The sequence below is a fragment of the Pseudopodoces humilis genome, chromosome 19 (assembly GCF_049639895.1).
Source record: "Pseudopodoces humilis isolate 2021_Gansu_Grassland_sample_001 chromosome 19, ASM4963989v1, whole genome shotgun sequence".
NCBI lineage: Eukaryota > Metazoa > Chordata > Aves > Passeriformes > Paridae > Pseudopodoces > Pseudopodoces humilis.
The window spans coordinates 13,952,944-14,019,311 of record NC_142218.1 but is presented as its reverse complement, the minus strand read 5'-3'; the positions used below and the strand labels follow the sequence as shown (position 1 = coordinate 14,019,311).

The 66,368-nt window shown below is 47.5% G+C and overlaps 4 protein-coding genes across 9 annotated transcripts in view; 1 reads left to right on the top strand and 3 right to left on the bottom strand.

Annotated features, from left to right (window-relative positions):
• Nucleotides 1–19,288: 19,288 nt before the first annotated feature.
• ADNP (activity dependent neuroprotector homeobox) lies at nt 19,289–41,303 on the bottom strand. Of its 5 annotated transcripts, none has more exons than XM_014254196.2 (8): nt 41,125–41,303; nt 37,915–38,037; nt 32,338–32,493; nt 31,019–31,064; nt 29,619–29,925; nt 25,581–25,693; nt 24,472–24,564; nt 19,289–23,441 (listed from the first exon to the last, which is right to left on the bottom strand). In XM_014254196.2, the coding sequence occupies exons 4-8, from the start codon at nt 31,055–31,057 to the stop codon at nt 20,313–20,315; spliced, it is 3,681 nt and encodes a 1,226-aa protein (XP_014109671.2). In that variant the 5' UTR covers nt 31,058–31,064; nt 32,338–32,493; nt 37,915–38,037; nt 41,125–41,303; the 3' UTR covers nt 19,289–20,312. The 5 variants fall into 5 exon arrangements, with proteins under 5 accessions (XP_014109671.2, XP_087920693.1, XP_087920695.1 ...); XM_088064567.1 differs by having other exon boundaries at nt 32,338–32,490; XM_088064569.1 differs by lacking the exon at nt 31,019–31,064 and having other exon boundaries at nt 32,338–32,490.
• Nucleotides 41,304–50,081: 8,778 nt separating this feature from the next.
• On the bottom strand, nt 50,082–55,824 carry DPM1 (dolichyl-phosphate mannosyltransferase subunit 1, catalytic). 2 transcript variants are annotated; one of them, XM_005524870.3, is made up of 9 exons: nt 55,714–55,824; nt 55,306–55,405; nt 54,590–54,623; nt 54,093–54,169; nt 53,956–53,981; nt 53,508–53,603; nt 52,939–53,007; nt 52,544–52,658; nt 50,082–50,460 (listed from the first exon to the last, which is right to left on the bottom strand). In XM_005524870.3, the coding sequence occupies exons 1-9, from the start codon at nt 55,815–55,817 to the stop codon at nt 50,356–50,358; spliced, it is 726 nt and encodes a 241-aa protein (XP_005524927.1). In that variant the 5' UTR covers nt 55,818–55,824; the 3' UTR covers nt 50,082–50,355. The 2 variants fall into 2 exon arrangements, with proteins under 2 accessions (XP_005524927.1, XP_087920908.1); XM_088064782.1 differs by lacking the exon at nt 53,508–53,603.
• A 40-nt stretch (nt 55,825–55,864) lies between these two features.
• MOCS3 (molybdenum cofactor synthesis 3) lies at nt 55,865–57,870 on the top strand. The gene has a single exon (XM_088064788.1). The coding sequence runs from the start codon at nt 55,865–55,867 to the stop codon at nt 57,449–57,451; it is 1,587 nt and encodes a 528-aa protein (XP_087920914.1). The 3' UTR covers nt 57,452–57,870.
• An 8,182-nt stretch (nt 57,871–66,052) lies between these two features.
• KCNG1 (potassium voltage-gated channel modifier subfamily G member 1) overlaps nt 66,053–66,368 on the bottom strand; it is a 9,067-nt gene continuing 8,751 nt past the window's right edge. Inside the window, exon 4 of the mRNA XM_005524868.3 lies at nt 66,053–66,368. This exon is cut by the window's right edge and continues 2,752 nt beyond it. The gene's annotated coding sequence lies outside the window, so the exon portion shown is untranslated.

Here is a 66,368-nt window from a genome sequence, read left to right as displayed (position 1 = left end):
GCTGGGCTGGGCTCGGGGCTCAGGCTGGGCTCGGGGCTCAGGCTGGGCTCGGGGCTCAGGCGGGGCTCGGGGCTCGGGGCTCGGGGCTCGGGGCTCAGGCGGGGCTCGGGGCTCAGGCTGGGCTCGGGGCTCGGGGCTCGGGGCTCGGGGCTCGGGGCTCGGGGCTCGGGGCTCAGGCTGGGCTCGGGGCTCGGGGCTCGGGGCTCGGGGCTCGGGGCTCGGGGCTCAGGCGGGGCTCGGGGCTCAGGCCGGGCTCGGGGCTCGGGGCTCGGGCCCGGCCGGGCCCTCAGGCGCCATGCTGGCCGCGGGCAGCGCTGCGGGCCCTCAGCCGCCGCTAGGTGGCGCCGGGGCGCGCGCGGGGCCGCCTGAGGGGAACGGGCAGGGCCCGACACAGCCCCGCAGGTAAATACCTACAAATAGCCCTAAAAACACCCTATAAACACCCTATAGACACCATATAGACACCATATACACACCCTATAGACAGCCCCTTCCATCCCGACACAGCCCCGCAGGTAAATACCTACAAACAGTAGTCCTATAAACACCCTATAGACACCCTATAGACAGCCCCTTCCACCCCGACACAACCCTGCAGGTCAAAACCTACAAATAGCCCTAAAACACCCTATAAACACCCTACAGACACCCTATACACACCCTATAGACACCCTATAGACAGCCCCTTCCATCCGGACACAGCCCCGCAGGTAAAAACCTACAAATAGCCCTATAAACACTTGTGCTTTGTGCCGTCAGTCAGGCATGCACATCACATTTCCAGCTCCGGTGAAGGGAAGGTGGCAGGTTTGTTCAGGTGGCTCCCACAAGCTTTTGAACCTCTCGTGAACCTTCTCTTGCCAACCCTTCCTACCCCAGACTCTTGTATCTGCTGTTCTCTTATTGTTTCCATGGGTCAGTGCTGGTTACCCTTCGAGACAGGGTTTTTTGTGCTGAAGCACGATTGGAAAAGGTGTCTACTCAGACACGTGCAGCTGTGTGGAAATTCACTGTTTCCATTTCTTTGGCTCCTAGTCCTTCAAGAGAATGTACAGATAGCTACAAAATCTCTGCTTGCATTGATAAGCATATACTCTCCAGTTACAACACTTAGTCTTGCTGATTTGAATTAGAAGACAAAGCTCGTTTGGGGACACTGCTGGTTTGTTCCCAGGAGAGAGCTTCTACTGTTTGGTCTGTTATTGCTAAAGAACACTTAGAGCACTATAAAAGCACTTGATCTGCATTGATCTACTCCTTCTGGTAATAAAAATACCATAAAATCTTACTAGGAGTAATTATATATTATATTGTTTTCTTTATACTCAGTTGTTAAAAACACGTCTACCTAAAGAAAGCAAAGACGCAAATGTTAAAAATGTGACTCGTTTTTGTCTTTGCTTTTTTAGGAAGTAAAACTGTACAAGTACCTGTTGGAGTAAAATGTACAAATACCTGTTGGAGTTTATAAAGCTTGATCCATGCTTTAAGTGACCTACAGCAGTCATTTATGCTTTGAGATTCTAGATTAAATACCTGAAAATGCCAAAAAAATCCCCTGCACTATTAGTCCAGTGCCAGATTCTCTCTGTTCTAGCTAAAAGATCCTCACTCTTTTCTGTGTGGTTAAAGAGGACTTCCAGCTCCAGGCAGCCCTTCCTGACCTCAGCATTCCCATTCCTCACAGGTGCCAGTGAGCCCCGGGTACAGCTGCACAAATTCCCAGCTCTGTCAGGTGCCAGAGCGAGCTCTGGAAGCTTCAGCTGCAGGAAGAATCCCGTTCAGTTCCTGCAGGTCCAGGGCGAAGAGGAGCCCAAGAGAATAATGGCTGTTCACTGTGGGCAGGGGATGCTGCACACTGATTTCATCCTCAGCTGCTGAACTCCAGTGAATCTTCAGGAAAACACCATTTATATAAAGAATTCAGTAAAGAATTGTAACTTGGCCAAATTCGGTCATATTTTCCTGGAAATGGGAAAATATGTCCCAGATGAGGGTAGTTTTCTGCCAATTTAAAATCTCTGCTGTAGCTTATGAAGGCATTGGGGCTTTTCAAAAGAGCTAAATACTACACATACTTTTCCTTAATTTCGTTATCTGAATTGATTTGGTTTTATTCCTTAGAACTCTCCAAAGCTGTTAAACCTCCAGCAAATACCCAATCTGGAAAAAAGATCAAAGCTGGAGGTTCTGCAGGGCCAGGCTGCCCGTACAAACACTATTGTGTAACTGGGACACCAGTAGGAAAATGAAGGCCAGGCTGGAAACACAGAAACTTCCTTGGGTTGGGCATGAACAAGTACAGTTCCTTTTTTTTTTTTTTAATAAAAATTTTGAAATTTTGCATAATGGTATTTTCCTGCTTGGAATGATGATGTTAGTGGAGAAAAGAGAAAGGGATCTAATCCCTAGGAGAAAAGTGGGTTATCAGGATTCACTCTTTGTGTTTGGAATATCCAGAGGTGGGCTGAACAGAAAGGACCTTGTACCAAATATAAATTACAAGCATGGCTGGGTAAGTCTGCTGGGTTGTAAGAATAAAACACCCCCAGAGGGAACAAGAACAGGGGAAGGAACCTTCTCTTGTGAAGTTTGCAGCTCTGCGGCAGAAAAGCTTTTCTGCTGTAAAGCTTGAACTTCATATGGGAGAAACTGTGATTTCAGACATTTTTATTCAAAGATGTTATTTGTGCTCTGGCTGAATGGGGTGCAGCAGTCTTAGAGAAAAGACAGGAAATCTATTTTAGAAAACTTCAACAAGTGGAGTTTAAAGAAACCACTCGTATCTTCTGATGGAAGAAAGCTGGACATTAGCAACTCTTGCTGTTTTCAGCTTGTAATAGCTGTTGTGTTCTTAAAACTGGAAATGTTCTTTCAATGGCATTGGCTGAGAATCTTCTCAAATGTTTATTTTAAGAGTATTTTTTAACCCTTGTATAATTGCAGACTTATAAAACATAACCTCCAAAAAAATGTCATGCTGCTGGTATGGAAAAGAAGTGCACATTTATTAGACATTTGTTCTGGAGGCTTTTTACTGTCCTTTCTTTTCTGTACAAATACTGTAATCTGTAGACCAGCAGCTGCTCCCCTGAGGTGGGGTTTGCTCTCTTGTCCTGGCTCAGGGGCTGGCTGCTGGTTTTTCCTGACACCTAGAGCTGATTCTCAGAAATGGGAGTGGGAAACTGAGTGGGATATGGAACATTCTCTGTGCTCCTTTAGTGGTTCACCTGAGCTCAGTAACGAGCAGGAGTTGTTGATGAGTCTGCCTGGAGTACCTAGGACAGAGACCTGTGCTTCCCAGTGCTTCCCAGTGCTTCCCAGTGCTTCCCAGTGGTTGTGGAATCCACACTGCTGGTGTCCACAGATTGATGGGAGACCTCTTCTCTGGGAGAACAAAGCCCAGGAGAGCCCAGGAGCTCTGTGGAGTTCAGGTTTTGCTCCATGTAGAAAGCTGTGTCTTATCAGAAATAAATCACTGGAGTGGTTTCCTCTTAATATCTTTCAAATATTTCCTATGTGGAGACTTTGCACTTTCTAACTTTTGCAGATCATCCCTCAAATGTAACTCGAGGGAGGTGTCAGCCTCACTCTTTGCTGTATATTAGCAGTTTCTCTTCTTGAAGACTCCAGAGCAGCACATATTGCAATTTCTGTTATTCTTTGCCACTGACAATGTGTGATCACATGTATGTCACGCTACTTTTTGTGTTCTAATTTACCTCACAAGATAATATTTGGTGTTTTCAAAGTGCTGTGAGATTTTTCTGACAGCCTTGAAGAAAAATATTTGTTAAATTAATACTAAACCATACCAGATGGGAAAGATGAGAGGAGAGAAAATAGAGCAGTGTATTTCAAAACTGGGGGTGTACTATGTTCATATTTAAAACTCATTAATTTTCAAGTGCTGAGTATTACAGGCCATTTTTTTCAATCATGGGGAAGATAAAAAAAATCTAGCACATGCTTAAATATTTAATGTTAAGAACTTTAGGGGGATGTTCAGTTTACTTTACCTGCAGCTTGAAGTTCATCCAGTTCCATTGTGACCTGGACTGATGCATTAAATGGTTTGGGAGCCCTAGTTGGTTCTGTGTTCAGAAAGAAACCAGTTTCAAATAGGAACATTCAAAGGAGAGGATGCAGCAGGCCCAGAAGTCAGGATTTCAGCTGTCACAGTGCTGTGACAGTGACAGTTTGCAGTTTTCAAGTGGGCAAGAGGAAAAGTCAAAACACAAAAATACTGCCTGTCCCACCTGAACTGGCTGTGTTTGTGCTCAGAGCAGGGCAAAAACGCCTGGCAGCAGATGTGTCCTTGTCACCCTGTGCAGGCAGGACAGCACAGGCACAGCCATCAGGGTTTGTGCAGCACAGGAGTTACACACAGCACAGGAGTTACACACAGCACAGGAGTTACACACAGCACAGCTCAGGAGTTACACACACACAGCTCAGGAGTTACACACAGCACAGGAGTTACACACAGCACAGGAGTTACACACAGCACAGCTCAGGAGTTACACACACACAGCTCAGGAGTTACACACAGCACAGGAGTTACACACACAGCACTGGGGACACTGCAGAGCCACCTCTGCTGCTCCAGGGACAGCACCTGGGCAAAGCTCCTGTGTAAACAGATGCCACTTACTGGGGAGAATCAGCTTTTAGTTGAGCCATCGTGCTGCAATGGCACCAGGGGGAAAAATGGTTCCATTTATGTGAAACAAAGAAGTTAAAATAACAATCCAGATTCCTTTTTTTAGTCAGTGCTAAGATTGGCTTCTGACTTCCTGTTCTCTAATGGGAGGGATTAAGCCCTTTATGTTTTGAAAGATACTGTGCCAATTCTTGTTACAAAATTCCAGTACTGAGATCAAATGAATGAACAAAAACAACTAGAAAAAAACTTGATTTGTCAGAGAGGCACCTTCATTAGTGCTCTCGTCTCTTTTCTGTCATAGGAATTGTTTTTAAGCTATAATTGGATCTCACTGACAAAAGCTTCTGGCTACATATGTAAAGATTTGTAAAATGCTGCCTTTCTGTAAGCTGGTGTGATCTGTGCCAGAAAATAGGAAGCAGAGCTCCTCCCCCGTGTCAGTGCCAGGGACTATTGGTTTGTTCAGCTTGAAATGCACTCTGCAGCACACGGGTGCTGGCTCTGATGCTTGCTCTTGAAAAGCAGGAAAAATCTTCCTTCGGCAGCGTTTTACATAACACTGCCCTGTGCAGAGTTAAAGTCAATTACTTCCAGCAGGTATTGCTGGTGCCAGTCAATAGCAGGAATTGTCCCCTCACCCCAGTCCCTCTGCTGCTCCTGTCAGGAATGCAGGAACAGAGCTGCTGCTCTTCCTCACACAGGATGGAAGTGTCTGTGTGTCCCTGCACAGAGCTGCTGCTCACACAGGATGGAAGTGTCTGTGTGTCCCTGCACAGAGCTGCTGCTCACACGGGATGGAAGTGTCTGTGTGTCCCTGCACAGAGCTGCTGCTCACACAGGATGGAAGTGTCTGTGTGTCCCTGCACAGAGCTGCTGCTCACACGGGATGGAAGTGTCTGTGTGTCCCTGCACAGAGCTGCTGCTCACACAGGATGGAAGTGTCTGTGTGTCCCTGCACAGAGCTGCTGCTCACACGGGATGGAAGTGTTTGCAAGTTCCATTGCAGCTCTGCAGGCCTGGCTGCTGGGGCAGGGGAGTGGCTGCAGCTGCAGCAGCTTTGCTGTCTGTACTTGCATTTCTGTCTGCAGTGCAGGCTCAGTGCCACATTTACACCGTCAGGCAGGGCTGGGTTTGCTCAGTGTTACAAAACGTGTATAAAATACTTATGGCTCAGGGCTCCTCTTGATAAACCCGGGCTGTAACTTTGTTCCAGGTGTGCCATTCATACAGCTGCTGCTAAGAGAAAATAACCACATTTCCCAAATATTAGAATTGCTGTACTAGGGAAGGCTGACTCTGTCTCCTGTTTCAGGATTTCTTTGGTTATACTGTTTTCTCGATCTGTGCTCTACCAGCTACTCGTTACATTCCAGCTGAGATGAGGGAACACCCTGCAGGTTGTGTGCTTTTGATTTGTTAGGGTTAAACACTTAAATGGATTTTAGTACACTGAGAATTTCTATCCTTGCCAGCCATAGTTGTGGTGAGAGTGTTGGGAACTTTGTTTTACCATATTTCTGTGGGTTATTGATTCCAAGCACGTTATGCTCCTCTCCTTACTGCTGTAACCATGTAATAGATACTTTTGGAATGGTGTCCCATCAGAGGAATGTCTGTGGAAATTGTGGTCTCAGTGTGACAAAAGCAAAAATTGCTGTGTTTATTCTGTTCCTATTTTTATTTCTGCACAGAAAAAAAAAAAAAAGAAAAAAAGAAAAGCTATAAAATTATTGTCTGTTTACAAACATTTTACTTTATAAAAACAAGTTCATAATTTATACTCAGGATTCAATTGGGGTTGAAAATCACTGCAGCTGTCTTCATGCAAGCTGTTCTGTCTCTGAGCTTCCAGTTTAATATATGCAGTCTGCCACATTAATTCTTGAAGTGGCTCTTAAGTGGGAAGCTGTAAAAGGGGTGATCTTGGACCAAGATACTTTTGAAAATAGGAGACACTCATCTTTGGATCCTTGTGTCCAAATGGGCTGAAGTAAATAAGCCATTTTATAGTAGCCTTCAGGATCCTGAAAGGTGTTCATAAAACCTCTGCAGCTTTCTGTAGTACAGGGAAAGCTACTCATAAAGTGAATTCAAGTCTCTGGAAAAGGGCCTTGAGGAAGACAGGGAGGGCAGTAGTATTTAACCATATGGGTTTCATTAATATGGGAATGAGTGAAGTGTTGGAAAGGCAAAGGGAATTCAAGAAACACCTGGGCTGCTTTGTGCAGAGGAAAGAGCTGGACTGGCAGTCAAAGAGCGTGAGTGTGAATGATGAAGGATCTGGGAGCAGGTGAAGGGTTTTCCAGGCTAAAGAATGCCTTGTGCTCAGGTGTTTGTGGTATCAGTATGTCCTGCTAAAGCCCTTTTCCAGCTGTGCGTGACTTTTGGGGCAATGTATTGATCTTCCTTAGGTTCCCAGGGAGCGAGACGGGGCTCGTACTATAAATCTAATTTTTGAAAAGAATGAGTTTAAGCCATGCCTATTTCCCAAAAGGGAGCACATTCCATCACTGCCCCCCTGGCCTCGGGCACTCCGGGCTGATGTCGTTGTGTTCTGGAGAAGGGGCTTTGCTGCGCACCAGCGGCAGCTCCGTGTGCGCCCCTGAGCATCCCAGGGCATCCTCGAGCATCCCCCTGCATCCCCTCATGGCCCCTCTCATCCCCCCGCATCCCCTCATCCCCTCTTATCCCCTCGCATCCTCTCGCATCCTCCCGCATCCCCTCTCATCCCCTCGCATCCCCTCATTCCCCCTCTCATCCCCGCATCCCGTCTCATCCCCGCGCTCCGCCCGCCGCCCGGTCCCTCCTGTCCCCTTCCGGTCCCTCCTGTCCCCTCCCGGCCCTCACTTGTCCCCTCCCGGCCCTCACTTGTCCCCTCCCGGCCCCTCACCTGTCCCCTCCCGGCCCCTCACCTGTCCCCTCCCGGTCCCTCTCTGCCCGGGCTCCGGTTGTTTTTTCCCGGTTTCCCAGCTCCGCCGTTGCCGGCAAGCAGAGCATCCCGTTTTACACAGGAATCTCTGATCTGAGCGGTGAGAGCGAGGGGTGTGCGGCGGTGAGGAAAACACAACCAGCCCCCGAGTTCAGGGCTGGGTTTCTCCTCTCGCAGCCCCGTTTCTCCTCTCGCAGTCCCATTTCTCCTCAGCAGTCCCATTTCTCCTCAGCAGTCCCATTTCTCCTCAGCAGTCCCATTTCTCCTCAGCAGTCCCATTTCTCCTCAGCAGTCCCATTTCTCCTCTCGCAGTCCCATTTCTCCTCAGCAGTCCCATTTCTCCTCAGCAGTCCCATTTCTCCTCAGCAGTCCCATTTCTCCTCAGCAGTCCCATTTCTCCTCTCGCAGTCCCATTTCTCCTCTCGCAGTCCCATTTCTCCTCTCGCAGCCCCGTTTCTCCTCTCGCAGCCCCGTTTCTCCTCTCGCAGCCCCGTTTCTCCTCTCGCAGTCCCATTTCTCCTCTCGCAGCCCCGTTTCTCCTCTCGCAGCCCCGTTTCTCCTCTCGCAGTCCCGTTTCTCCTCTCGCAGCCCCGTTTCTCCTCTCGCAGCCCCGTTTCTCCTCTCGCAGCCCCGTTTTTGCTCGGTACAAGCGCAGCCGGGCAGACGGCGAGTGTGAGCTCACGGAGCGCGGCTCTGCCCGGAGCCGGGGCAGGGCCGGGCTGCCGCTGCCTCCCGGATCACAGGAGCCTTCACAAGTTAAAGGACTTGTTCCACTCCAAATAACCCATGCTATGTGCTGGGTTCAGCGGTCAAGAGATCCTTTAGGAGTAATCGAGGAAAGAGGGAGTATTTTAGATGCTGAGCTTGTGGTTTTTTTTTCCTAAGACTGATTTTAGCACATTTGTCTTTAATATGAAATTGCGAAGAGAGGTAGAGGGAACAGCAGTGGATAACAGCATGCAGCCTTCACCTGAAAGTGCCGACAAGAAAGATGGAAAGGGACTGTTTAAAAGGGCCTGGAGTGACAGGACGAGGGCAGAGAGCAATGTTAGATTATGTTAAAATGTAATTTATATATTATATATTGTATTCGATTAGACTAGATTATGTTATAATATATAATGTTAGGGATATTGAGAAGAAATTCTTTGCGGTGAGGCTGGTGATGCCCTGGCACAGGTTGCCCAGAGAAGCCGTGGCTGTCCCATCCCTGGGGGTGCCCAAGGCCAGGCTGGGCAGGGCTCGGAGCAGCCTGGGACAGTGGTATTGTTGGGGTTTGTGTAAAATGTTCCTCAGTTCGGTAGCAGTTTATTCACACAGGACTGAGGGCCGGGCTCCTGTTGGGAAAGGGGAGGGTACAGTACTTAGCTCACCTTTGACTTGAAATGTAAGGTCTCAACTGCTGGGAAACACCGAACTACTTGCTCTGAATGTGTACAAGTGTGTCTTTAATTCCCAAAGGCTGATTTACTGTGCTCTTTGGGAAGGCTCCTCTCCAAGTAAAGCTCTGTCCTGTGCCTTGGGATGTGAGCACAGCGGGGCCTGGGGGCACAGAGGGTCTGGGGGAAGGTGCGGGTCTGCTGCAGCCGTGGTGGGGTTACAGTGAGCGTGTGGTTACACTGTGGTTACACTGTGGTTACACTGTGGTTACACTCGGGTTACACCGCGTTTGTCCCCGGTGTGCGCGCTCCCGGTGCCGGCAGCGCTCCGAGCGCGGCGCCTCGCTGGGCTCCGGGGCTGGGTGACATCACTGGCAGCCAATCGGGAAGTGCTTTAGGGCAGACTTTAAAGCTCTTTCATAATATATTTATAGTCAGTGCAGGTATTTTTGGGCTCCAGTAGCGCTCATTTTGTCGCAGAGTCCATGTGTCAATATGGCTGGGGGAAAAAAGCCAGGTATGAGCGCGCTGGTTCTGCGCTTGAGCCGGCCGCTGGAGCCGGCTCTGCCGGGAGCGATTTCACTCCTGGGCTGGGCTCACCTGCAAGGACTGCCCGGTGCTGTGTGAGGAACAGACGGGCAGGACGTGTGTCCGTGTGTCTGTCCGTGTGTCCGTGTGTCCCTCTGTGCGTCTGTCCGTGTGTCAGTCCGTGTGTCCATCCGTGTGTCCATGTGTCCCTGTGTCTGTCCGTGTGTCCCTCTGTGTGTCTGTCCGTGTGTCCATGTGTCCCTGTGTCTGTCCGTGTGTCCCTCTGTGTGTCCGTCCATGTGCCCATGTGTCCCTGTGTCTGTCCGTGTGTCCCTCTGTGTGTCTGTCCGTGTGTCCCTCTGTGTGTCTGTCCGTGTGTCCCTCTGTGTGTCTGTCCGTGTGTCCATGTGTCCCTGTGTCTGTCCGTGTGTCCCTCTGTGTGTCTGTCCGTGTGTCCATGTGTCCGTGTGTCTGTCCGTGTGTCCCTCTGTGTGTCTGTCCGTGTGTCCATGTGTCCGTGTGTCTGTCCGTGTGTCCCTCTGTGTGTCTGTCCGTGTATCCGTGCAGCCAGCCCGCACCCCAGGCTGGGCTCCCCTCGCCCCCCGGCCGGGCTGGCGGGGCTGGGCCGGGTTTGGGTGCCCCGGGCTCCCCCAGCCCGGCTCTGCCGGCTGGCACAGCTTGAAGGAGAACTGCCCCCTGATAGTGTCTGCTTGATCCGTGCAGAGCCCCCACCATTCCTGCTTAACTCCTTCCTTTCCTGAGTGCCCTCTCTAGCAGGACTTGGTGGGATCACAAAACCATTATAATTTCCAGTCCATAAAACAAAACATTATTTCTTTTTAAAGAGAAAGAATCAGAGGCTTCTATCAGGGGAGGGACTATCTGGGCTGTTCTCCTCCCACCTAAGCACTGTGGCTGTGCTCCTGCTAAAAGTCATATATTCAAATATGTTCCATGATGGGCCTGCAAAGTGTAAAAGTGCAGTGCTGGCTCCTTCATCCTTATAGGATCCCAAATATTTCATGTGCTCCTGAGGTAAGGGGCTTGGGAAGAAGTATTTCAGGTGCTGTCTGTATCTCTAGCAGGCTGCTCAGAGTTCACAGAGGATTTAGAAAATAAGGCAAACAATGGGGTGAGATAGGTTGTTGACACGGTTATTTTGAGATGAGAAAAGGGAATGGCAACTGCAGAGAGCTGCAGACAGACCTTGCAACCCTGAGAGAGTGAGAGGAAAACTCTAGCCAAAACAAAGTGTTGGTAAATTACGGTGCAACTGGGACTGATGTGAGGGAGCCTCATGTGAGTGCTGGTGGTCTGTGAACCAGCATTTTCATTAAAGAAAGAGATCATGAAGCAATCCAGACAGCCTTGGGAAAACCTTCAGCTCACAGGTCAGTTACTGGGAAGAAAGAATTGAAAGTTAGGAACTATTAGGAAAAGTATGAAGACAGAAAATCAAAATTGTCTTGTGCTCCTCTCTGCATTTGTGGTTTCATCTTTGACTGAAGTTCTGATCCTGTTGCAGCAGGACCAGAAAAGGCATCTGGAACAGGAGTAGGGAACCACATCCCTTTGGGAAACAGCTAAACAGATTTCAGTCTTCTCTTTTCCACACTGAACAAGAAGCCAGTAGAATTTATGAAATCTGAAACTGCACGCAACACTAAGCAGAAATTATCAATAAATGGTCTCCAAATGAACTAAGGGAAGGTTTTTGACATGTGATGTATCACTGAAGTTTGGAACTCACTGTTGCAGTTGTAAATGAAAGAAGATTTATGTATGTTAAAATTCATTCAAGTTGTTTAGCAAATTTATCTTTCTATTTCTAGGAACTCTTGTGCTGCAAATTCCTACAGGTTAGGGGAGTATTCCAGGCAGGAATGCTGCATGCTTGTCCAGTTTTTGTACTCTGAGCATCTGCTGTTGGTCTCAGCTGGAAACAAGTTCCTCAGCTTTGTTGGACAGTGAAGGCATGCTGGCTGTTCTTGTATTTGTGGGCAAATTTCTGCTGTACTACCACGAAACAGCATCCCAGCTGCTCACTGGAGGTTGACATAGAAGCCAGCCCTCACTGATCTTTATTTCCTGCTGTATTACTCTTGGGAAATGAGTGTAATTTTCCATCTCCTGTGACTTGTGGGTGGGTCAGTCTCTGTTTGTCTGAATGCCTTCCCAATGAGCATTAGAATATTGAGTATTTTGCCAGGCTAAATCTGACACTTGCAGTTTTGCCACACTTGCAGGATCTGCTGGAGTGTCCAAGGTGCTTTCCATCCCCATCCTTCTCCTCCCCAGGCTGGGGGAGCAGCTGGCTCAGCCTCTGCTCATGCTGAGCGTGTCCAGCCCTCAGCACGCTGGCTGTCCCCGGGCTCAGTCCAGCCAAACCCCCTGGCCTGGCAGCCCCAGCCCCAGCTCCTGGCTCAGTGGTCACCCCTCAGCCTGTGCTCATCCCCATCCCAGAGGCTGCTGGATCAGGGCACTGCTGCTCTCCCTGCAGAGCAGCTGGGATCCTCTGAGCACTGCTCAGCCTTAGGAGAGCTTTGCTGGCTCTTTCTGGTCACCTCCTTTCCTTTGGAGTGCTGCAAATGGATTCCAAAAGGTTTTGCTCCATATTTTTGTTGGGTCTGAGGTTAGGCTGAACATCCTGTAGTTTCTCCTCCTCAGCCCTCTGGAAGCTGAACATGACATTTGGCTTTTTTCCAGTCACCAAGAACCTGCTCTGATTGCCCTGACATTTAAGCTGATTGACAGCAGCCTCACAATGATGTGAACCTCACAATGATGTGAACCTCACAATGATGTGAACCAGCAGCTTTAGCATCCCCAAATTCATCGTCTGCTCCCAAAGGTTTTGTTAGTGTTTGATGTGTTCTTTTTTTGTTCTTTTTTTTTCTTTATTCCAGCTTGCTGCAATAGTCCCTCCCTGGATCTGCCTGTCTTAGGCACTTCCTCAGATTGTCCCACTGGGCAGGGACCTGGGAACCTGAGAGCAGAGCTGGCAGTAAAAGCCAGGGCAAAGAGTGCATGGAGTTACCTTATTGCTAAAATGGGAGTATTTGTGGTAGGAGGGCGCTGTGAAGGTGTCTGCCTGTGCTGCTCCTGAAGGTTGAAATGCTCAGAAAGTTGTTTTTTATTTATCTTGGTTTGTGTCATTCCTTGTTTCACTCCTGTTCCCTTTTGGCTTTCCTGAAGCTGAGATGAGGCAGCTGGGAGTCTGGGCACGCCACAGGCAGGGCTGGCTGCCCGAGGAACCCTCACAGCCACAGATTGTCACAGCAGCCACAAACGGCAGCAAAACACATCCAGACCTTCTGCTGGGAAGGACTTGCTCCCTCTGGCATCAGCATCCTGGGGAAATGATTCTATTAGTGAGGATCTGAATCCATCACCTGGTGTGTAGCAGGACAAACACCAAGTCTGGGACTCAGAACACATTTTGTGCTGTTCCTGGAAGCTGTCCCACCTCTGCTGCATCCCACACCCCTGCAGGCATCCTTGCTTTCTGTCTCCTCACCAAGCTGCCAGTGAACTGCGTTCCCAAGCTTCAGCAAGATTATTGATTTGTGCAGATCGTTATTGCAGCTGTTGAACAGATCTGAAGAGACTGAGGGTGGAAAAGTGGAACATGGTTGTTGGTTTCTTCTCCTGTGTTCTTTCTATTCTCTTGATTTCATGTATCTCATTATTATTTATGAAATACAAATAACTCTTTGGCAGATTTTTTCTATTTTCATGGTATTGTACTTCACAAGGGAAGCCTGATTTATCCTTGCCTTGAGGAAATGATATGTTACAAGTGAAAGGTTGTCATTAATGACCAGTTTCAGTCAACAGGATCTACGTGATGCTTTCTGGAGCTTGCATGGAATTGACTTTGCTCCAAAGTGCTTGCAGAGAAATGTTTGGAACAGGAAGGAAAGGACTTTTGTGTTTGTCCAGGAAGAAAATTCTGCAGCTTGTGCTCCACATTCAATCATTTTGGGCTTCCAGAGCAGTAGTTTGATTCCTTTACCTGTGTGTGATAGCAAAGGTGCTCCATATGGAGAATGGAATCCAACTCCTGCAAGGAATGCTGTGTGAAGGGTATGTGGTGTGGGAGGAAAGCAAAAATTGGGCTCCAAGTCTTGTGCTCTGAAAGTTGGAGTGGTTTGACATTGCTGTGCTTGCCTTAGGACAGAAACTGCTCCTGAAGAGAATTTCCACCTGGATGTGATGTACCCTGGAAGTGATCACCTTTAGACCCAGCTTTGCTGCTCTGATGCTGGGCTGAAGTTGTCACAGTGACCTCTCTGCCCTTAAATGGGTCATTTTCTCCCTGCTGCTTGTGTTTGCTGTGTCTCTTGAGTCTTGGGGGCTTCCAGCTGCATTTCCCCAGGGTGCTTTTAGTGCCTTCCACAGAGTGTCACACAGTTTGTCTCCCTGGATAACCTGGCTGCCTGTTAAATGCTGACTGAAGTCTCTAAAGTGCCACCAGAAGTTTTAATCTTCCAGGCATGATTCTACATGCCAGTGCTTTTATTGCTTGCAAGTGCAGATTTGTGTGTACTTGATTTTACAAAAGCTCTCACAAATGTTTTAATCCTTTCATTACTATTATTTGATCAGGCCTCATCTGAACATGCTATGCTGCCTTCCAAATGCTAAATTCATCTGTAATTCCTTTAATCTTTATTTTCTCAGTTCATTCCCTCGTTTTTGGATCTTTAAGTGAATAGAATACAGGGGCAGATCAAGAGAGATCTGTTTCCAGCAGCCAGTGTGATCTGGCCTTTATGATCCAGAGACACAGGAATCGAGTGATCTGGAGGCAAAAAGCTTTTTGCTTCTACTTAAACCTTTCTCTTTTGATCACTTCAAGAACCTTTGGAATTTCAAGACATTTTCTCCCTTTTCCCCACATCCCCCTCCTGCTTCGCAGGCAACCACCTCAATTCTCCTTTGAGTTCCCCAGCAGCGTGACCACAAAGGAATTATTTCATCTCAGCCTGAGCTGTGCACAGCACAGAGATTCCTCCTGCCCTGGGGGGATTTGTCCCACTGTGGAAAAGCTTTCCTTGGAAAGTTTTCCTTTTCCTCTTTGGAAAACCTTGTGTGGACTGGGAGCTTTGCCTCTGGTTCCCCAGCGATTCAGCAGCAGAACTCAGACAGGAGTGAAGCAGTTCCTTTAACTCAGGCTGGTACCAAGAGCTCCTCCGTGAGTTTGGTGGGTGCAGCCGAAGGAGGAGAGGTCTTGGAAGGGGTTATGGCAAAGTTCTGGGAAGTCACCCCCAAAAATGCCCCATGGCAAGGGGGTGCAGAGAAAGCACCTGGTACCTGCAGGTCAGAGGGGAAGGTGTGAGCCAGAATAGCTGTAATTAATATTATAGAAATAGTGAGGTATTAGAGATCAAAGCATCAGATTTACTAACACAGAGACCTAAAAAAACCCGAGTAAATTCTCATTGCAGCTGTGGGATCATCTTTTTGGAGGGATTTTGGATAGTAAAGGGCTCTCACTAGCTCTCAAGTGACTGGTTACAAAGCAGAGTGGGACAGTGGTTTCACGAGCTGTGGGAAAGCCAGAAGCTGCTTTTGGGGCTGGTGGGAGAGGCTGCCCTGGCCAGTGCTTTCTGTGAACAGATTGGCACCCAGCTCATTAAGTTAATTAATGTCACTCACAGCCCTGGTTCTGCCCCTTTGCTCCCGGTGTGACCACTGCCCTAGAAATGAGGGACAGATCGTTTCACTTGGAAAACCAGAATGATCTTAACTTTTCCTTCTCTCTACTTTGATTTTGGGGGAGACAGTGTTCATATTCCACCATGAATTATTACAGCTGGATATTCTCACAGCTTCTTTGCTTCAGGCTTTTTGTCCTTTCTGTTTCACAGGGGTGCAGGTCATGACTGGCAGCACTTCCATGATCAGTTCAGATTCTTCAGCTCGTCTTACCCAGGGCTTCTGAAGGCTGAGCTGGAGAAGAAAAACTTGGCTTTGTGTTACATTAAAAGCTGTGCCCATGGGAAGGAGGTGATGAAACAGAGGGAGGAGAATTGCACACAAATCCATGGGAGGATTTTAATCTAAATAGCAAATGGCCTCTGGTAATAGGTGAAGTTTAGAGCCTGGGGAGCATCAACCTCAGGGGAAACACAGGCTCCTTCTTTTCCATCGAGACTGGCATTTTAGCTAGAGGTTTGGATTGCTGCACTACAGAAATTATTTTATCTCCTCAAGTTGGGATTAATCAATTATTTGAATTCTTAAAAACCCCAGAAGCAAACCCAAATCCCTTTCTGTATTTCTTCCATAGTCAGTATTTTCAAGTGGTAATAATTCATTTGCATTTCTCTGTGCTTTAAAACTAATTTCCCCCGTGTTCTACTCTATTTTTATCTGTTCAGTATTAACCCAGCTAAGATGATTTCAAAGTCTGTAGAATCAGGTGTGAGAGTAAACAACTTCACATTTTCAGCACTGCTTACAGTCAGTTATTATTATTGGAGAGCAACTTCAGCTCTGATATGATGATTCCACCCCCTTGTCTCTTTTAGCAGACAATTCCCTCAAGTATTATTTCCTGTTCTTGAGGAAGAAGCTGAATTTCTGCCCTGTTTCTGTTTCAGACACCCCCTGCCATCCCCAGCTGAAGACTTTCTCCCTGGGAACTGTGTAGGCAAGTAATTCTTGATAACCAAGAGGTTTCTAGGAAAGCTGCCTGAGTTTGTTCTTAATGGTTCATTACTTGAGGACATCCTGACTGTTACATCTCAGCTCTAAGGGGAAGCACAATTTCTGACCCTGTTGTAACTCTGTGGAGAGGGGAGATTTATTCCAGGATTTGATCCCAGGAGTCTGTACTTGGTTGAGCTTCCAAAAATCAGTGAAGACGATGTCTAAAACTCACTTTGTTTAGCTTCATGTTTTATATTTGAAATGATCAGGGGGTTGAAGAGTGCTCTAGTGCAGCCTGTCTAACCTTGCCAGTCCTGTGCCAACACTGCCAGCCCCACACACACTCAGGTTTTGCAAGAGAATATGAAGTCAATGGCAGAATTTTAAAATGCCACAAACAACACGTGGCTGAAGCTTCCAGCACACTCTCTGCACCAGGAGCAGTGTTTTACAAGCTGTTGTGTGATATAAGCTGAATGATAGAATTAAACTTTCTGTGCAGCTGTTCTGGACCTCTGGATGTGCCATTTTGCAGAGTAGGTGTGGTTTAGGCAGGACCACCAGCACATCCCTGCACCTGTAGCATTTTTAAGGTTTTACTTCAAAATAGGCCCAGGAAAACAAAACTCCTTTAATTCTCTGAAGAGGGAACAGAGGAGGGCATTTACCTTTTAGATGATTGGCTTTGCATCAAGTACAATATGGAGAAATGGAAAAAAATGCTTATTTTAAAAATGCCTGCTCAAGATGGAGAACCCACTGCAAAGTCTGTAAAGGGAAAAAAAAGCCAAGCTTATGGTGAAAGTAAAGCTGCATGGCTGTAACCATGGAGACCAAAGCTCTTCTGATGCAGAAATAAATGAACACAACCTTTTCATATTTATTAGTGGGACTGATGATGAAAGATAAAGTCAAATTAAAATATAAAGTAATAGAGACAAGAGTGAGTGGCTGCCTTTGCCCCTGCAATGCAGGTTCTTGTAATGGATCATCACAAATGAGCTGGGGTTACAGAGACAAATCAGTTATAAAAGGAACAAAATACTCCTCGTTTTACCAACCTGCTTATGCAAATATCAGCTTCTTTATTAACAAAACCGGAGAGACAAAGCATGTGACATATTCCTGAAATCTTTTGGTTCTGACTAAGATGGAAATGAATTTTCTTAGCATAGCTGTGTGTGAAATGTGTGTTCTACACAACGGGAAACTCCTGTAACTGTACCAGTGAGCATTTGAAACCTGCCAAATTCTTAGTGGCAAGAATGACAGAATTTTCCTATAAAAATACTGGGTGAATATTCAGGTTTGCCTGAGTGAGAACACGTGTCAAAGGGTCCAGCAGTGACAGCCGAGCCGCTGGTAGGGAGCTGGCACTGCAGGACAGGGGGACAGCAGCAGCAGATGGCACTGGAGCTGATTTCAGAGAGCGGGAGCTCGTGCAGTGAACCTTCACTGCACACCTGTACACCAGGAATGGTGCTTTGGGGTGTGATTTACAGCACAGAGCCGGGTTCACAAAGCTGCCTGTGTGAAGGAGCACAGCACTGCCAGCAGCAGGAAAAGCCAGGAAAGCGCCCGTGTGGAACCTCAGCACAGCCTGTGCCGACCAGGGCTTCAACATCACAGCTCTGCCTGACCCTGCAGCCACAGCACCGAGGCCAGGGTGTCCCCAGGGTGTCCCCAGGGTGTCCCCAGGGTGTCCCCAGGGTGTCCCCAGGGCTGTCCCTGCAGGTGACAGGCACAGCTCGGCTGGGAAGTCTGTGCTGTCGGCACTGAGCCCCGGCTGCTGCAGTTGCCCTATGGAGCATCTCAGACACAAAACACTCACCTTCAGTCCAGGGACTGAAACAGGGCTCAAACAAAGTCTGGAGCAGAGAGCTGCTGCTCCCGAAGCCTTGGGAAGCTCCCCAAACCCTGGGAGGCTCCCAGAGAAAGCCCCAGGACCCAGCACAGGGTGAGGGTCAGCTGGAGCCGCTCCCCATGAGCACCGTGGGAGGGCAGGAGCGGCTCCAGGGGCTGGGAAATGTGGGGAGCTTCCAGCCCATCCTGCTCACATACCATATCCTAAATTACACACACTGTGTTAAGGTTCTTCCACTTCCATTGGGATATTTTCTTCCTCTTTCCAACTTCCTCAAAAGTGTGGTTAGCCTCAAATCTGGAGAGGAATCCGTAACCAGCCTCAAAGCCAGATTTGAAGGGTAACTGGTTTGAAGTATTAGAAAATATAAGCCAGAACTTAAAATAACCACCTCCAACCCTGGTATCCTGGTAAGAGAATGGCTGTGGGCAAGACCTTTCATTTAATCATTGTATAAAATGGTATTTCCTGGAAACTCCGAAAGAGTCTTACTTATTTCAGTCTTACTCTTCACTGACTACAGCAGGAGTTCAGAACACTGAAATCTGATTTTTAACTCGAGTTTGCTAATATTGCCTTGTCAGGTACCGAGACAAACGTGGCACATTGATAGAAGGATACCAAATAGTTCATGCCTTTGCTAAACAGATAAAGGCTGCTGCACTTCCCCACTGCACCGAGGAACAGTTTATATCTCATCACAGCAGAGTCAATCCCCTCCTCAGGTCCCTGCACAGGGGCCACGCTGCAGGCCTGGCCTGGCCAAACCAAGCACAGCGTTGAACAAACTCAGTTTCAGTTTTTCAGGTGTTCACTTTTCTTTACCTTCCAGGCTGGCCCAGGCCTGTGCTCCTCACTGGGGAAGGGGCAGAGTCCCAAAGCCCTCCCGGCCCTCAGGCCCAGCTCTCTGTGCACGCAGGGAAGGATTTGCCGAGAGCAAATCTCCGTTCATCGAGGAATTCAGACCTCCCTTCCCCAGGATGCAGAACAAACACACCAGTACAAGGCTATTTATAACTGTGTTCTACAGCACTGAACAGGAACAACACATTCAGCCCAAGTCACTCTGTAGATTCTCAGTAACCTGGAAGGAGAGAAGTATTCAGCAAGTACTGAACAGAGAGGCTCCAGCAGGGCTGGGGAGCACTTGGAAAAACAGACGCAAAAAAGAAAGAATGAATTCTTTCAAAAAGAAAGAATGAAGTGAGGTGGGATTTACCAGCCAGGAATGGAGCACTTGCATGTAATAAAAGCAAATATTTACATTAAGCACAATACAGCAATTTATTTAGATGCTTAAATGAAGAATACAAAGGGAAATAAAGATCACAAAATTATACATACTACAACAGTGTGTCATATATTAGATGGTATAAATGAATACAACACCTTGTTGGTGTTAACTAAAGATAAAACTAAATATCCAAACCCAGCACTTTGTCTCAGTGTGCTGCTTCAACACAATACACTTTTATACAGATCTAAAAGGTGTCAAAATTAGTAGCTGCAAACTTGTTTCTTGCATGTGATTTTTCTTTTTTAGCTTAAAAGATTTCAGAAAATGGCTCTGAAATATGTTTGTCATCAGTTGTCATGTCAAGGATATTCAGAACAAGAAAATTCTATAATACAACAGAGCCCAGATATATTTTTATGTTGCTGGCCTCTGGTTGGAGATTGTACAAGGTTATGTGCAAAAACTAAGTCTGTCAAAATTCTTACTAGAGCAGTCTCAAGCTTTGCTAGGGAAACTAGATACAGCATTTATTACACAGCAGGGCAACACTAAAAAAAGAGAAACAGATCTATGATGGGTACACAAGAACAGTTCCATAAGCTTCACTTGAATAGGTCTAAAAGACTGTACAAATATACATTTCAACTATTCAGAATGATACATGAAAACTCCATTTCCCCAGAGTCTGCTATACAGGGCACCGGGTCACTGGCACGGCGCTGCCGGAGAGGGGCCTCTCGGAAAGACACAACTCAACATGGACGAGGTGAAAGGAGGGTTGAAAATGCAGATGAAATAATCCTCTGCTTTTCTCCGTGTGCACTCTGGAGCCAGCAGCGTATCCATTTTCACATTAAGTTACCGTGCTCATCCCAGCAGGAAGCGCCGGCCCCCGGGCCAGCGGCTGCGGCCAGCCCCGGGCAGCGGCGGCCCCCAGGCCCGGCCCGGGGCAGGAGCAGCAGGCAGGGGAGCAGCAGCAGGCAGGGGAGCAGCAGGCAGGGGAGCAGCAGGCAGGGGAGCAGCGGCCGGCGGTGCCGCCCCGGCAGAGCCGCTCACGCCTGCTGGCTGCTGAGCTCCACCCCGGGCAGGCTGCCGTGCATGGGCTCGGCCCCCACAGCCCCGAAGCCCTCGCCGTCCTCGCTGTCCATTGTGCTGCTCTGCCACTCCATCTGCTCGCTGGCCAGGCTCTCCTCCAGCTCGGAGGTGTTTTTCCATTGCGACTGGTCCTTGGACCAAAACCCTTCTACTTTTCCATAGGAACGATTCTTCCACTTTGACTGCTCTTCATCACTTTCAGATCCACCCCCCTTGGCCTCCACGGTGGGTTTACTGCTCCCGGCATCTTCGCTTTGGGAAGATTCATCTGTCCACACTTCTGGTTTTACCTCCAAGGCGTTGTCTTCAAAATCCGAAACCTGCTGGGAACCGGGCCCGCTTTCAGACTGGGAAGCTCCATCTTTCCATTCCACTGCATCATCCTGGTCATCCTGATCACCTTCACTATCTGAAACCTCACCTACCAGTTTTGTTGGCTCCTCGACAGCAATCATCTCTTCGTACTTGGAGCTTTCCTCTTGTTTTTGCTCAGCCTTCTCTGGAGACCGTAAGGTGTTTTCCTCCGTGATTTCCTTGGCTATGCTGTCCTGGGGGTTCTGCACTGTGCTGTCGGACGAGGCTTTCCCACTGAGGTCGGACACATGCTGGCCAAAGGGACTGTGGCTCTCGTTGTATTCCTCCTCTAGGTTTTCATAGCTGTCTGAGGAACTGTCATTGTCTTTTTCTAAGTTGATTTTTTTATCAACAGTCTTACTGACATTGACTCTGGAATTCTTCTCGTCGTGGTTTTCAAACAGCCATTCAGCATCAAAATCCATCTCGTGTTTGACTTTGTTCAGCTCTTTCATGTTGAAGCCCAGCAGCACCCCAGGTTTGTATTTTTCACAATCCCTAACACATTTCTTCCTTTTGTTGCTGAAGTGAGATGCGATATCAGATTTCCAGAGCCACAAACTGGCCGCCAGCTTTTCGATCTCTCTCCGAGTGGGGTAGGGCTGCTTATTGAAATATTTTGTAAGAAATGTTTTCCTGGCTTCGTACGAATCATCTTCGTGACCCTTGGGGTCCAGTGCTAGAACTACAGGTTCTTCAGGCTTCTCCTCAAAGGCAGAGGGGGAGTCATCGTCGTCCATCTTCCTCTTCTTCATCAGGGGGAACTCCATGTGCTCGTAGGCGCGTTTGACTGGCGCGGCCGCCGGCGACTGGCCCAGCCGGGACGACGTCCCTTTGTCCTGCCCGTTCTGGGTCTTGCCCACGCCCCTGCAGTGCACCAGGTGCAGCGTGATGGTGGAGGCCGTCATGTTGCTCGTGTACACGCCCAGGCAGTGGATGCACTTGTAGGTCAGCTTCTTCTCCACGGGGTGAACCGTCTGAATCACCTGGTGCCTCTCCCGCAGGTGATGTGCCAGCGCGTCAGAGATGGGGCCTTTTAGGATTGAAAAGCACAGAGGACACAGAGTTTTCCCCACATCTTTTTTGTAGGGCACCGCTGCTTGTGGAGAACTTTTGACCGGTACGTCAGATTTCTCCTGGATTTTGGGCTGCGGCTTTGGCGGGACCGGGGGCGTGTTCTGAGCGTGGTAAGCTACGGATTCGGCAGGAGCATCCCGCAGGTTGTAGGTGGTGACAAGGAGGTGTATGTTGGTGTGGCTGCCCTGCTGCAATGTCAAATCAAAGGTCAGCGTGGAGTCAGTTTTAGGCCCCATCTCCTCGTCCACGTGCACCATGCGCATGTGGGCAGCCATCTTCTCCACGTCGTTGAAGGTGGAGCGGCAGTAGGGGCAGGACAGCCCGTGGATCAGCATGTGATTGAGCAGCGTGTCCGTGGGCAGGTAGCGGTTACAGTAGAGACATTTGCTCGTGAAGTTGTGGATTTTCATGATGTAGTTGGCCACCGCAGGCACCTTCTCGGCCTTGTGCTCCTTCTCAAAGTGGACGCTGTACACGTTTTCGGGGAACAGCTCGTTGCAGATTGTACAGATTTTCCACTTCTGCGTGGACGAGGTGTTGACAGCGGATGGACCCGTAGCAGCCACGGGGGATTTGGAGCCAGACTGGCCCAGAGCTCTGGACGCTGCCTGGGACTGTGACAGCGAGGTCTGTTTGAGCTGCGCTGACGACAGCGAGGAGGAGTTGGCAGACTGCAGCGAGTACCTGGCTGAGGCCTGGGACCTCTGCTCACCTCCCAGAGTGTAAGACCTTCCATTGCCACTCGCTGAAAACTGTTTCATGCTTTGTGATTGTTGGGAAAGAGAAACAGGTGAATTGCCACTGAGGCTGAGCCTCCCCCCTGGCTGACCCACGTAACTGGGGGGTACCGATTTAACCCCGTAATTGTTCTGCTGTAGGTGAACATTTGACATCATATTGACTCCTGCAGAATTTAACGTGGGCTTTGGTATGGTGAGTCTGTTCATCATCTGCTGTGACGAGAGCGAGCGGACACTGCCGGCGGAGAGGGCACCCATCCTCTGAGGGAGTCCCATAGGCTTTTTATCCTGGGGTTTGGGAGCTATGAGCATCAAAGGTTTCGATCTCGGAACCACTACGTTGGTGTGACCTATCATTGCCGTGACCTGGTATCCGATCCGTTCGTGGTCTTCGATCACGTGCTGGACTAAAGCTTCGTAGGATTTCGGCATGAAAAGGCATCGTTTGCAGTGGATACCCCCCTCCTCTCGGGCACTGGAGCTCAATGGAACTGCACCATTGAGGGACTTTTCACCTCCCTTGGCTATGTAAGGAGCAGCAACGTGCTGAAAATGTTCCCTGTAAATGTGCTTTCGAACGATTTCGTAGAGCGGGTCACGGTAAGTGCACTTCTTACAGTAATAAACAGCTTGTTCCACACTGTCAGCCTGCTTGGGTTTAAGGCTCTCGTGTTTGTTTTTATCTTTGAAAGTGCTGATGCCTCCACTTGGTGTATTGGCATTGGGAGCGTGGAATATTTTAATGTGCGTTTCCAAAGTCTTTTTGTCCGCGTTGAAGGTACAGTAGGGGCAGTTGAGCAGGATCCTGTTCTCAAAGTCTTCGCTGTGAACATTCCGGAAGTGGCTTTTGTAGGCTGAAAAGAACTTCGAGGAGAAGGGACATGCACTGCAGCAAAAGGGCTTTGTCCGATAGTCCTTGAACAGAGAACAGAGCACAGACTAAATATTCAACAGCACTTCTCAGTGAAATAACACCCGTGATATTCTCTACACAACCTTTCTAAACAATACTCATGAGCCCCCCTGCAACTGTCTCAAACCTTCAATTCACTTCTCTCCCATTTCTGGCCTAAAAAGCTGACCACATGAATAAACACACAATGTGGGGAGTGCCAAGGGGTCCCTCAAGGGTTTGACCGTGACTTGGCAGGTGAGGCTGAGTCAGTCACAAAAAGTCTCCTCCCTGCAGCTGAGCTCCTAGAAAAGGTCCCTAGGTCCTGAGAGCAGTACCTGAGCTCTGAGGTGCTCACACAGGGACTCCTTTGTTGAGAGGTTTCTGACCTGTCACTGCTGGGGTGACTCTGTCCTGCAGCCCCAGCAGAGGCTGCTGCAGCCCACAACGCTTGCTTGAACCAACAGCATCATTTCCTCCCTCCACTGCTAGCTCAACTCAAAATTCCTTTATCACTAGCTCAGAAACACCACAACAGCAGGACTTCCAGTGTCACTGAGCTGCTGAGCAGAACCAGAAATGCCCAAAGCAGATGTGGGACACAACCTGTGGGACCCAGGGCTGCACTGACAGTGACCCTGCACCCAGCAGCAGAGAGTGTCCAGTGAAACAGCTTTGGAAGGGATGGAAACCAGGAATAAAACATTTAAGGAAAGGTGAAAGACTCACTGCCAATTGTATAAAGATGTTGATCCTTTGGCCAGAGGGCTGATGAAATTGTGCTAGGCTTGGGAGCAGATAGGAATGGGCTCCTAATGTGCATCTGCTTGACTTGAGCAAGGACCATCAGCTCTGCCACCCAGCTCCTGAGATACACACCAGGAACTACTTCACAAAACTAAGAAAAAATCACGTAGCTTTCTGCTGTCCCTTGAGCTGCCAACACCTGAAAACCTGTGAGGAAAACTGCAGGAAAAGCTCTTGGCATGTCTGGGAAATGCCCTTCAGCACGACCCATCTCCAGCCTCAGCATCAACTGAAACTCTTACCAACCTGGTTTTTTGTAAGCGATGGGTCCCACAGTCCCACATCCTCCCATGTAGTGTTTTTCAAATAAAAGTCATTAGGTTCAAACTGCTTAAAATCCTGGAGAAGGGAAGATGGGAAGAGAGGACAGAGTCAGAACCAAGGCCCATGGGCTTCCTTAAGCAATCCCTGAGCGCCCCCTTCTCCCTCCCAGGTGCTGCTGGCCAAGGCAGAGCCCATCACTCAGGGCAGTGGGGCAGTCTGGGGGAGCTCTGAATATTCTCCTGCAGAACATCTTCACCACTCATCCTCCTGACCAAGCCAACAACTGTGGTTACAAACTCATTCTAAAAGCAGTCCTGGAGAAAAGTGTTCCCAAACTGGTGTGTGGGTTTGGGGTTTTTGGCTGCTTTTTCTGGGGGTGGTGGTGTGGTATTTATTTTGTTTGATTAGTTTTGTTTGGCTTTTAATTCATTTCACATAGGAAGCTTTTAAAGTTGGATATGTGTGATGCCCAAGACACCCAATTTTTATTAAAAAGATTATCTTGTGAAGCATTTCTTTGGCATGAAGTCAGCAGCACATAAGGACTCAAAAGTAACACTTCCACTGAAATGAATACTGCAAGTAACATTGTCCCAGGTCAGAATTCTCCCCTTAAACATGAGACTTGCTCCACAAATTCTGCAAGCAGGAAGGACTGGCATTTCTCTTGAACATATCTCACTTAAATGCTCTTTAATGAGACACTGAAGGAACAGGCAAAGCCACAGTGATAGAGTTTGTCCAGAAGAGCAGCACGAACACCCTTCCCTTGCAGGAACTGACCCAGGCACAGAGGTGATTCTATAACCTCAGGACCTGCTGCACCAAAAACACTTCCTGAAAACCTCAGCCCCATGCCTGCCCCAACATCCCACATCATTCCTGCTTCTTCCAGCATTTCTGGATTTCAGTAGCCACTAATGTTTCTAGAAGTGTTTACAGGTACATTATATTTCAAGTTTCTAAATTAAATTCCTACTTTGTGTGGAACGCAAACAGGTCTACAAATAAATCATGGCATACACAAACACCTCCCTGTCCCCCTAACTCTGCAGCATTTTAGCTCTAACCCTTGGAGGTTCCATACTTACTTCTATATGTTCTTTACAGTATTCCAAACCAATGTCACTAAGTATTTTTTTCACAGTTTTCCGGGCCTTTCTTAAACTGCCAAGGTTGTTGACAGGAAGTTGGAACATAGTTTCTATTGGAAAAGAAAAGTAAGAGAAAAGGTTTAAGTCAAATGTGGTTTGTCTGATAGTGCTGCACTTTTAATTATCAGTAATTGTCTCCCTCATTCCCCCACAGAACTGGTACCAGAGCTGTACCACTCCCTAACACACTGTTACATTCTCTGGCTTGCTCCCTGCTGAGGCTGCTCATGGGGCCGCACAGGGCACTTCTAAAAAGGCAACAAACAAATGGAACGGCTATTGCAGGAGCAATGGGCTGCCTCTGGAAATAACTTTCATTTCTTTAGTGTCTGCCTTTACCAACCTCGACACTGAAGTACTTCAGAACTCAGTTCTCTCCTGTGCAATGTCTCCTAACTGATCTGAAAACTGGCAAGTTGAGCTTCAAGGTTTGTGTCAGTCTTGCAAGACATTTCAGTGTCTCTTCAGTGCTAAAAGATGCTTCTCATATCCTGCTGTAAGTAAGAAATGAATGCTGTTTCCTCCCTCTACTGTACTCACAGCTATAGCTGGCTGAAGCTGTTTAGCAAACATTCTCCTAGGAAGAGGGGATCTGAAAGCTTGGTCAGATCCCTTCAGAGAGATCTCCAGAGACAGAGAAACCACTGGGAAAAGTACAAGGGATGGCTTAAACCTCTCTGTGTCCCTGGGAATTGTCAGGCTCCCTCCCATCAATGCTCACAGTTCCACTGGGCTTGGCTGGGGCTGCCCAACTGAAAGGAATCCAACTCATGAACTGCTCTTTTCCTATGCTCTATCCATCCTCATCTGTACTGTTAAAATGATGTCCAATACAACCTAGAGCAAGCCAGGTGCCTTTTAAAGACATGAAGAGTGATTTCAGTGCTTCAGAATCACCTCCAGTCGCTGCATGATCCCATTTTTCAGAAAAAAATTCAGTGAAACAGCTCAATCAAGTATGGTCAGGATTTGACTTAATATTTTCTAGTGAATTTCAAATCCAAGGAGATCATCAGAAATGTTATTCCTGGTGATTAATATGAACTGCAGAAAGAGCAGTGCATGAACACAGTGCATATTAAAGCTCCTGGCAAGCCGGGCTGCTTTCCTCGAAACCCAAGTCCCCACTTGAAGAATGAACCCCTGTGCTTGCAAAGAAAAGCATTTTTGGTCTCATGACACAGCCAGAGTCAGTGCAGAGCTTGTCTTTAGGCACTGATCACTTGTACAACTGAGTCAGCCATAAGTCTCAAAATATTGCTTGATATGAAACAGCCGATTCCAAAATGCCACTGAACTTCTTCACCAAAGGAATCAAATGCTTTCTCTTAGTTCTGGTGTCTAATAGAGCCACAGGTACCATGACAGACAGAAAGTCAAAGAAAGCCAATTATTTACAACTGCCTGAAAATAACATCTCTGGTCTATCTGCAGCATCTTCTTGCCCCTGCCCTTTGCCTGCCTCAGTCAAATTTTAAAGACGTGAAAATCCCTGTATCTTCCTATCACCACCCATCCTAACAGAGGACAGAACCAGATCTTCACACCTGAAACCTGAACTTTTAGATGTCAGCTTTTAATGTCAACCTTACTTTGCAAGTTCTGCTGGACAGCTGAATCCAACTCACCCAATTATAACAAAACCCCTCATTGTTAGGCAAATTCAGTCCATTTTATTTAGGTAATGTCTGACTATTTCATCAGTGAGTAGTGAATGGAGAGCCAGATACAGTCTGATATTACTACAGACTGTGACTACAACAAAAGCTTTTAGCATCTCCATTCATTTCTATTTACAACAAGTAACTCCAATTGCAATATAAACATCACTCTGCTGGCACCTCCTTGATGTCCTTGGATGGGGACATAAAAGTAGTTGGGATTAAGAAGCCTCTCAAATAATCATCTAGGCATTAATGCTGCTCTGGAAATGAGGCATCCTTTATCTGACCAAAAGCTGATGTTTAATGGAAGACACCTGAAGCATTTTTGACCACATCAACCCACATGAAGTGCTGGGTGGAATGAATAAGTGACTGCTTAAAACCAACCCCAACAACGCCCTGACTAGAAACATCCAGGCAGCATCTTCAGGTGCCTCAGAAGGCAGATCCCAAAGCTCTCCCTCATGTCCAGAGTGTGTGTACACAAACTGTCTGACTGCACCACTCACAGAGGAATGGCAAAGGAAGCACAGTGTGAGCTGTATCTGGAACCCTGCACTGCACTCTGACCCCAGAGGTGTGCCCTTGGAGAGAGAGGGAGAAACACCAAACCCCCACGGCAGTCATATCAACAGAGGGGATAAAGGACAGAAAGCCTGCACCTCTCTCTATACTGCACAAGCTGTTTCTATTTTAGTACAACTGAAGTCTTAATTCTCCAGTGGGTCTCTTGGACTTTGGTCCTGGTCAGGACCCCCCTTTGATGTCCAGGTAAGAGGTGTTGGGCAGTTCCTGCTCTGACCCAGGAAATGGGGGATCTTCCCACGTGCAGGTTCACACCAACACGGCCTTCTTCCCTCCACTGGAATCTTCAGCCAATATTCCAGGTGTGCCCTGCTGTGTTACTTTCATGCCTGGACATTATTCAGGGTGCTCCCTGTCCTTGGCTGGTGTCTCAGCTATGGTACAGAACAACCAAGCACAATGGATTTCTACTGTCACAGGCTGCAGAGTAAAACTGCGGCTTTCAACCAGCAATGAAGTCCTAAAGAAATCATCTGCTGGAAGATGCTGCTGTGTAAAGGAACCATGACAGCATCACTCTAGTTTTCTAGCAAACCTACCCAGGTTTTCTTCTCTTTATGCTTAACTGGAAATGCCACCATGTCCTGCCACTGACAGGGAAGCCTCCCATGAGCAGCAGGCACAGAAGGTGGAGGACCCTGAGCACTGCACTGAGCAGGAGCCTGCACTCAGCAGGGTCTGGGGACGGCATCACTGGGAAATGGCAAGTAAAAAAAACAATTATAGAATCCCCAAGAGCTGTAAACAAACCCTGTAGTGCCCAGTGCCTTTTATCTCGTTCAGGCATCCCAGACCTGTATGAGCTGGCCAGGGGACAGCTTCACAGAGGCCACTCCAGCTACCCCTCCTGCACTGAGGTAAATCCTTCATAGGATCATCATGGAATAGCCCGGGTGGGAAGGGACTCTAAAGCTCATCCAGTTCCACCCCTGCCATGGCAGGGACACCTTCCACTATCCCAGGGTGCTCCAAGCCCTATCCAACCCAGCCTTGGACCCTGCCAGGGATCCAGGGGCAGCCACAGCTTCTCTGGGATACCTCTGTCAGGACCTCATAGGGAAGAATCTCTTCTCAAAGTCTTCTCATTTCTTCTTTTTATCCCTTGAGCTGAATGTTTCTTAAAAGCACTCCATGAAATCTACAATTCCATCCAACTTTTGCTAAGTAACTGACCTCAGAATAAAACTGTGGATGCGATTACAACCCTCCTAGGAACATTATTAAAAAGAATTAAATAAAGCATCAGTTTTTTCTTAGGAGCACATGAGGTTGACCCTTCCCTTCCTGATGTTCTCATTTATTCCTATTATGAATACTGAGAAAACCTGAGCTTTTTGGTGATCTGACAACTGGAATTACCAACTGCAGTGTTGAACAAAGCATTAGGTGTGAGCAAGTGTGCAAAACAGACATTTGTATGAGCAAAGTGCAAACCCAACCTGTTCTGTCCCATCGTGACTGAGTTCAGACATCCTTGGGTCAATCTTACCTTAATAAAATAATCAGCAGTGTAAGAACCCTAGTTCATTAAAGCAAAATTTTAATCAATTTTAAACTAGAAGATACTATTTGCTGTTACTTCTGTGCATGCTTATAAAAAACAACTACTCCTCTGTTTTCCCCTCTCCCCCTTGTCATCCTCTACTGCTCCACAAGGTCCATCCTTTCTGTGCTCTTTCCCCCTCTCCTCCTTTCTTTGTTGGTTCTTGGTCTTCTTGGTCCTTACCTCGCTCATTTTCCCTCTTCTCCTCTTCCCTGTGCCAATTCATAGCGTCCACATTCTTTCGTCGTTCTCTCTCATCCTGTCTCCACCGCTTCTTGATATCTTTGTCCTTAACTTGCTCATTTTCTCTCCTCTTCTCATCATCCCTGTGCCATTTTATTGTTTCTGTATTTTTCTGCGGCTCCACGCTTCTTTTGAGATAGTCTTGTCGCCTCCTCCTCTTTTTTAACATATCCCTTTCCCTGGCACGAGCCTGCTTTTCTTTCTGGGAAAGAAAAGCTTTACGGGGCATCATGAGCTGCTGCTGTACCTGCAATAATATCGTATCCATGGAATAATGCACTCTATGCAAGCACTCAGTCAGGCACAACACCTCATTTGGAGCTGCACACTTCACACACTCAGTCAAGGCAATGCCCTGCTCCTCCTCCTCCTCCCTGCTGAGCCTGGGCTGGCTCCGAGCTGGATCAGGCCAGGCCGGGCCAGCTCCAGGGGCCTGGAGTGGGGCAGTGGCCCCGGCTGAGCAGTGGCATTTCTGTCCCCTCCCTGCAGCTCCTCCTCCCCCAGAGCCTTGGCAGCCCCTCGGCACTGCTGCTCCCGCTGAGGAGCAGGCTGTGTGTGGACAGAGGTGTGAAGGGAACTTGGGGACCTTCAAACCTGCCTCCTCTCTTCCTGGAGAGATACTTAATCCAACTTAAAGGTGCTCATTTTTCTTTCCAGACCTCCATCTCCACCCAATTTGGGTGAAAATGGCTCTCTTGGCTGGGAGGAGGGAGGGGGGGCTCAGGAGACAAAGCCACAATCTGAAAAATTGTGTAAGCTTTGTTTCCTTGGGAAACCTGGCCAAAACATTTAACTGCAGTTAATGAAATAAGTCCTGACTCATCTACCCAGACTTCCTCCAGTGTGTTATGTCTTGCTATTCACAGGAACAAAGGGAAAAAAAGGAGACTATTTACTTGGAATTTCTGCTGACAGCATTCCTGAGGGGTGGGGCTTCTTGGGGATGGTGTTTTGAGGCTTGAGGCTTTTTGGTTCTAAATGGAGACTACATTTAACAAATTGTTTTTACTTTTGGTAATTTCTCTGTAGTCACCCAACACATTCACATTTTCAAATGTAACAGTGTTAGTACCTGCAATTTTGAAATCATGGAAGAATTTATACAATTATTGATAATCTTCAAATAATTTTCTGTACACACTGAGCAATGTTTCAGAAATGGCAAACTGCAGGTGTAGGCCAGGTTTGAGTTTTTGGTTGGGTTTTTGTTAAGTTTTGAAGAAAGATTTGCAGAAGTCTAATCAAAATGAAAACTGCAGAAAGGACAAAATTACTAGATTACAATACTTAAGCAAAGCCTAAAACAAAATGAAACAAATGTACTTTTAAAATTTAGCTACCTTATGGAAAGCACTTGTTCCCAGCATGCAATACTCCATCTTTTTCCTACAGAAAAAGCAATGTTTCAAACCCTTATTCTAAAAGCTGTTCCTCTCCCCTACAATACACCCGATCCCACACACTTAAACCCTCTACTCTGGTCCATTGCCTTTGTTAGGTCTGTATCATGATCCCATGGTTTTCATTCCAATAATTCAACCCCAAATTTCTTAATATCCATAATAATGCTAAAAGGGAAGGGCTGCAGCAGAGTCAAACACCATAATCAAAAAAATTCATGCAGTGTGGTAACACATTAGTACATAAGATTCAGATTATGCTAAAAATTACTTCATTAAAAGGGTAGCTCTCTACCAGCCAGCCTGGGTTTGGGTATTAAATATTTCTCAGTAACAGTTGGCATTAAAATCAAAAAGCAACAGGAACCCAGGATCAGCATCCTCAGTGCAACCCAGACACTGCAAATCTGTACCATAGTTTCAGTTTTCTGTGGGCTGGGTGCCAGGACATTACTGCTGTTTACTAGAGCAAACTTAACTCATTAACTTTGTAAATGTACATTATCATTACAATTTTATCAGTAACCTGGTTCAATTTCAATAACAATAACATGGAGCAAATTGCAAGTGAAACACATCATGCAAATGATTCTCCCTCCCCCACAAAAGGCAAGTACCAGCATTTCAATCTGTCATTGTTATATTTTCTTTTATTTGTTTTTGTTTGGTATGCTCTTGGGGGTTTTTCTCCCTTTGGTTTTATCTTTTCACAGGATTTTTCCCTCCCTTTATACAGCCCACTCTGACTGATCAGTTCATAGACAAATGATAGAAAATACCTTAATAAAGAACATTTCAGCTGAATTTCCAAAATTAAACATTTCACTTGAGATTAAAATAAGTAATGTAAAATTCTAAAGAATAACTTAAAGGGACATCCAACTTAAATTGCAGATCTCTGAACTTCCCTGTCCCAAGTCAGAGGGTTTCCCCTGTTTGTTTAGCATTCCAGAGTAATCTCTTCTGCAGTCTAAACCAGCTTTCACTTTCACCTCTGATGGTTTTAAACTGCCAGAAGAGTGAAAAATTTAAACCAGGAAACCAATTAATCTGCAGTGAAGCTGCCAGTGATTGAATCCAAAGGCCCCCAACCTCTCAATTTTTCAAGATTCCAAGCTGGTGTTCCTTTAAGTTCAAAATGTCCAAACCTCAGAAATGAACAGTCAGAACTATTCTCTCAACGACTTTTTGCCCATATTTTGCCAAATGAAAATCTTTACTCCTCCCCATCTCTGCAGTACTTCTGATGAGGCATTTACCTCCAAAATGAATGGTGCTTGGGCGTCTCAGACTCATTGGACAAGTTTCAAGCACAAGCCTCCAAAGACAATTCTCCTTGCAGAACAGCCCCCTCAGGGCTGTTACAGCCCCTGGGGGAGCCCAAAGCCCGGCCACAGAGGAAGGCTCATATCCTGCTGGACAAAACAGAGACAAGAGATAAGAGATAAGAGATGAGATAAGGGCAGTCTGGCAGTGATCGGTACCAAGCCCAGCCCCGTGCCTCTGTCGGGGCTGCAGGGCAGCTGTGCTGCAGCAAGTCTGAGCAGGTTTGTGCTCCAACAAGGGACGCTGCAGCGCTCAGATTTCAGCTCAGGTACCCAGCTCAGAAAGCCAGCAGTGCAGAGGCTGGGAATGCTCCTCCTCACGCTCCATCCACCCTCTGCAGTGCCAGGGCTCAGCCCCACGTGCACCTCACCTGAGCTTTCAGCAGCACAGCACAGCTGCACCTGGCGTCTCAGGGACACCGGTACCATCCCTGGACACTTCCTTGGAGGTTCCCACACCAACAGGTCCCACCTTACACGACATGGGACATCAGTGGCCTTCAGCCACAGCCCTGGGGACACACTTTTCCCTGGGAAGCACTCAGATTACAACTGGCAGAGGATGGGAAGTTTGGGGGAATGGCATGTAAACGATCACGCTTTGTTGGAAGACTGAGCCCTCTTCAACTGACATCACCCACGGATACAAAGTCAGTCTTGCACAGACTGGAAATACAACATGTAACATCAGAACCATGACATCTGAAAACAGCAAACCTAAAGTTTATAAAAAACAAAACTTGTCGAGTCATTAATAATTACTCTGCCAGGGAACAGGGCAATATAAATGGTGAGATTTTAATCTCTTGGTTATTCAGAAGAACATCCACAGCCTGAAATACAGAGTGCTTTTCTTTGGCAAGTACACTTTCATCACAAGACACTACAACATTTTAAGAAATTAAAAAAGACAACATTCTTAAAATACTTCACATGTCAGTAAAACTGAATATTGGAATATTGCATGTGCTTTAACAAGAGCATCACCCATACCTTCAGCCATGGATGGATGGATGATGGGTCATTTTGTTTCACACTGGATCATTTTCTGACTAGAAGGCAGACTGTGTCCCTGTGTGTCTAGCAAGTCCAAATGAACTCTCTCCCATGGTGTCCTCCCTGCAGCACACACACTTCTGGGTGAGGAGCCATCAGCCTCGAGAGCAGATCAGTGGCAATTACTGCATCAGGCTGATGATACTGAGCTCAGGGAAGTACTTCATCCCATGCTGGGTCTCCCAAACACTGAGGATCATTTCCCTGTGCTGTGCTGCTGACAAGGATCCCCAAGTACCTGGCATGCTTCTTATTTAATGTCATCCAAATTCCTTTGATTTTAGCCAGTATTTTGCCAATATTTCAAGCTGAAGAAGTTACTGGTTTATACCTAACTGCCCAACACAGAATCGTACATCACAGCTGGCAGCAGCTCTGTGTTCCTGGGCGAGCTGAAACAAGACTTGGTTTCTTGATACTTTTTATATCCCCACTCCAACTGCTTTTGAAACAAGGTAACTTTTAACAACTTCCACAGCAAACTGCCTTTCATAGCACGCTCTAGGAAACCAGCCACAAAACAATTTGCAGAGAAAGCTTATAGTGCAACACAGATTGAAATCTCTTAAAATACAGGGGAAATAAGCAAGAAAAGGAACCTGCAGTGCCCACAGCATCAGGAAAGCTGCCTCTCTGTCTAAGCAGGCGAAATGATGCTCTGTGGTGTGATGGTGTAGAGTATTCTATATTTCACATGAGGACAGTGCTGTGACTCTGGGACCTGGCAATTCCAGGACAGCTGAGCAAGGAACAGCGATAGCCAGGAAGCATAAGGGTTATCTCAGGGAAAAGTGAGCAAGTGAGACAAAAGAGGAGTAGAAGCATCAGAGAGAAGAGAGAATTTGGGAGAACAGAAACTACTGAGAGCTTCCTTGAAAGTAAGAGTTGCAATTAACTCTCTCTCCTCCCTGTACCGAGTGATTAAAGAGCCTATTCCAACACACCTCACTGGCTGACATGGAGCATTCTCACTTTCTTCCCTTGGACTCTTCCCTTTCCTCCTTATTTAAGCATTTCTGGCCTAGTTTTGCGAGGGCTGTGCACCCACACTCCTGTGAACGTAATGAGATTTGCAGTTCAGCAGCACATTTGAAATGCCAGACAAGTGAGGGCTCCTTTTGCAATCTGCTGTAATCCTGGAGGGAGCTGGTTTTGTAACAGCGACATTTCCAGCGGAGAGCATCTCCTCAGCCTGGCCCCTGAGGCACCTGCAGCAGGGAGGAACTGCCCAGGGTGGTCCTTCAGCTGCTCAGTGCTCAGCTCCAGCAGGGATCTGGGCTGCAGAGCCAGCACCTGCCCTCCTGCTTGGAGAAACAGGACTGGGCACATGAAAGAGGAACCAACACAAACCCCACACTACACCCTCTGAAAACCTCACCTTTAAAACTAAGATTATCAAACTGATGGAGATCTACCTGGACAAAGCACTGTCAGACCTGAGCATGCTGTGTACAGGATACATTCCAGCTCTCCCTCACAGGCAAACAGGCAATTTCTTAACAGCCCCTTTGTCAAAAAGCCAAGGATTTAAAAATATTAAAAACCACTTCAGAGATTAGATCAGCAACTTCCAAAACCAGTTTCAAGTTATGTGTCAAAACAAAAGGACCATTTCACACCACTGCTCAGGGCATCCTACACAAACATGGCCTCAGGAGAGAAGTCCATCTAAAACGTGGTATTAACAAAAACCCACCCTATCCTTGGGAGGAAATTCTTAGACTAAAAACTTTTATCATCCTGTTTCTGTGGTTACAGGCCATTTCCAGCAAAGGTTTAGTAAACTCTGGTTTATATTCTTCTGTTTGGGCTTGCTGCCTAGCCTCAGCTGGACTCTTGCACTAAGAACACCCAACTTCCCATCCGAGGAAGAACTATGGAAGGCAGTTGTAGTGAAAGGAATCAGTAAGGCTGATATGCCTCAGTCTCTATTCTTTCTTTATTTAAAGGCTAAAAAAACACCTTCTGCAGCCCAGCAGACAGGGACCTCCTAAGTCATTTACACACTTCTCATTCTTGCTCAATTTCTGGAATTTTCCACTGGAGCCCGAAGCTCCATCTGGTGGGTGTGGACACTCACTGCAAAACTGAGCGGGAATTAACTGTTTCCTCATCAACTTTGTTCAGCAGGAGGAGTCCTGTGGCATTTCTATGCCTCAATGTGAAATACAAAATGGTCACATTTTGCTTGCTCTGGGAACCACAACTCCTTATTTCTGTTCCAATGAAAAATCACTTCCCTGGGCTCTGCTGGGAACTCCTGGTGGGTTCTCTGATTTTGCTGATGTAGGCTGAGGTATGTTAAAGAATGCTGGTAGCTGCAGTTGAATGTTTTCTGAGGGATCCTTTCAACACACATGAGAAAGGCCACATCAACTCTGGCAACCTCTATTGCATTCTGAAAAGCACTTTGAAATTGTGTCCATTCTCTAGGGCATAGGAAATCCTGAATTAGAGGCACTTAGAGCTCCAGAATTTGGCCTGCAGACCTCCTGTCATCTTAGAGAATATCTTTTATGACTGTTCAAGACCTCCACAGATAAATGTTTATATGCACACAACATGGGTAGCTAAATCAATATTCAATACACATCCTCAGTGTGAGAGCCAGGCTTGTTCAGGGCTATTTCTAAAAGATTTTGGTGTGAAATGCAATAAAGCCTGCACATCTTGCAGAAATTTGAAATTGAGACTGGAGATCATTGAAGCACAAAGGATATTATTTGCTTACACCATGATATCCACACTTCAGTGATCAGGAAAAAAAGCTGCATGAATATGCTCTACAATTCCAAAATAATCCTCATCTAGATTGTAGCTAAGCACGAACAACCCCAGAATAAAAATAATTTTGGAAATAGAAGCACAATTAATGAATGAGCAGTTACCATTTAAATTAAATCAAGAATCATCTTAGAATTTTCAATCCAAAGCTCACAAAAACATTTGTGTAATTAAACAAAGCAGCACAGTAGTCGCTGTAAAATGTGCAAGAACAAAGCAAATAATCAATATACACGTAATTTATGATTGGATTACACTGACTGGGGAACTGCAGCCAGATTAGACTGCAAGTGAAAACGGTCCCCTGCCCTCTGTGTCATGTTTCCTGACATCAGCACCGTGTCAACAGCCAGAGCAGAGCCCTGATGCAGCCAGAGGAGTGGCTGGGGGCAGAGCAGCTCCTGCCCTCACCCAAACAGCAGTGCTGGGCCAGGGCCAAGGCCTGGGGCAGCAGGAAACAGCTCCAGCCCTGCCCTGGCAGCTCTCTCTCTTACACACACACACACAGATACAGATACACACACACAGATACAGATACACACACACAGACAGACAGACACACACACAGATACAGATACAGATACACACACAGACAGACAGACACACACACAGATACACACACACAGACAGACAGACACACACACAGATACATACACAGACAGACACACACACACACAGACAGACAGACACACACACAGATACACACACACAGATACAGATACACAGAGACATACACACATAGATACAGATACACTCACACACAGACATACACATAGATACAGATATACTCACACACAGACATACACATAGATACAGATATACTCACACACAGACATACACATAGATACAGATATACTCACACACAGACATACACACATAGATACAGATACACTCACACACAGACATACACATAGATACAGATATACTCACACACAGACATACACATAGATACAGATACACTCACACACAGACATACACATAGATACAGATATACTCACACACAGACATACACACATAGATACAGATACACTCACACACAGACATACACATAGATACAGATATACTCACACACAGACATACACACATAGATACAGATATACTCACACACAGACATACACATAGATATAGATACACTCACACACAGACATACACACATAGATACAGATATACTCACACACAGACATACACACATAGATACAGATACACTCACACACATACACACACACACACACACAGATACACATAGACACTCCCACACACAGGCAGACAAACACACACAGACACACTCACACAACACAGACACACTCAGGTATTCACACTCAGACTGCAGGGCAGCCCTGCTGTGCCCTCAGCAGCCACAGGCACGGCTGTGTGTGAGGGGCAGCACAAACCAGCACACAAAAGAGCACACGAATGCTTTCCCCAGCTCATCCAAAGCCCCACCAATCCACGCTGTCTCAGACAGCAGATCCATCAGATACTGGAGGGATCTTGCCAACTGGCTGCATCTGAGTTTTCCAAGGGTAAAAATAGGCACTGAAGGAGGCTGGTGCCGCTTGTTTTCCCTTGCCTTACACTTCACACACGCGAGGCACAAACGCTGCCATTACAACACAGGGAAAAGGCTGTAAACAAGAGCTTCAGATCAGTCTCACACTGCACATTTCTTACCTCTCTCCCTTTCTGTCTAAGCATAGCTCCCAAGGGCTCCAATCCCTGCCTACATTCCAGCGTTAGTCCACCTCAGCTACTGCTGTCTTCCATCTGCCTCAGGAACCTTCCATAGGCAAAGGGCTTCATAGCAGCAGCAATGGGGAAACAAAACAAAAAAGAAGATCACAAACTTGAGTTTGACTATTTAGGTGAAAAAAAAGCATTTTAAGACCACTATCTTGCCCACTTAGACTTCCAGAGCCATTTTGTCCCCTTGCTGTTGCTGCTATGAAGCTGCATCACCAACAGCTTCCTTGACCCAGCTGCAGCATGAGCACAAACTGAGATCCAGAGTCCCATCAGAAATCACTGCACACGAGAGGAAGAACAGGGCGAAAGAAAGCATTGGCTGAGACCTGGAGAGGAGCTGGGGCAGGGAAGAAACAGCCAACAGTGAATGCAGGCTTGAGAACAGGTCCTTTCCTCCATCTGCAGGACTGGAGGAGTTGGAGTGCTCCCTCAGGGAACAGCTGCTCTCAAAGTTGTTATATTTTTGTTTCTTGTAAATTGTTTTAGACACTACTTGAGGAGTAGATATTAAATGAAAGGTTTCTGCCACATGATCTGCATACATCTGCAGGTGTGATGTGTCCACAGGGCCAACTACACAGGCCTTGGACTCAACAGCCACTGTCAGTTTTCATCTAAATAATCTTTAATGCCACCTTAAAAAAAAAAAAAACAACAAAAAACCAGTAAGGATATAAATGGCAGTAACTGAAAGTGACTCACTGCAGAAAAAATGGTATTTACTCCATTCTTACTCCAAACCATCAACCTTCATTCACTTTCAAGAGCACTACAGGGAAATCAGAGACACTAAATACAAGCTCCTGTTTACCTTTTGACACCAGAGCTGCAGTGAAGCTCTGAACAATGCAGTTCTTGCCTTGAGGCACATGGCCCTCAGGTAGATAAACAGGAGTTACACCCTCTCCAAGAAGCCTTTATTCAAATCTGGAACACACATCTGATTTTTTAAACCATACTTAAGTTCTTCCTGAAAGCTCAAAAGGAACAGGCCAGTTTGGCCATTCTGCCCAGGAAAACTAAGGCATTCTTCCCAAATGTGTGAGGCAAAATAAACCTCCCACATATACTGAAGGTATAGGATTTATTTTTAATAAAACTAGATTAACAGCAACAACGGTTCTTCTTCTTCTTCTAATGCAGAGACTCAGAGCAGCACCTTTCATTGCCATCTCCATCTCTTACACTATCAATAAACACCTCTAGCAACAGATTTATTTATATAAGCAGAACTACTTCCACATTAAAAATTATCCTGTTACAGTTATATTCATAGGAACCATACCCTATATAAATATCTATAACTCTGGGCACAGAGCAGCTCTTGACTCAATATAACAAAAAAAATCCTGTGATGCTTGTTTAGATACAGGCCAGCATGGTCAGCTGTTGCCTTTTTAAAAAGCATGTTGCATGCATCTTAAAGAAAATAATCCCACTAAATGTAGCATTATTAATATACAAACTCAGTTGAACTAATGACTTTTAAAAATTCCTCAATTTTGCCCATGCAGGTAGAGCAGCTTCAATGGCACCTGTGAAAGAATACACTGAGCAGCTGCAGCCCCAGAGCTGTTCCCTGCTTCTCCTGGCACCTCCCCTACAGTCTTAAACTGGTCCTCCTCATATCTGATACTGCTTTGTTCATTACCAACTGAATTTTGTCTCCCCTAAACATCTCAAGTACTGGAGCAAAGGTAACTTTCCCTTTCTGAAAACAAAACCCCACAAAAACCACCCCAATACATTTCCTATTAAGGTGCTAAATCTTATTTTCAGCCACCTCAAAAGAAACACATTAACCCAGGAGCACCGTCTTCGCCTCCACAAAATCACTTGTTTCAATTTCTTTCTTTGCATCAATCAAATCAGCTTCCATCTTAATAACAAGCTATAAAATATACATTTGGACTGTATAACTTATGACTACTGATAAGGTTCTGATTTGTTTCCGTATTCCAGGAATTCTACTGTAAACTTCAATGTTTACTTTCAGTATTTATGTTATTATAGTGGTAAAGCTGAGCTGGGAATAATCACCCATTATTCACCCTGCAGTGTGTGAGCAGAACTCACCTGCCCCAGAACACGTGGCCTGAATTTTCCTAGAGCTCACAGGGAGCTCAGAACAGCACAGGGACTCTGGGCAGCACCAATAAATGAGTTTACACTTAACCCACACGCTGTGGCAATAGCAGGGACCTCTGTGTCAGTGACAGGGAGCACTTCTGACCACTGGCAACTTCTGCCCTACAAACACAGAAAGCCCATCAAGTTCCCCCTCTCAGCCTGAGGAGCACACACACCTTCCTGGGTGCTGTGTTTGTGCTGCTGATGCCTAACACTGCAGGGCATGAACTTTCCAAAACATTCAGGAAGTTCCTCTCCAGTAAAGACTTTTCATTCCCATCTGTGACACTTGTCTGTCTCATCTACAGGCAAAGGAATCTCCTTTCACCTTCCATCTGCTGCACATCCACATCCCCTCCCACAGCCTAACACAAGTGAACTGCAGGCTCTTCAGAACAATACACTCTGAAGCACAAACAGTGGGAACCTAAAGAGATGCCTTCTACAAACCTGTCTGATGGACCAGCACTTCAATTCAAAACAAAACAATTATTTTTGGTAATGGGGCTGCAAAACGGTATCAGTTTTCAATGATCTCACAGATGTCCCCTGGGAGCATCTCATGTCTACTGGATACCAAAAAGTCACTCTTGAATGCTAACTAAGAAATAATACTAAGTTGAGCAAAGGGCAGCTAACCACCAAAAATAGTGCAAAAACATCTAGCTCAGTATCACTTTTGGAGAATAAGTTATTTGTTGTGTGTCAAAAAGGACATCTCTATTTAGACTGAAGTTGGATGGAAGTACTTGCTGTAATAATCTTAAAGGTAACCATTATGTTACAACCCATCAGCATCTGGTGCAATTCTCTGAACAACAGGGTGTTTCTCTTCTGTTGTCTCTTAAGATTTCAGCACATATCATGGTACATATCCATCTACTGATATCAAATTACTGCCCAACACCTGCAACTGCACATCTGCAAAGGAACCAAGCTTTGCTTTGTTACTAAAAGCGGGAAAAAAAGGTTTTTCTGTTTATTAGCAGATTGATCCATCTTTCTCACCTAGAAGGATGACAACTCGTGATTATGAGTTCGCAGAGTCCTGAAGCGAAAGTTTTCCCGAGTAGGAGACCCTGCAGGAGGGAGCAGTGCTGGGGCACACAGGGCTGAGCTGCGCAGCAGCCAGCTAAGGTCGGTCCATGCTACCCTGACAGGCGGGAATCCTCTGCCTCCGTTACCTCACACCTCCAAACAGAAATAGAAAATAGCAGCAAAAATAAATAGAAACGTAGCTAGGAAAAAACCCACAACCTAAGAATTAGGGGAATTTCTCTACAAGGAACGCAAACCTCTTTGACACCTACCAAACGGCTCAAATACACCCAACAAACACCGACCAGCAACGGCTGCGAGCGCCCTGTTACGGGGGCTCTGCCCCGCGGTCCCAGACGAAGCAGCGGGGGCTGCAGCCGCGTGCGCAGAGCGGGCCCGGCCCCGCGATCCGCGGCCGAGCAGTGCCCCGGCCCCGGCCCCGGCCCGGTGCCCCGGCCCCCCCTCCCGCCGCAGCGGTGCCCGCCGCGCAGGGCGCCCCCTGCCGGCTGCCGCCGCGCAGCGCCCCGGCCGGGCTGCGGTGGATGCGGGGGGGCCGGGGTGTCACGCCCGCGGCCGCTGCCGGGAGGCACGGGGACTGCGCGGACACCCCGGCTCCGCGCACGCACTGCCACTTGTTTTGGAACCCCCGCCCGGGCTGCGGCCGCCGGGAGAAGGGGGTGCGTGCCACGGGGGTGTCTGTCCGGTACGGCTGCCAGGCTCCGGGTTTGGCGTCCCCCGCCTTTGTCTGAGAAACGGGTGCCGGTAACTGTAGCCCGGGGTAGGGATGGGTGAGGTAACGGCGCTCCATCCCCGCAGCCGCGGCTCGGGATGGCAGCGGCGGATCCCGCCTTTTCCCGCGGGCAGGGTCCCCTCGGTTGTTCCCATTCATCGCATCCCTGGCGCCGCTTCAGCACCAACTCCGCCGGCGGGGCCCGGTGCAGCTGCACACCGGGATGCCGGACACGGCCGGCGGCTCGCGGTCCCGGTCCCTCGGGCTGCCGGGACACGTCCGTGTGGGGAAGGGAGGCGGCCGGGGCCGGCGGCGGCGAGGGAGCAGCGCCGCGGTGCCCGCAGCCGCCGGGGCTCCTCAACATGTGTGCGGGCGGGGAGGGGCCGCTGCCAGCTCCGCACGCCCGGTGCGGCGGGGAGGGCGGCGGGCACGGCGCGGGATGCCCGGGGGAGGCAGGGGGCGGTGGGGCGCTGCCCCCGCCCGGGCCCACCCGCGGCCCCGCGCCCCCCCCTACCTGCCCGGCCTCTCCTCGCAGCGAGGGGGGGCGGGGGCGGGGGGGGCCGCCGGACCCTCCCCGGCGCCGCCCGGCCCCGGGGCGGGCGGGCGGAGCGGACCCGCCGGCGGCGCGGGGGAGACAAAGGGGGAAATGACGGGGGGGGTGCAGTGTGCGGGGCGGGCGGTGCGGAGCGGCCCCGGGGGCGGGGGCGGCGGTGACTGGGCCGGGTGCCCGGGGCGGGGGCGCGGGCGGGGGCAGCGCCCGGGCCCCTCAGACAATACAGCCGGGTCCCGCTGCCCAGAGCCTGCCCGGGCCAAGATGGCGGCCGAGAAAGAGCGGAAGTGACGCCAGACCCTCATTAGCATACGGGACTCATTGTCCGGCGGGAGGGGAGGGGGCCGCGCCCCGGGGGGGCGGGGGAGCCCCGGGGGTCCCGGTGGGACCGGCCCCGCCGCGCCCGCGGCACCGGGCGGTGACACGGCCCCGCCGCGGGGGGGCCCCCGCGGGGCGCACCGGGGCGGCCGCGGCCATGGCGGCGGCGGCGGGATCTACCCCGGTCCCGCTAGGAGGCGCCGCGCCCTGCGGCTGGGTCCGGCGCGGGGATCCCTCCGCCGCGCCCCCGGCCGGGACTACATCCCGTCCTGAGGGGCCGCCGCCGCCGGGGCGGGGGCGCGAGCGCGGCGGGACACGTGACCGTGGGGGGCGCGCACGTGACCGCGGGGCCGCCCCGGGAGCGCGCGCGGGCCTCGGGGGGGGGGGGCGGCGCCTCCGGGCCGCGCCCGGCCCGGCCCCGCGGGCCCCGGGGCCGCCCTGCCCTGCCCTGCCCTGCTCTGCTCGGCCCTGCCTGGCCTGGCCCTCCTGCCTGGCTCGGCCCGCCCTGCCACCCAGGCCCGACGGGCCTTCGACCCGGCCTCGAGGCGGCCCGGGCCTGCCGTGCCCTTCCGTCGCAGGTTGTGAGGGTGCTGAAGGGCCTGGAGCATCTCCGTGCCCAGGAAAGGCTGAGGGAGCTGGGGCTGCTCAGCCTGGAGAGGAGCCCCAGCTGAGAGGGGCCCTCAGCCCTGGCTGTCCCTCACTGTCCCTCGCTGTCCCTGGGTGCAGGAGGTGCAGAGCAGTGCCCAGGTTCTCCAGGCCCAGCAGTGGCATCAGAGGAACAGACAGGGACTGAGCCCAGCAATTCCCTCTGCACAGGAGACAGAACTTCCCTGAGCAGTGCCCAGCCCTGAGCAGAGACCGGAGAGGGAGTGGAGTCTTGTTCCAGAACACTCTGGACACAGTCCAGTGCCACGTGCTCTGGGCTGCCCCTGGTCCTGCTGGAGCAGGGAGGCAGCACCAGTGGAGCCATTGAGTCCCGACTGACCCCGGGGCTGTGCCCATCGCAGCCTGGCCGGGGCTGGCGGGGCCCAAGCCCAGGGAGGGAAGGAGGCGTCGTGTGAGGCGATGGCCATGTGGGAACCTCGCTGGGACAGCCGCTGCCAGAGCTGCCATGGACTGGGACAGTGGCATTGATCAGGGAATTCTGTGAGGCGACACAGGAGCTGTGTGATTCACACACTGCCACACTCTAAAATCTGAATTTGTCACAGAACTGCAGAGTATGCTGAGCTGGAAGGTGTCCACCAGGACCATTGAGTCCAGCCCCTGGCCCTGCACAAGCTAGTCTCAAGAATCCCTCCATGTGCCTTCACGTTTTGGGTGAATACCCTGAAAACAGGCCAGCACCCAAAGGTGGGGCTGTGATCTGTCTGGTGAGCCCTGTGCAGGTGTGTTCACACCCACCCACCCATGCAGAGACACTGGACGTTCCATTGTGCAGCAGAACACTGGCTCAGGACAAGACCCCACATATGATTCTTCCTTTGTGGATCATGACGCTGCTCAAGATGCCTTCAACAAATGGACAAATTCTATAGCACAGTAAGAAAGCCCTCTAGGAGTGAAACGGATGGATGGCTTTTGTTACTTCAGAAGGACACAAGCACTTAGGGGATGAAATAAAGTGTAATTCCCTCCATCCTCAGCATTTATGCCCTTTCTGGCTCAGTGACACACACTGGAATTCAGCCTCACAATGCTAGAAAGGAAAGTCCATTTGATTCCTTGCCTGAAGTATAGAAGCAGAGAAAAGTTATCACCAATCCTTTAGACTTCATGTAACTTAAGGATCTCTTGCATTTTCAAGTGACTGGTGTCCTGACAATCTGTACATGCTGTTTATCACAATTCACTGAAATAGCATTTCTGAAGAATTTAGTGACATTTTATTGTGTCTCTGAGGCTGCTTTGAGACTTTCTGGATTGGTGGGACATAGAAATCCCTTGCTCATCACTGTAAGTCCCACCTAGGTTTCACTGGGTGCTTCCATGGCATTTCACATCAGTGGTCATAAGAGTCAGGAAGTCAGAGTCTTTTTTTTTCTACACGGAAACGTAAATTAAAAAACCAAGAAATACATGAAACTTTGAAACCAAAGCTGGTGTTTTGGTGTTAAAGAGCCCCTAGAACTGAGGTCCTTTGAGAGTTCTCAGAGACGCATGTGGAATCTGTCTCAAGGAATGAAAGCAAAGAGAGCTGGTTTGGTTTTCCTATCACAACATTTTGCCTTCCAAGAGTAGGTATTTTTTCTCTGATGGCACAATTACTGAAGTATGTTTGGAAACATTTTTGAAATGTTGCTAAGTCAGGACCATATCCAGAAACTCTCAATTAACTTCATGGCTGCTTGAGCCAGCCTGCTCCTGCCTAAAATACACAGCCCCAGACCTGAGCACCTTCCTATTTCAACACTATTTTATTTGTGCCATACCACTGACTACTCTTTATACATCACTTAATACAAAAAAAATACAGCAGCTCCAGAAGAACAGCCCACAGACCTACTCTAAGGGCTGGATTTGAGTAAGCAGGAGAGACTGAAGGTTGGAGGAAATGAGTGTGATGGGACATGACAATGCAGCTGGAGATAGAAATGATATTTGATAGTTGTTGAAGGGAATGAACACAACATGGAGATCTGTGCAAAGGACACAACAGCTCAAACACAGAGACTTGGAATCCGTATAGGAGAACTGAAGAGGCTGTTGGGCATCATTCCCTGTCCTGAATTCTGGGAGCAGGTGAAAGTGAGTAAATTTGTATCTTGCTCTGTATTCTTATCAGAAGACAAGAAAAGGTGAGGTTGGGATGGAGATAGAGGCAGACAGAGAGTTCCCCAAGAGCAGCAATATCAAGGAGTTTCCAGCTGGGAACATTCCCAGCCATGATGTTGATACTCAGTCCATGATTACACTATGGAAAACCATTTATGAAGAGTTTAGAAAATGGAATTTAGCACGGGAGGGTATAGAAAGAAGAGTGTCAGGAGGCAGAAACACTCAGTGCACGAGAGGGGTGGTGCAGGCAGAGGTTTTTAGGGTAGCGGAGAGAACAGGAGGGAAGGGAGATGTGGCAGCAGAAGCTGGAGCAGAAGGGAGCCACTGCCTGCCTCGGGGTAAAATCTGCAATGACAGGGCTGAGAAAATGGGGGGAAGGATGAGAGTGGGTGTGAAATCAGTCCTGAATGATGGACAAGATCTTGTTCTCATTCAGCTCAGGAGGGTTGTCTTGGTGGTTTGCACAGTGTGACAGCTGTCAACAGAGAGCTGGGGAAGAAAGATGAGAGTTTACAAAGTTTGTGTGAAAAAAATTGATGGTAAAGCTAAAATTCAAGCAGTGAGGAAGAAGGAAAAAAGGAGTCTTGACATTATTTTTCTCCTGTGTGTACAGAGTGAACAAAATGAAACAGAAGTTGATGCTAACAGTCTTAATGTACTTTGTCTATTACAGAAGTGGGTATTGTATCTCACAACACAGCCACTGGAAAAATCAGTAAAATCACTGCATTGTAAGAGACTAAACACTTCACACCAGAGGGGAGACGATTAGCACTCCCAAGCTGAATAGGTTTAATTGCACATGCTTGTGCCGCTGCTTCAGGTCAAAACTGTGCCCAGATTAATCCTAGCACTAGCTCAGGAACAATGTCATGCTTGGGTTTTATTCAAATACAAAATAATTAAGACAACTATTGATGGTTTTACACAGAACATAATAATTTATATAATAAATACAAGTAAATTAATGAGCATTAAGCCCACTGGTCTCACAATGGTCTTTAAGACTCACTAAGCTACCCAACTCCTGTGCTGATCAGGCACTTCATCATCTGCCAGCCCTGGTGCCAGTTTCTATTGAACAGTCAGTGCCCCACCTTGCAGGGATAACTTTCCATGTTATGCTTTCTGCTTTGTTGAAATCCCTCTCAGTGGCTGAGTTTTCACATCCAGTTTTGGATTAAAAGGTGCAATTTGGTTTTCTCTCTCCAGTTCCAATGTATTTCCCCCCGAACAGTAGCAACCAATCTGTAAGAAAGTTTTTAATTGCCACAATGCCTGGAGAGAGAGGGTAAAATGTGGCAGGAACAGAGGAGGAAATGATGCTCAAAGTTTCTGTGCTTGGCACTAGTTACTTTCTTTGCCCATTCCTCCTGCAGCATGGCACAGGGGAGCTGTGAGAGCTTATGAGACCATAAATATGGTCTAAACCAAGGAAGAGTTTGAGAAGCAGTCCTGTCCCCTGCACACCCCCTGTTCCTGCTGATCCTGCTATTAGCTTTTGCCTCAGCTCTGGAATGCCAGCCACTGAAATCTGTCGCTGAAGTCATCCCTGCACTGAACTCCGCAGGCAATCTGTCACTGAATTCATTTCTGCCAAGATTTCAGTCCAGGCTTGTACTTGGGATCCTGATAGACCTTCAAATAAATATTATTGATTAGTCATCATTATTTTTTACTGTTGATATGCAGAAGGTTGTGGAGCCTTGCAGTTGGATTTCTACACAGTCCACTGGAAAATCTGTTTGATTATAGTGTTTATACTGTCAGCGAGGTTCATCTTTATTGCAAGCTGAGGTTAAAGTCTCAGATTTTGTCAAAAACCCAAAGCAAAAGTTAAGCTGACTTCCCTGAACCTCAGAGCAGACAAATCCTCACCAAGGAGAGCAGCTAGGGATCTGGGGCTGACTCTGGATTCACATTCCAGAACATAAATAGGCTGGTCCTGGGGGTGTGAGTGGTTGTCCCAGCTTCAGCATCCTCTGGGTCAGAGGCACCGAACTGCTGGGCCTTGTGCCTGACACCCTAAATCTGCTCAGGGCCAGGGAAGTCACTGGTGCCAAACCTGAGTTTCCTTCTCCCCCCTGCACGAAACGTGCCCGAGCAGCTCCAGCCCTGCTCTGAACTGATGGCAGCCAGGAAGCAATTAAAGCTCCTGCTCCTGCCAGATGATTGAGTGCTTGCAGACACAGATTCCTCAGAAAGTATAATAGAGAAAGTGCATTAGCAGAGTATTTGTGCCTCCATAGGAAATGAATATGGATGTAATTAAGAAAAGCTGATTTATGTGGAACTGTAAAGCCAAGGACATAAAATGAAAAATTCTCAGTAAATGTCAAGTCAGTGTTTTGTGGTGGCCAAAACAAGGCAAGGAGAGTATTGCAATGGTATTAAGGAACTGAGAATTAAAATGCCACTATATAAATCCCTAGTTCATGAATATTTAAGACATTATATGGAGTTCCAAGCACCTGATCTCCAAAGATGATGGAAGTGCTGTTCTGCTATAGTCTGTTGCTAACATTTTGAGAACAGCAAGATCACAAGCCTTTCTCTTGCTAGGGAAAGCCAAACAGTTTCCATGGTGTGTGTGGTGAAAGGTGTGTTTGTGTATCACACCGAGGCAGGAAAGCCTGGGTGTTCCTAATGCTTCCCCTGTCCGTGGGATCCACAGATTAGTTCCTTTCAGAGGGGCTTCCTGCAAGCAGGGGGTGCAGATTGAGATCAGTTTTCCTTCTTTCAAACACTATTGTGGTGTCTGCTCATGTCCTGGTGCCATGGAGCTCTGGGGTTTGTTCCTTTACAGCACTTCTTTCCCCTGATAAACCCATCACCTTTAAACATAGGGAGAAATTTCACCTGTTTACCTAAAACCTGGCTGTTGCCCTGTCACGTTGCAAATTCACACTGCAGCACACAAAATATTCCTGTATTGTGACCCTAATTGATATGTGAAAGCACCTTCCTCCAAACATGATCTCATCAATAAATGAAGGAATTTTACCAGGTAATTTTCATAATTACAAAAGTAGCCATGGATTTCTAAAAGCTGAACCCTAATTCACAGCAGTCAGATGATGAATAATTCATACACTGGACTTCAGTTATATATCTCTACATAAAAATGGGGAAAAGATGAACTTCATAAGTTCTTAATTCATCTTAATTTGCACTCCAGCAAATTATCAGCATTATGTAAATAAACACCTAAACCCTGATTATTTGGTCATTAAAAACTTTGTAACTATTTTTAACTTAAAATAATGCTTTTTGCTATGAAACCCCCAAATGAGACATAAATAGATAAAGCCTATCTACTGCAGATTTCACTGGCCCTTAAATCCAGAGATGTATCTCTGTGTATATTATTACTCTGATTAGTCTGCAACAAACGAAATTATACGTCATTTTCTGAAAAAGTACAGGCAAATGTCACAAAATGTACAGTTCAGTCACTGTGATCCAGTTACATGTGAATTCAAAAACTGCAGCTACATCTTTTATTATTTTAAAGCAAATTCTATCTGTAGCATTTGATTTGGACAGTCAGCAAAGGAGAAACTATCAGAATGTGTACAACCCCACCAGAGAACAGAGGGCTAGCTCTAAAGCAGTCTGCTAGAAAATATTTATTTATCCAAAATAATTATTGAATTGTTTTTATCAATGTGATGGCTCTGAAATATAAATTTATCATTTATCTACAGACTTTCTACATTTTTCTCCTAACATTTACAACTGCATCGAGTGTGCTAAAGGAATGCAAATATGAGCCAAATGGTCAACATTTTTAAGACACTTGTTGCTTCTCCTGTTACACCATTAATTTTCTGATCCAGGTGTCCACAATCTCCACAGGTATCCATAAAAAAAATAAATAAAAGGACATATTTTTAATATAGATATATAAAGCCATTATCAGAAAATCTCATCTTCCTCCCAAATGCATATTTGATTGCAAGAGCTTCACAATTCCTGAGTTCTGGCTCTATCAGGCCATGAAACAAAAACTTGAATTGCTCAGTTTGTACCTCCTTCCTCAGGATCTGGAGCAAATACAGACTTGACCTTGCAAACTGGTACTTGACAGAAGGAAAAAATCTGCAATATCCACACTGAGGTCTTCTGTTCCCCAAAACCCATGGGTGAGGTCCCATTTCACAGACTCTAAATATGTTTAGTTTCTAAAGAAGGGAAGGACTCATCTGCTTCTGGACAAACACACAGAATACAAAATTATTCCACACATACGGTTCCCTTTCCCATCCAAAGAATATTCCTTCTTTCCAGTCTAGGCACAAACCACTGAATTCTGATTTCCTCTTAAACTGCCCCAGCCATGAGCAGTTCTTTGGAGCTGTTTCATGACAATGTGTGCATGTGCTGAGGGAAAGAAAGGACACTAATTAGTATCTGTTTAAATTAATATCTACAAACCACAGGACAAAGACAGGACACATTCCAGGGTTTTTTAGGTCCTTGCTCATCTTTATTTCAAAATGACCCTTAGCTTCTGCTGAATAGTAATTAATTTCCAAATGCAAAAGGTCATTTAGCTTTGTGTTCTTTATTGACTTAATTATTTTTACAAAAATAGAAAAGCATTAGCCTTTATTAATTTTTGGTTGAACATACAGTCCATTTCTGTAGGAAGGAACATTCTGGGCTGCAGGATGTTTGATTTATTGTTGACGGCTGTTTAATTATTAGGTCATAGCAGGTCTTCTGGCCACCACACAAATTACCCAGCTTCTGCTATTGTATGTTTAAATCTACACAGGTGTCAGAAAATGTTTGTCTAGAAAAATTACTTTAGGATGAACTCTCAGGTTGTAGCAAACAAGGTCAAGAGCCCCTTTAGGAAGGAGACAATTTCATTGCCTCCCAGTTTGGATTCTCCATAGACACGGTCCACAAACGAGATGGGAACCTGTTGAAACAAGAAAAATCATTTTTGAGGTTCAAAACCGAAACCATGAGAAATTCTGTAAACAAAAGAACAGCCTTTGAGCTGGAGCTTGTTCAGGCATGGGGAGGAGGCAAGCACCAGGCTGGCTCCTTTGTGTCAGCTCCTACCGGGGCCCTGAATGGTGCCCCATAGCTGGGGAGCACGGAATGACTTGGTTTATCACCTTTAAAGCTGATCCAAAGATATTACTCATGGCTGCATGATCCACCCAGGCAGAGCAAACTAACAGCTCACAAAGCCTCCAGCATTTCCTTGTCAGCCAAACTCGGAGCCTTTGAGTCAGTGCCTCAGGAAGCACAGAACAGTTCAACCTCACCCTGGCTGGGAGGTGACTTCAGAACATGGCAGTGCCTATTGTACAAGACCTGTTTTTATCAGTCTTTGGCCATTTTATAGATAATCTGCAGGATTTACGGGCATTTAACACATAAATTGTGGTCTCCTTCACAAAGTGACGCTGTCCAGATGAACTCCTGAGATGTTGGGAACGATCTGCTTTCACTCCTCTGGGCACACACAAGGGACACGTGACAGGACATTCTGCCAACCCTGTGTTGGGATATTCAACCATTTCCATCATGTTTGTCTGCAAAACTGAAATACTTCAGGAACTAAAATAAAGAACTTCAATTGCAAAAGGCACTAAAAAAATTGGCTTGGTGTTTTGCTGGCAGTGTCAACCAGGAATCACCTGGCAAGAGGAACACACCAAATCCCCAGCCCCCTGCACGTGTGCCAGAGGGTCTCACAATTCCAGCAGGTCAGGCCAGGACAAGAAGATGGGAAGAAGATGCCCAGAAAGGCAGGCAGAGGGACTCAGCAGTGACTCTGCTGTCTTAGCAGTGTCACCTCGATGATCCCAGTGACAATCCTGGAAAGGGGCAGGAATCACAGAGTATGGAGCCAGGGCAGGATGGCACAAGTGGCATTTCCTGACCAGGATGAAGAATAGTTACTATCTCATCTAATGGGGGGCTCCAGTGTTACCCTTCAGCACTGGAATTAAGCACTGAGTTGATTCTGGACTTCTGCCTTCCTTGCACAAGAGGTTCTATCACTGGTCTCACAGGCAGCATTTCCCAAGTGCTGGAGGACACTGCACACCTGATGAAGGCCAGCAAAACAGGAGAGATGTGCGTGCAACTCTTCAGGTACAGCCTATGTCAGCTCTCAACAGCCATTTATTCTTTTAAACTGGCAGAGTTCAATCTCAATTCTCAACTTTGCTGAAGAAATATTTTTCCCTGGGATGCTGCTCCACACGTAAAAAAGGTGGAAGAAAAGAGCTGCTTTGTTGTGAGGAAATGCTCTACTCTGTGTCGATGGAGAAATGCCACACATGAAGTTTAGAGAGAGAAGTACAAGCATCAGAATTCTCTGACAATTCATAGTCCTGGAAACGAGGATGAAGAACTGGCTCTGAGATGCTCCTGCAGAGAGATTCCCAGTGAATCATCTTTAAAGAGACCAGCAAGAGCAATTCAATGAAATAAAAAAGGCAGCAGACTGCTGGAGATAGAGAATCTAACAATTGCATGGAGTTTTTTCATTGACTGTAGACAGCACATTCAAAGAGTTTAGAAGCAGAAAGTTGAGAGAGCTGAAAAGTTGGAAAATAACAAGGCAATAATTGACAGAGAACGAATCTGAAATAGAATCAGGCTGCTGGAGAAAATGAAATGATTTGTAAAGACTTGAGTAGAGATGTCAGTACAATAGGAAGCAGGGAAGAAAAGGCTCGGAGCAGCTTTGTGGTGTATTTTGACTTCTTTCCCTCCTTTGAAGAACCTTGTAAAATTGTGTGCTGCTGAAGGAATGGCAAGAGGAAGAGGGGAAGGATCTGAGAAGCCAGTGGAATAAATAACTGCAACTTCAGGTTTGGCATTCACCTGAATTGACAAAGCTGGAAAAACAGAAATCTACACATGTAATTTCTTTGTATTAATTTGAAAATCCTGGCTGCTTCTTGGAGGTATCCAGAAGTCAGGAATCTGTGTGTCCCTTGCCAGGGAGGCACAGGGTGCCTCTCCCAGCTTGCCCATACCTCTCCAATGGTGAATCCCAACTGCCTAGCCCGGACAATCATCTCCATCTGGAAGACGTATCCTTTGGAAACACACTTCTCCATCAGCTTCTGTAAGACTTCTTTTCTGTACAACCTGTAAACAATTCCAAAGGAAATAAAATCTGAAGCCCAGTTTCTGGAATTTAGAAATCCAGGCAGTGTGTAGGAATCTGAACTGCAATCACTCAGCTCATTACTATTTATAAAAATCTCTACCAAGGTCATGGGAGCAGCAGCTCTTGCAATCTAATCCAGTGTTTCTTCCACCCTTTCCAAACAGATTTCACAGTCCACAGTAAAGGTCTGTTCTTACTCCAGTTCCTTGTCCAGCAGTTTCTTAATGAAACATTAGGAATTGCAAACTATATTCCTACCTGAAACTCCCTGTCAGATCTGATGCCCCCGGTCTCAGCAAGACCTGAGTCAGAAAATTGGCTCCACGGCTGTGAAAGAAAACATCAGAGTTGTTTAGTACAAAAAGATGGGCACTTACTCCAGCCATTAAAAAGCAGGAACAATCCAAATCCAGTCCCTGTGATACCACCTGCAGTTCAGACTGTAACACAGCTTGTGCTCCAGCTTCTTTGCAGGATAAATAAAACTTCTGCCTGTTCTCTGGGAGGGACAGGAGCACTCCAGCTGTGAGGCTGAGCTGTCCCTCACACCTGCCAGCTCTCAGAGTCTCAGCTTGTTCCCTGGATGATGGAACTGGATGTCTGTCCCAACCTGAGGTCACTGTTCAGCCCATTTCCCAAGCCCATCAATGCCATTCCAGTCAAATGGGTTCTTTGGTGGATTTAAACCAAAGAACCCAGCAGTGGTGGGTGTACCCAGCAGGTACAGCAGCTCTGGGGACTAAAGAGTTCAGCTTACAGGGATGGACTACTTGGAATTATTATTCACAAGTAACAAATTTCTGTGTAAAGAGCTGAAAAGTACTAACCTGATTAACTTTCTTTTCAAATCCCAGCCATACACTCCTCCATTTCCTTTATATCTTGTTCCAGATACAATATCAAAATTGCCTTCTTTCTGCTTTCTATGAACAATTGGTTTTATCAGAAAAACTGGAGGAATGTTTCACAGTACAAATTTCAAAGTAAGAACAATCATTCTTTCAGTACAAAATCTGTATTTTACAAACTTCTGAACAAATAAGAAGAGAGGAAAGCAATAGTTCGGGCAGCTATGAACATTATTCAAACACCTGTTAATTGTCTTATAAAGAGCTACTTCAGAGAATCTTATAATTATCTTTTACCCACTATGGCACAGAATTTCATAGACAGCGAATCTTATAATTATCTTTTGCCCATTATAGCATAGAATTTCATAGGCTGCCTCATAAATGATTTATAAAGATCAACTTTAATACTATAATCGGCACCTACCTGATAAACTCTGGAATAAATTTTGGCTGAAATGAAAAGAAGACAGATGAGAAAAAAGGGTGGGGGTAAAACAACAGCAGCCACTGCAAACTGAGTTGTAACAGAGTGTACCCAGAGTACACAAAACACAGCCTTACGTGGTGGGAGAGGTCAGCATCCATAATAACGATGAAATTCCCAGTGGCATACTTCATCCCATGGATGTAAGCAGTGCCTGATGGAAACAGAAATAATTGCCCTCACTCTTTTAATATGGAAATGCACAGGGAAACTTCACTTGAGGATGGGTCACTAGTTGAAATGCCATTTCCAAAGCAGCAGGCACACTCAGGAGCCACAGGAAACAGGATGGGCTCCAAACCAGCAGCAATGGTTCACTGCCCATTGTGTGCCCAGCGTGCAGGGCAGGAGGGAGGATCTGCCCTGAGCTCCTGGGGGACGTTTTAGAAACACACTGGGAGGTTTATGTGCGTTCTAAAGGCTTGTTTGTTCACAGCAACTTGATGAAAATGTGTTTCTGCTTTTGGGCTTTGCTGTGATTTTTTTTCTGGACTTTTATACACTTGATCAGTCAAAGTATCCAGCAGCAGATTTTTTTATTTGTTTTTACTAATCAGAGTTAATAAAGACTTACCCAGTCCCAACTTCCTTGCTCTGGGTCTCAGAAGCTACAGGAGATATAGAAAACACATAAATTGCTTGACATACAGTTTTTAAGAAGACTCTAAAACTTCCTATATATTTTTTTTCTTAAAACAATCTTCATAAATGCAACTTAATCCAGAAATACTTTTAAAAACTTGGCATTTATGCAGTAACAGACTGGAAAAGTATCTGACTGCCACCAAGTAAATGACAGCATCTGGTATATAACTGAGGGTTATGCAGCAATACATTACATAGATTAAAAAAATAAATAAAAAAATATCCTGTTCTTGAGGAATGCAATGAGACAGATTAAAAATAAATCATAAGCCCAGCCCAGCTTTCATCTTTCCGATATCCTTACTCCTGCAGTCAATTAAAATTAAATTAAATCTTATCCAAACCCCATCTTTCCCTCAGGCCTGCAGCAAGTAGAGCAACACTCACCAGTCATTGCTCAGGAGCACACAGCAATGCACCAAGGATTGACAGCATTTGGCAAACAATTCATGCTTTTGCATTTTTGGTCAGAATGCACATTGTGAACTATCATGACCTTACACTTGTCTGGTGTACAACAGCTTGTTTAAGGATGTAAAGAAAGTACCGGATCCAGGGAATCCACCCCAGTCCTCAAGAACTTATAGTACTTTCCAATACAAAAAAAAAAAATAGGAAAAAAATGTTACCGAATATACAACTCACTATTTTATCTGATCCATATATTTTTTCCAGTTGCCGAGCAACTTCCTGTGTGCCATCCGGGCTTCCATCATCTACGATGATAATTTCAAAATCGATCCCACTGAAACGAGAATGATTTCCCGATGGACGGGCGGGGGCTGCCCAGGGAGGTTTGGAGCATCCCCGGGGGTGTCCCAGGAAGGGCTGCAGGTGGCACTCGGTGCTGGGGACAGGGCGGGGATGGGGCCCAGCTGGGATCTGATGGGCTGGGAGGGATTTTCCAGCGTTTCCGTGTCTCACGGCGGCTTGGGGACACGGACGGCGTCACCGCCTTCCCAACGCCGTGTGGCTCGGGAGCCGGGCATCCCGCAGCCCTATGGCCACAGCCGTCCCTGCCCGCGCTGCCCACGCCGCGGCTGTGTCCGGTACCTGTCGGTGAAGGTGCGCGCCAGCAGCCACACGACGAGGGGCAGGTTGTCGCGCTCGTTGTAGGTGGGCAGCAGCACGGAGACGCGCTCGGGGCCCCGCGCCATGGCGGCAGTGACGCGCCGGGAGCGGCGGGGCCGGGGCGGGCGCGGCCATGGCGGGCGCGGCGGCAGCGCGGCTCCTGGCCGAGACCCGCCGGCGGGAGCGGGAGCGGCGCGGGCTGCGGGAGCGGCTGGCGGCGGAGCTGGCGCGGGGGGACGCGGCCGAGCAGGAGGAGGACGGAGAGCGGGAGCAGGAGGAGGGAGCCCGCGGGCCGCGGCAGACCCCGGCGGCCGGGCGGGGGGGGGGGGCGGGGGGGGAGGCCGAGGAGGGGGAGGGAGCCCGCGGGCCGCGGCAGCCCCCTGCGGCCGAGCCGGAGCGGGGGGACTCGGGGGATGCCGACGAGGAGGATGAGGATGATGACGACGAGGAGGGAGCCCTGGGCTTCCCCGCGGAGCTGCCGCCGCTGCCGGCGCGCTCGGCGCTGAGCGCGGCCGAGATCCTGCGCTACAGCCGGCAGCTGGTGCTGCCCGAGCTGGGCGTGCGGGGGCAGCTGCGCCTGGCGCGGAGCTCCGTGCTCGTGGTGGGCTGCGGCGGGCTGGGCTGTCCGCTGGCTCAGTACCTGGCGGCGGCCGGCGTGGGCCGCCTGGGGCTGGTGGATCACGACGTGGTGGAGACGAGCAACCTGCAGCGGCAGGTGCTGCACGGCGAGGCGCGGCGCGGCCGGCCCAAGGCGCGCTCGGCGGCCGCGGCGCTGCGGCGGCTGAACTCGGCCGTGCAGTACGTGCCGTACCGGGGCGCGCTGCGGCCGCGCTCCGCGCTGCGCCTCGTGCGCCAGTACGACATCGTGGCCGACTGCTCCGACAACGTTCCCACCCGCTACCTGGTCAGCGATGCCTGCGTGCTGGCCGGCAAGCCGCTGGTGTCCGGCAGCGCCCTGCGCCTCGGGGGGCAGCTCGTGGTGTACAACCACGGCGGCGGGCCCTGCTACCGCTGCCTGTTCCCCGAGCCGCCCCCGGCCGACGCCGTCACCAACTGCGCCGACGGCGGAGTGCTGGGCGTCGTCACCGGCATCATCGGCTGCATGCAGGCGCTGGAGGTGCTGAAGATCGCCTCGGGAATGGGCTCCTCTTTCAACCGCTACATGCTGATGTTCGACGCCCTGGAGGGGAGGTTCCGCAACATCAAGCTGCGGCCGAGGAAAGCGGACTGTGCGGCGTGCGGGGACAGCCCCAGCATCACCTGCCTGCAGGACTACGAGGCGTTCTGCGGCTCCTCCGCCACCGACAAGTGCCGGAGCTTGCGGCTGCTGCCCAGCGGGGACAGGATCTCCGTGCAGCGCTACAAAGAGCTGCTGGATGCGCGGCTCCCGCACCTGCTGCTGGATGTGCGGCCGCAGGTGGAGGTGGACATCTGCCGCCTGGAGCACGCTCTGCACATCCCGCTGAGGAAACTGCAAGAGAAAGATGAGGAGTCTCTGCGGCGTTTACAAAAAAGAATTTCCGAAGAAAGGCAGAGAACTGATGACCGAACCTCTCTCCCTGTATATGTTGTTTGCAAGTTAGGAAATGATTCCCAGAAGGCTGTGAAAATTCTGCAGGAGTTACCTGCCAAAGAATTTGGTTCTGTGTTGGTTAAGGATATTAAAGGGGGGCTCATGGCTTGGGCCACTAAAATTGACTCGACGTTTCCTCAGTACTAGAATTTTAAATGGTGAAAAAAACCACAGGTTTTCAGAGTAAGTTCTGGAGGGTTCCATCTCCTCTGTGTGATGGCTGTATGATGTGGGAAAACCAAACACAAATACCATACTGCTTTTTTATGTTGCCTTTTTTTTTTTCCCCCAAGAAAAATGTGTATTTTTGTAGCTGATTATTTTTATAAAAATGTAAATCCATCCATGCAAGTGGAAAGAAATATGTTCCTTGGTTATGATTTAATAGTAAAAACTTGGCATAACTACTTACTTGTGCACGTGACGATCGAGAATATCCTAATGAGCAATTGTAACCTGGAAAACAACAAAGTACAGGAATCACGTTTTTACTCGGTCTCCAAACTGCTTAACAAATTGAAACAGTGCATGAAATGAATAAAAAAAGAATTGCTGTTAATCTCTAGCTGGTCTGTAGCGCTATTAATCTGTCACAGGGAATTGCCAGGACAGCACTCATGAGACCATGGTGGTCCACACCTTTCAATTCTCTGTAGAAGCCGTGTGTATTTATGGACTAGAACAGCACCAGGGTGCTAAGAACTTCCAGAGCCAGCCATCCTCGTTTGTTGGATGGCAAAGCAGTGGATTCCCCAGCTTCAATAGAGAAACTGAGCTCAGCTGTTAATAAGACACAAGTTTGACCCTGGAAAATCTGTAAAACAGACAGAAAATGCTTTTATCAGTGCTTAGAAGATTTCAGAGATTGAGAGATAATGAGGAGGTGAGAGAGGGAAAACCAGATATTTATTCTCCCTCCTGCAAGCACAAAGACCTGTTTCCTGAGCTGCTCCCTGCTGCTGTGGCAGTTGCAGCTCCCCAGATGAATTTGCTCTGGCCAATTGGTGCTGGCACAAAGAGCTCTGCACATCTGAGGAGCGGCTGTACTTAACTGCATGGAAAGAAATAGAAATAAATAGCTTCTCAACAGAGTTGCCTGAGGCCTCATCACCTCAGTGTAGTAATTATCTCCTTATATTAATTGAGGTATGGATTTCTTTACTTCCTGAGTGGGAAAAGAACACCTGTCATGACTAATCTTCACATTGTACCGGAGAGAAAAAAAGAATAGTACCATTATAATTAGTAGTTGAAAAGGTGTATTTTGGTAAAATAAATTTGAGAACAGCCACACTCCCAGCTGCATTATAACTTGCCATGGTTCTAGCAATGGCAGTCTCATGAGGGAACAGTAGTGGGTTTGTAAACAGAGCCAGATCTTGCAGTTCAGAGGACAATGACAACATGAAAGGCCAGGACTTAGAGTAAATATCAGTGTTTGTGGTGTGTGCCCAGGAGTCACTGGGTTGTGGAGGCACAGCTCAGTCACAGTGTCAGGATCCTGGGGGTTTCCTCTCTTGGGAATTAGAAACCAGGGGGGCTTGTTTGAAATGCCTGACCTGGGTTTAAATTTTTCTGTCTTCGCTGTGATTTCTTCACTGTGATGTCAAGAAGAGACTGAAATGTAAAAGGCAGCAGTAGCAGTAATTCTGGAATACCCACAGTGGGTGCTGTGTCACATGTCCCTCTGACCTGACAAAGGGATTCTTTTCAGTCATTCCAGGCAAGGTGAACCCAAGGATTTTGGGACAAGGGAAAACTCCTTGATTCTAAATCTGAGCGTGTAGAAATTGTGTGTGAAGTCTTTTCCCTTGTTCCAAGATTGTCTTGCCTATGTGTTCTGTAAATGCAGCCCTTGGCAGTGCTGGACTCTTTGAAGATAGGCTGAACAATCAAGGGTCATAAAATCATAACCAAGCCCAAACCATTCTTATTTTTGCAGGCTTATCTTTTGTTTTGACTTGCTTTAATTCTTGAACTCCAAACGTGTAGTGGTTTCTCTGTTCACTGGAAGAAATTCTATTTAGAATTTTGAAGATAAGCACTAAAACTTAACGATTTGTATTGCTGCCAAAGCCCTGTTGCAATGTTGGGGTGTGTTGACATTGTGAATGAGGAGCTGCTCTGGCCAGGGAGCTCTGAGTGGCTGGGCTGGGTTATCAGCAGAGATGAGGTCAGAACAAGATCCTGTCCTTCGCCCTTGGTGTCACGGACTTGCATTTTCTAATAAAACTTAATTGTTCAAAACAAAACTTTGCATTAGGTCCTTAAATACTCCAAGCATAAGTTTGTCTTTTTTATTTTAATGCAAAAGCTTTGAGCTGTCCTTTGTGAAGCTACAGAAAGAATAATGTGAGGGCTGTGTGCTAGGTGGCACTGCAAGTTAATAAACCACAGCACTGCTGAGCTTGAGAGATTCAATTCAAGCTTAGCAAGACCTGAAACCCCTTGTACAAATCCATCATTGTGCAGATCTTTTGGAAAAAAAAAAACAGGGAAAGAAAATAAAACTGAGATGAATATTAACATGGATTAGGGTAGCAAAATTTGGAGCAATGTAAACAACGGGAAAATGCACACACAAATTGGTTTGTGGCATTAACCTTTTGTGGTTTGTGTTGCTTGGTTCAATATACCAGCCCTGCTGCTTTACATCACTCTGCAGCTTCAGCATCTTGGTGGGGAAATATATGCAGGGCAGGAAAAGAAGCAGAGAAAAGCAGAATAAGGCAAAAGACAGAGAAGAAATGCAGAGTTTACAAAGTTTTGCTCTTCACTCCTCTGGTGCACATCACTTTTCCCCCAGATGCTGTGCATGATACATTGAAATCTTACTGCAGTGAGCAGGTTCCAAGGAACCAAATTAATAATGATGTTCTAGAACAGTTGTAATAGCTAAAATTGATGGACTGTAGGACTTGGACAAGGCAGTGGGGCATTGCACCTGCTCTGATTTGAGCACTGACAAAGCTGCAGCCTCTGTGCTCCCTTGAAGCAGCAAAGCAACTGGGACGCTCTGCTCTCACCACAGGAAAGGAAAATCCCCTCTGTTTGCCCATTCTCCAGGATTTTATCAATGACTCTGCTCATTTGATCTTGTCTTTACAATATTTTTCATGAGATTGATTCAGAGCCAGCTGAAATGTATCTGTGCTGCTTTGCCCTCTTGTTCTTTTCATTGTGAAGTATCTGCAATTCTGAGAACCAAGAGTTTGGTTCTCAAGGTATTGGTGCTGTTCCTTGGAGACCAAATCCCTGCTGGTGAAGAAAGGTTATCTCCAAATTTAAAATGGCTCCTTAGCAATTTGACTGGGAAATGAAGACTCTTAGGGAAATGGGCATTTACCTGCCCAAAGGAGGACTGAAGGAGTCATGGAATCACAGGATGGTTTAGGTGGAAAGGACTTCATCTCATCCCAACCCACCTTCCACCATCCCAGGCTGCTCCCAGCCCTGTCCAGCCTGGCCTGGGACACTTCCAGGGATCCAGGGGCAGCCACAGCTTCTCTGGGCACCCTGTGCCAGGGCCTGCCCACCCTCACATTAATAAAAATCTCCCATATCATTAGTTTGTATCTCTCCTTTTTAGTTTAAATCAGTTCCCCTTGTCCTATTGCTACAGGCCCTGCTGAAAACTTCTCATTTTGTGAAACACTTCTAACTTCACTATGTAAGGGTTAGAAATTCTTAAAAATCAATAAAATGTTTAAACTCATCCTTTTATATGTGTTTATACGGACACATGTATGTGCACACCCAGAGGTGTGTTCCAGATGAAGGACAGAGATGTTTTAGGCAGAATTTATAGAAGCCATTTCCAGGTCTTGCGTGTTGTCATTCCAAACATGCTTCTGAAACAGCTCTCAGTTTCACTTTACTACTGGAGTAGTGGGAGGTAGCAGGTGTGACAGTGATTGGAACTCATTAAAACACTTTATAGCTGCTTTCTCATCATCAATTAGATTACTATCTTTTTTTAAAAAATAATTTAAAGTAGATTCTGTCATTTCTTTTATAAATAAAACCATAACTTTACTTACCAGGCTGCTCTTGTACGAGTGATGGAGATGTTTACATTGCCCATGAAAGCTTGAAAACCTTAATTTTAGTCAGATAAAGTTGCATTAGCCTTTTGAAAAGTATCACTTATCAATATTTCAACTAAATAAACGCTGCATAAATATTTTTAGGAATTTTACACTTACCAGAATTGATGGTGATGGAATCTTCATCCTCGTTTCCTTGCAGATCCACCAGCCCCCTCTGGAAACCACGGCTTCAGTGAATGGATGGAGTATTTTCCTCTGGATTTTAAGAAGAGCTTGCCCGGATATTTGCCCCTTTTCCAGCGGGCTGGTGCAGGTGGGTCCGCAGGACAGGGATGTGCAGGGAGCGGCCCGCAGGTGGCAATGCAGGATCCCTGCACGTTCCCTTCCCTTCCCCAGCCCGGATTTGTGGCGTTTCTCAGCCATCCCTGGAGCCACCTCCGGGCCAGGCGGGCGTTTGGGGCACTGTCCCTCTCCTGGTGATAAATGGAATTATACACAATGCAGGGAATAACCAGAGCTGTGTTTACAGGGAACACTTGGCCTTTGGCTTTGCCTGTCAGGAATGTGCAGAAATGTAATTGGACCTCATCCCAGCATCCCAGCATCCCAGCATCCCAGCATCCCAGAATCCCTGAATCCCTGAATCCCAGAATCCCAGAATCCCAGAATCCCAGCATCCCAGAATCCCAGCATCCCAGAATCCCAGAATCCCAGAATCCCTGAATCCCTGAATCCCAAAATCCCAGAATCCCAGAATCCCAGAATCCCTGAATCCCAAAATCCCAGAATCCCTGAATCCCAGAATCCCAGAATCCCAGCATCCCAGAATCCCAGCATCCCTGAATCCCTGAATCCCTGAATCCCAGAATCCCTGAATCCCAGAATCCCAGAATCCCAGAATCCCAGCATCCCAGAATCCCAGCATCCCAGAGTCACTGAGGTTGGCAAAGACCTCCAAGGAACATCCAGTCCACTCTGTGCCCGTCCCTACCCTGTCCCCTGAGGAGCACTCAGTGGCACCTCCAGGAATTCCTGGGACACCTCCAGGGATGGGCACTGCAAACCCCCCTGAGCAGCCCCTGCCAAAGCCTGAGCTCCCTTTCCATGGGGAAATCCCTCTGGAATTCTCAGGGTGCTGTGCAGGTGCTTGCAGCACTTCAGCTCTGTGCTGGAGCTCCTGCTGCCAGTGCAGACCGAGGAGGCAGCAGGGACAAGAGGCACCTGCAGCTTTCCCCAGCTCCCTCTCAAAGGAAAGTTTTTTCAAACCAATTTCAGGGTTTCTGGAAGCCTCCCCTCACTCTGCCATGTGATGCTGTACAGCCTTAACTTTGCCATGGACGTTGTCCCCAGAAATATTCCTCTCCAGAATTAAATTCACCTGCAATTGCGCTGTTTGGTTTGGTTTGGTTTGCATGAGGATAATATTTATCGATTTCCCAAAATGTGCTTTTCTTTATGAGTGAAAGAAACTGAGTCATCTCTTCCTTGGCTGACCTGGGGGCTGCCAGCAGTGTGAAAGGTACAGATGATTTCTCTCAGCTGCTTTGTGACATGAGGTGCATCACTAATGAGAATGAGAGCAGCATTTCAATTTATCATTCAGCAATTCTGTGTCAAAACTTCATTTCTCTATAGAATTAACTCTAGAAATTTATGCTGGTGCCTGCTTTGTCCCTGATAGGCACCATTTAAATTACATTGTTATTTTTAACAGAAAGATAAACATTATTATCTTGCTGACCACTTCACTTGCATGACTGAGGGCTGTCAAATGAGCTATAAAGTTTTTTTAAAAAATCCCAATCTCCAGATGATGGCTGGGAAATTCTTATATTCCAGGTCAGCCCCTCGAGCAGGCTAATTATTGTGTTTTACAGCCCAGTTTTTCTGGACCCACGCTGAATGTAGGAGTTAAATTATGACCATAATTAAGGATGGCTACAAAGCTGCTGTCATTAACAAGGGGACCTGAGAAAGGAGGAGTTGAGACCTCAGCCTGATGCAGTCACACAGGTTTCTGTGCCCTGCTGCTGCACAAGGCTCCAGCTCCTGTCACAAGGGCTACAGGGATAATGAATGAATATTTATAAAGAGTAGCAAATATGCTCTAATTACCCTAATTGGCCTGCTGTGGTTCCAGTTATGGCAGAACTCCATTTCTGTTCAAGTGACATTTGCTTCTGGAGTAGTTCCTGCAGGCAAAGAAAAAGTAAAAGCCCTGCTGAAGAGGGCAGAAGATCCCCTGATATCCTGGTCCTGCAGTTTCCTCACCATGCTCTTGGCAGGCTCATGGCTAATAACACTTCTCATCTCGTTAGGGAGCATTTCAGAGGATGTGAGACACTGGGAAATGAGAAAGAAAAACAATGAGCAAAAAGAGAGGGAGGACTAGTTTTATTGTTAATAATTAATAGGCCAAACGCTGAACATTTTCAGGGTGGCAGTGCACAAAATTCTCCTTGACTTTATTTGTGGTGTAGAAATGTATCTTTATTTGTGGGGTAGAAATGTATCTTTATTTGTGGTGTATGGTTTTGCAGAGTGACTGACAGCCAGACAAGGAGTCCTGTCCTGAAGATTCAAACAAAGCTGCTTCCATTCAGGGAACACACCTGGCATCTAACCTGGCCTTCACCTTCCTGCTTGGGATCGGACCATTTCTGCCAGGAATGCTGAGATCATTAGGGATGCTGGAATGGGATGGTTAAGATGCCACAGAGGACGTGGCAGAGCAGTGAGTGGGTAAATCTAGTGGTTTGCAATTTCTGCCATAGCAACAGAACTTTTGAGGTGCATTTTTATTGACAGGGGTGACATCCATCTGCTGTCAGATGAATGACTCTACTTCCATGCTTTCAGATCTTTTGGGATTCTGTAGGCAGCACTCTCTGTGTCTGGGATACTCCAGTTCCACCAGCTCACTGGACTTGGGGTCTTTTCCTCCCTGTATTTTGGTACTGCTGTTATTTTCTGGGTAAATAGATACTAAATCCACTGCCAAATCTCGCATGAGGTAGCCTACAGAAGTATTAACACAGAAAAAAAGGGCCATGCAGTATTGTACCAACTCCTGGTAGTAAATGGTGAGTAATGACAGTGAAAATGGTGAAATTTCACCCAGCCAGAGTCAGCTGCTCCGGGCAGGGCTTGATGGCACTGACTGATGTGAGCAGGGATTGATTGATGTCATGGTCTTCAAAATCACATTTGACACTTCTTTTACTGTTTAATTTCTTATTAAACAGTCAATTCACTCTATGTAGGTTTAGAATTATCTACTCCACTTTAAAGCCTGTTGCAAACCCAAAAGAGGGATGTGAAATTTTGCAGCAAAAGTTGTTGCTTTTGCATCAGGCTGAACCCCCAGTGAAACTCTTCCCACACAAGAACGTATGGAGCACACCAGGTTTCCTTCCCAGACGTGCATCTGACGATGTGGGAATCTGTGATTCAGCCCTGCATGAGCTTTTTGTTTAATTAGACATTGCTAAAGCCTCTGACTGCTCAGTGACTCCTGAAGCCTCTGACTGTGGAGATCTGAATTACAGTGGGAACACTGTCAAGGGTCAAACAGAGACAAGCTCTAAATATTCCCTAGAGAGAATTTTTTAAGACCTTGACCTGTGGTGAATGTTAGCATAATACGAATGGTTTCAGCTCACCTTCTCTGAAGTGCTGTTACAGAAACCACGTGGCTCTGCCTTCGTTTCTCTCTTGCACCCACCAAGGGGTTTGTGTTGCTTTTGAGGGAGGAGGAGGCTGGGAAGGGAAGGATTTTGGAGAAAGTAATTTAATGTACCACCTTACCTGGAAATTCTGCTTTCAACAGGGACTTTTTTTTCCTCAGTGTTTACAGATCCTTTCTGTTGTCCTCTGAATCTGACAGACTCTTCGTTAAAATATTTTAAAGCTCTGTCCCAAAGAGCTGTGATTGTGATTCCTGGTACAACATGTAAGGAAGAGGTGTCCCTATACAATCTTGTACCTGGATTTTCCTGCAGAGGGATAATTTCCTTTGCTGGTGCTTTCTGGCACAGCCTGGCCCTGCTCAGAGCCGAGCTGTGCCCCAGCCCCACTCCCTGTGCCACCCTCACCCCTCTGTTCCTGAAGGAGCACAGGGACATACAAGAGAGCCCATCACTTTATTACTGCAAGGAATGCAGCTCTGGCTGTGGGATTCCAGCTGGCCAGAGCACCCAGAGCAGGAATCAGAGCGATGCCAGCCCCTGGTGCTGCAGACATGCATCGCTGTGGGGCAGCTCACACTGCCCCTCTGCCTTCATCAGAGCATCCAGGGCTTGGACTGCAGCTGTCCTGGGGACTGCACACGCTGGGAAAGGGCCAAAAAGGGGTGACAGCCCTCAGCTGTGTCACAGCAAACAGCCAGTTTTTGAGCCAAGCCATAATTCCCATGGAGAGAGAGAGAGAGAGAGAGGCACCAGCAGGATCACCCGAGACCCCCAGGGAAGCTGGAACGCAGCAGGTGGGGTCCCCCAGAAGCTGTGCTCTGAAACCTGCATTTATTTAGCACAAGGACTGCAGCAATATTCCCCCTGGAGCTGCTTCCACCTGTGGAGCTGGTTCCAAGCACAACACCGCACACGGTGGGTACCTCCCGACAGCTCCTCTGCCCCTGCCTTGGCAGAACTTGCAAGATGCTTTCACAGTTTTGCTCAACCAACACCCAACTCCAGGGTGATATTTTTATTTTATTTTTATTGGACAAGGGCTTTAGAATCAAGCTCTAGTTGTGGGATAAAAAAATTAGGTGATACATGAAATAAATGAGCATTAATGTAAAGACAGTGAGAAAATGGATGGCCCTACAGCATTTATTAGCTAGCAGAACATGGAAATGAGCTTGGGTTTTATTTGGTAAGTCTTGCTTTCTCCTTATATTCACGTACAGCTCCTTATTTATGGCTCAGCCTGTCAAACACATTCTTAGATAAGCAACTGTTGCTCACAGGACTAATCTAATTACCAGTTCTTTTTATAATGAATGCTGACACAAA

Coding starts and splice junctions, on each gene's coding strand:
- ADNP (XM_014254196.2), bottom strand. CDS start 31,057: ATGGAGTATTGCATGCTGGGAACAAGTGCTTTCCATAAG. Junction 24,565..25,580: donor ACTGTAAAGAACATATAGAA/GTAAGTATGGAA, acceptor TCCCTTCTCCAG/GATTTTAAGCAGTTTGAACC. Junction 23,442..24,471: donor CATCGCTTACAAAAAACCAG/GTTGGTAAGAGT, acceptor TCTCTGTTCAAG/GACTATCGGACAAAGCCCTT.
- DPM1 (XM_005524870.3), bottom strand. CDS start 55,817: ATGGCGCGGGGCCCCGAGCGCGTCTCCGTGCTGCTGCCCACCTACAAC. Junction 54,170..54,589: donor AGCAAGGAAGTTGGGACTGG/GTAAGTCTTTAT, acceptor TGTTTCCATCAG/GCACTGCTTACATCCATGGG. Junction 53,604..53,955: donor TTTATTCCAGAGTTTATCAG/GTAGGTGCCGAT, acceptor AATTGTTCATAG/AAAGCAGAAAGAAGGCAATT.
- MOCS3 (XM_088064788.1), top strand. CDS start 55,865: ATGGCGGGCGCGGCGGCAGCGCGGCTCCTGGCCGAGACCCGCCGGCGG.